Here is a 62,713-nt window from a genome sequence, read left to right as displayed (position 1 = left end):
CCTGTCTTCCTAAGCTATGTGGGAAGCTAAGATCAGAGGATCTCAGTCCCAAGCTTGCTCAAGAAAAAAAGCTCAGGGGAGGAAAGATGGCTCCGAAAGAATAGGGAGGCACCCCGACTCGCACCAACTGAATAGCGAGCTGGGAACTCCAACACCCAACACCCCACCAAGAACCCAGCAAAACCAGCATCCAGAAGCAGTGGAGAAACGCAGGAAAACAAAAAGGAGCAAAAAAGAAGAACCGAAAACCTACACGGAGCCGGAGATTCACCGGGGCACCCTCCCCCCACCAGCCGACCCTGGCCCAAACAGGGCCAGGCTGGGAAAGGGGAACCCGGCGATAGGCAGACAGGTTGCCAGGAGCGCAGAATCCATATAGCGGGAGACCCCACGGACACAAGGCAGGGTGCGGACCAAGACACACACGGGCAGCGACGAGAAGGTCGGGTCCACACCGGGTTCGGACAAGGGAACCCAGCGCGGCAGAAAGAGGGAACGAGGGAAGCCACCACAACACTTCGCCAACCCCTGAAGGGCCAACGGCTGCGCGGGACACACACACAAAGCAGCAAAAGTGAGTCCCCCATAATCCCTTCCCCCAACGGGAGACCCAAGCCCAACAAAGAAGCTATATCTCCCTCCCTCCCCCTCCCCACTCCCGTGGGAACAAAGAACCCCCAAATCAGGCGGGAAGCTCCCATCAGGAGCTGGGAAGCCAGTCTAGCAGGGGAAGGGCGGAACAGCCCCAAGCCCCCAAAGGTTCCTGAACTGGCAGAACCGGCCCCATCCCCTTCCCAACAGGGGCCGGGGGACGGCCGGCAGGGCAAGCCCCACCCGAGGCTCCTGGACCTTGCGGACTCTTACAACTAAAATCACAGGCGCTGCTGGGCAATACCAGCCCAGCAGGGTCACCTGAGCCTGATCTCGTTCCCCCTCCTCGCAGCGGAGGCGAGGTCTGAGGGTGCCAAGCCACACCCGGACAGTCGATCCCACTGGGCCCCACACATACTGCCTCCCCCCCCAACGGACTCGCGGGAGGGCGCAAGCACAACCCAACAACCCAGGGCTCGCTCTGGGAGGCAGACCCCGCTAAAGTGCCTGTAGTAGGGGACTCACAGTGCACAGGAGGGCGGGGCCCCGGCGAAAGCGCCCGCTCTGGTAGGCGTGCCCTGCACTGGTGGGCGGGGCCACAGCGACAGCACCTGCTGCCGTAGACACGCCTACACAGAAGGGAGGGAAGAGCTACACAGAAGGGAGGGAAGATCTACACAGACCTCCAGATGCGCAAATCACAAAGAAACATAACTCAGTTCATCAAAGGACAAGCCAACTCGCCAGCTCCAAAAAGCAGCACGACTGAAGAGGAGATGGAGAATAAAAAAGCAAATGAGGCCATGTTAACAGGAATGATCGAAAGCGTCAGAAATGAAATCAGAAAACAATTCCAGGAGTTTAGAGCGGAAATCTGGAAGGACACCCAGGAAGCCAAGAAAGAAATGGAAGCAAAACTGGATACAATGCAAGCATCGTTTAAAGAAATGGAAGCAAAAATGGATACAATGCAAGCCGCCTTTAAAGAAAATCTCCACACCCTGAGAATTGAAATGCATGAAAAAATAGATTTAAAATACAACTCTTTAAAGGAAGAAATTTCCACGATCAGAGCTGATATGACAACCATGAATAGCTCTCTGACATCCATAAACTCCGCAATTGAAACCATAACACAAAGAGTTGACCATATGGAATCCAGAATCTCTCGCCTGGACGATGAAGCAGCTGACAACAACCAGAAAATGACCACTCCAAGAAAAGGTGAAGCTTCAGGGAAGATTAATCCAGGAACTAATGGACAAGGACAAGAGATATAATCTGCGCATAATTGGAATAGAAGAAGGAGCCGAATATCAGAGCAGAGGGCTTAATCATGTTCTCAATAAAGTTATTGCAGAAAACTTCCCCAATCTCACAGGGGACCCCATCCAGGTAACCAAAGCCTATAGGACACCTGGCAGGCCAGACCCCAGGAAAACCACCCCAAGGCACATAATATTCAAGACTACAGACCTCAAGATTAAAGAGCAAATTCTGAATTCAGCCAAAGCGAAGAAGGAAACTTTTTTCAATGGGAAGAGGATTCGAATAACATCCGACTTATCCACACAAACTTACCAAGCTCGAAGTGAGTGGAAGAACACCATCCAAGTACTTCAGAATAACAATTTACAACCTCGGATCAAATATCCAGCGAAACTGGAGTTCACATTCGAAGGGAGAACCAGATCTTTCCACACCAAAGAGGAGCTAAAGGAGTATGTGAATAAAAAACCAGCCCTACAGCGAATATTAAGAGGGGAAGCCCACCCAACAGAGATCGTAAAAGACACACAGACAGAATCAGAAAGAAACTTCAATAGCCAAAGTCCAGCAGAAAGACCAGCTCACTAAAGACAAGAAGAAAAAAAAAAAAAAAAAAAAACAGCCCAACAAGAAAATGGAAGGAGAAAAAACACCCTTATCCTTGATCTCTTTAAATATAAATGGCTTAAACTCCCCGATTAAGAGGAGCAGACTGGCAGAATGGATCCGCAAACAAAAAGTTGACATCTGCTGTCTACAAGAGACCCACCTTACAGCAAGGGACAAAAACAGGCTTCGAATGAAAGGATGGAGCAAGATCTACCAAGCAAATGCACCCACCAAAACAGCAGGTGTAGCCATTCTGATCTCAGACAAGCTGGACTTCTCTTAAAGTCCACTCAAAAAGACAAAGAAGGACACTACATATTAATACAAGGAAAAATCCAGAATCAAGACATCACGGTGATAAATGTATACTCACCGAACAAAAGAGGCCCGACATATGTCAAGCAAATTCTCACAGAATTACAGAGCAAGATAGATGCAAACACAATCATAGTGGGTGACTTTAATACTCCTCTCTCTCCAAGAGACAGATCCAACACCCAGAGGATTAGTAAGGGAGCTGAGGACCTAAATAACACCATTTCCCAAATGGATCTAACAGACCTATATAGAACCTTCCACCCTACAGAGACCCAATACACCTTCTTTTCAGCAGCCCATGGATCATATTCCAAAATAGACCACGTCATAGCCCACACAAAGAACCTCAGCAAATACAAAAGTATTGACATCATCCCATGATTATATCTGATCACAGTGGATTAAAGGTAACCCTCAACAACAAAGGATACCACAGAGCCTATACACACTCTTGGAGGCTAAACCCCACGCTGCTATCCAACACTTGGGCCACAGATCAAATTAAAGATGAAATCAACGAATTCATAAGCCACAATGACAAAGAAAACACATCACAAAGAAACCTATGGGACACAGCTAAGGCAGTACTGAGGGGCAAGATCATTGCACTCAGTACCCACATTAAAAGAATGGAAGCAGAGCAGGTGAATACCCTCACGATGAAACTAAAACAACTGGAGAAACAAGAAATGACAGAATCTAAAACGACTAGGAGGGGAGAGATTACAAAGATTAAAGAAGAGATAAATCTGATTGAAAATAGAAAGACCATTCAACAAATAAATAAGACTAAAAGCTGATTCTTTGAGAAAATAAACAAAATTGACAGACCCCTTGCAAGACTCACAAAAAAAAGAAGAGAAGAGACTCATATTCGTAAAATCAGGGACTCCACAGGAAAAATTACAACAAGTACACACGATATCCAAACAATCATAAGGAGCTATTTCCAAAACCTCTACTCAGCAAAAAACAATAATTTTACAGAAATGGATCAATTCTTAGAGAAGTACAAACTGCCCAAACTGAACCAAGAAGAAATAAATCAACTAAATAAACCAATAACTTACGGTGAGATACAAGAGGTAATCAAGAACCTCCCTACTAAGAAAAGCCCAGGCCCAGATGGATTCACCAACGAATCCTACAAAACCTTTAGTGAGGAGCTAATACCAATACTCCTCAAACTCTTCCGCGAAATAGAAACGGAGGGAGAAATCCCAAACTCATTCTACGAAGCTAATATCATACTCATCCCCAAACCAGGCAAAGATCCAACAAAAAAAGAGAACTACAGACCAATATCACTAATGAACACAGATGCAAAGCTCCTCAATAAAATATTAGCTAACAGGATCCAGAAAATGATCAAGAATATCATACATCATGACCAAGTAGGCTTCATCCCTCAGTCACAAGGATGGTTCAACATCCGTAAATCAATCAATGTAATTCACCACATAAACAGAACTAAAATCAAGAATCACATTGTTATCTCAGTCGATGCCCAAAAAGCCTTCGACAAAATACAACACCCATACCTATTAAAAGCTTTGGAGAGAACAGGAATAGATGGAACATTCCTCAAAACAATAAAAGCCATATACAACAGACCAACTGCTAATATCATATTAAATGGAGAGAAACTTAAATCATTCCCCCTAAACACAGGAACAAGACAAGGATGCCCACTCTCCCCACTTCTGTTCAACATAGTGCTGGAATCCCTAGCCATAGCAATAAGGCAAGAGGAGGACATCAAAGGGATCCACGTCGGCAAGGAAGAAATCAAGTTATCCCTATTCGCAGACGACATGATCTTATATCTCAAGGACCCAAAAAACTCAGTACCCAAACTCCTACATCTAATAAACCAATTTGGCAAAGTAGCAGGATACAAAATCAATCCGCAAAAGTCAGCAGCTTTTCTGTACACCAGCAATAGACAAACAGAAAAGGAAATTATGGAAACAATTCCATTTACAGTAGCCAAAAAAAGAATAAAGTACCTAGGGATCAACTTAACCAAGGACGTGACGGACCTATTCAATGCAAACTACAAAAATCTAATAAGGGAAAATCAAAGAAGACACAAGGAGATGGAAAGACCTCCCATGCTCATGGGTAGGCAGAATCAATATAGTGAAAATGGCCATATTGCCCAAATTGTTATACAAATTCAATGCAATACCTATCAAAATCCCAGCCACATTCTTCACTGAAATAGAGAAACCAATCCATAAATTCATATGGAACAGCAAAAAACCTAGAATAGCCAAAGCAATTCTAGGCAAAAAACATAGTGCAGGAGGTATCACCATACCAGACTTCAAGCTCTACTACAAGGCCATCATAACAAAAACAGCATGGTATTGGTATAAAAACAGATCGGAAGACCAGTGGATTAGAATTGAAGACCCAGAAATAAAACCGCACTCTTACAGCCAACTGATATTCGACAAAGGAGCTAAAGACATACAATGGAATAAACATAGCCTCTTCAACTACTGGTGCTGGGAGAACTGGGCAGCCATATGCAGAAAACTCAAAGTAGACCCTAGCCTATCACCATGCACCAAGATCAACTCAAAATGGATCAAGGACCTCAACATCAGACCTGAATCCTTGAAACTACTGAAGGACAGAGTAGGAAAGACACTAGAACTTATAGGCACAGGAAGGAACTTCCTGAATAGAGTCCCAGGGGCACAACAAATAGGGGAAAGACTCGACAAATGGGACTACTACAAATTAAAAAGTTTCTGCACAGCTAAGGACATAGCCACCAAAATAGAAAGACAGCCAACGATATGGGAAAGGATATTTACCAGCACAGCAACAGACAAAGGCCTGATATCTGTCATCTACAGAGAACTCAAAAAACTAAGCCCCTCCAAGCCCAACAAACCTATTAGGAAATGGGCAAAAGAGCTAGGGAAGAGAGACTTCACAAGAGAAGATATAAAAATGGCAAAGAAACACATGAGGAAATGCTCAACATCCCTGCTAGTAAAGGAAATGCAAATAAAAACAACCCTGAGATACCACCTCACCCCAGTTAGAATGGCCTATACTCTGAACTCAGGAAACAACAAATGCTGGAGGGGCTGTGGGGAAAGAGGAACCCTTCTCCATTGTTGGTGGGAGTGCAAATTAGTACAACCACTTTGGAGAACAGTATGGAGGTTTCTCAAAAAGCTCAATATAGTCCTACCCTATGACCCAGCCATACCACTCCTAGGCATCTATCCTAAACAGCAAAACCCAAGATATCAAAAGGACATTTGTACTTCCATGTTTATCGCGGCACAATTCACAATAGCCAAAATTTGGAAACAACCCAGATGCCCCTCCACAGATGAATGGATCCAAAAAATATGGTACTTATACACAATGGAATACTACATAGCGATTAGGAATGGCGAAATATTGTTATTCGCAGGGAAATGGTCAGAACTCGAACAAATAATGTTGAGTGAGACAAGCCTAGAACACAGAAAACAAAGGAGCATGATCTCCCTGATATATGACTGTTAACAAAGGGAGATGGAGAGACAGTAGAGACCAAGTCTGTGAACACTGTATATGTGCTTGATACATTGTATATTGCATATGGGTCTACCTGACCTAGACAAGGGATGGAAAAACAGGTTGTAAGATATCACAAGAAATGTACACACTGCCCTACTATGTAACTGCACCCTCTTTGCACAACACCTTGTAAAAAAAAATTTTATGTTCAATTAATAATAAAAAAAATTAAAAAAAAAAAAGAAAAAAAGCTCACACAAGACTCCATGTTCACAGAATGAATAACATGTGCCAAGGATCCCAGCAATATGGGAAGCCTCAAGCACCCAGATCAAAGACCAGGCACAATGCCTGGGTGGAAATGGGAGATTCTGTCCTTAAAATAGCCATTGAAGGGCTGGGGATATGGCCTAGTGGCAAGAGCGCTTGCCTCGTATACTTGAAGCCCTGGGTTCGATTCCCCAGCACCACATATACAGAAAATGGCCAGAAATGGCGCTGTGACTCAAGTGGCAGAGTGCTAGCCTTGAGCAAAAAGAAGCCAGGGACAGTGCTCAGGCCCTGAGTCCAAGGCCCAGGACTGCCAAAAAAGCACAAAAAAAAACCCCAAAAATAGCCATTGAAAATCAGGAAGAGGCATAGCCATCAATATTGTGCTGGCCTAGCAAGTTCAAACCCCTTCAGTACCAGCAATGAACAACTATTCTACATGGGCATGGTGGTACATGCTTGTAGTCCCAGCATTCAGGAACCTGAGGGAGGAAGATTTTGATTTTGAAGCCAGTCTGGGCTACATAAGTGAGACCATCTTAAAAAAAAAAATCCTTATTAATGGAAGTGAAAAAAGAAATTCAGATTAAGCAACTACAAAATATAACTTGGTTCCATTCTCTCTAACTTCTTATTCATTAACTGCAACTTCAGAGCCTAAAAGTAATGGTCTTTGCATTTTATATTTAAAATATTAACAGGTGCCAGTGGCTCACGCCTATAAATCCTAGCTACTCAGGAGGCTGAGATCTAAGGGTCATAGGTGGTTAAGGACTCCTCCTGCTCAGGGAACCAGAAATGATACAGGGTTCGAGGGAGGGGATTCCACGTCCCTCTAAGAGTCCACCACTCAGAGACAGTCTCAAGCAAAAAGATGGACTTATTAGGGAAGCAAAAAGTGAACTGACCGGCCAGGGATGCAGCACAGACTCGGGAGCTGAAACTGCAACCCCTAACAGTCCTCAAGCTGGGGTTTATAGAGGTAAAAGTGTAGCACCGATGTAGGGGGTTGATGCAGGGGGTAGAGCAAGCAACAAATGAGTTAAGCAAGAGAGAAGCAGAATTTTGCGGTCAGATTGACCTGATATTTAACTTTATTTTAACAATTGCTACCATGTTTCCCTAATCAAGATGGAGTCAACTCTACTCCCTACAACACCCTGAGTTCAAGCCCCAGGACGGACATAAGAAAAACAAAAAAAGTAGGAACCATTGTGATAATTATCTTATTCTGGTAATAAATTAGTACTTTTTTCTTATAATACACTTTACAGCTGAAGAAATAAGGACAGTGCCACAATACACCTGAATTAAGAAACACTACATTCTAACTTTTGTACATATAAAGTTCCTCATGATTTTTCAATCGAGTTCATTAGCACAACTGTAAGTAGGCCAGCTTAACAGCAAGCAACACCCTACAAATGGCTTTTATTTACTACGTAGTTCTTAGGATAAATATGTTTATACTTTGGCTGGACAGTCACATGGAGGTTATAAAGATATGTATTGTGCATTACTAGTCGGTGAAATTTCCTGCTTTCTTTCATGATTTCTTCAGTCGTTTTTTCAGTATACATAGGATTTTCTACAAAGTGTGAATCTTCTACATACAGTTCATCTCCTGAAAAATGAAAAAAAAATTAATACCATTAGAATTAAAATTCTACTTTCCCCTTAGTGAAGTTTGAATTCAGGCTTTGGGCCTCAAACTAGGTGAGAAGAACTGTACAACTTGAGCTACATCTCCAGCCTTTAGAAAATATTGTTTTGTATATCACCACCCTAATGTATTTAGTTTTTTTATTTTTTTTTTTGCCAGTCCTGGGGCTTGAACTCAGGACCTGAGCACTGTCCCTGGCTTCTTTTTGTTCAAGGCTAGCACTCTACCACTTGAGCCACAGTGACACTTCCACCTTTTGCTATATATGTGGTGCTGAGGAATCAAACCCAGGACTTCATGTATACAAGGTGAGCACTTTACCACTAGGCCATATTCCAGCCCCCATCATTATGTATTTAATGACATATAAATCAATTATAAAGATTGTAGTCCAAAGCCAGCGAGAGCAGAAAAGTCCTGAGACTGCTAGAACTGGAGGTATAGCTCAAGTGGAAGAGCGCCAGCCTTGAGCAAAAAAGCTAAATGACATTGCCCAGACCCTGGGTTCAAGCCCTAGTATTGGCATCAAAGCAACAACAAAAATTACTAGTACTCTGCTTACCTGGGAAAAGCCTGATTGTGGAGTCAGCAGTTACCAGTGCGATAGGCATCCATGTTTCAGGCCCTTCTAATGCAAGATCCAAGCAGAACTTGTGCAAGGCAGAGAGGGAAACAAAGTTTCCAAGTCTTCTTATTTCATAGAACTGTGGACATGCCAACCAAATATTTTTGGATAGGAAATTTTCAGTTGCCTCTGATGGAGATAACCACTGTGGGAGACAAAGGGTCAGCTTTGTCAGATTTATTCCTGACATTGTTAGGTTTGGGACATTAGATTTACTAGAAGATATAACATTAATTCCTTGAAGTGCCTTACAAATCTTCCTAAAACAAAATGAAAGATTCAGAGGCCTGGCCTAGTGGCACATACCTGTAGTAACATTGAATCAGGATCTAGGCCGAAGAATCGCTTTAGTACAGAAGACTAGCTTACACAACACAGTGAGACTGGGTCTTTCCTGGGGGAAGGGGGAGAAAGGGGTGTGTGCAGGTACTGGGATATGAACTCAGGGCCTAAATGCTATCTTTAGCCTTTTTTTTTGGGGGGGGGGGCAGTCCTGGGGCTTGAACTAAGGGCCTGGGCACTGTCCCTGAGCTTCTTTTGCTCAAGGCTAGCATGCTACCACTTGGGTCACAGCACCACTTCCAGCCCTGAAAGAGAAGTTCCCCAACATTCTTCCCACCTATCCTTCCAGAATGATCCATAGCCAGTCCCAAATTACCACATCCAAGTTGACACAAACTTGATCAACTTTAAAGTCAATCTGAAATTAGTGCAGTCAATGATGGCTGGTTGGTTTGCCAAGTGTATCCCTTTGATCCTTGGAATTCCTGTCATGTACTTTTTGTGTGTGTGTGCCAGTTCTGAGGCTTGAACTCAGGGTCTGGGCACTGTTGCTGAGCTTCTTTTGCTCAAGGCTAGCACTCTATTACTTGAGCCACAGCGCCACTTCCAGCTTTTTCTGTTTACGTGATACTGAGGAATTGAACCCAGGGCTTCATACATGCTAGACAAGCACTCTACCACTGAGCCACATTCCCAGCCCTGTCATGTACATTTTAACAACAGATACAATATTTATAGAGTCATCATCACCGTGGTCATCCTTGTCCCCGTCTTGTAAGACAAAGTCCTTCAGCCTTCTTTGCACCAACTTTCTCTGTTGTCAGTTCATTACACTGTGGCATGAAATTACTCTATCAATTTGCTAAGTGTGGTTAAATAATTTACTGTCTAATGTTGTGTGACTTTGAGAAAGGAAAAAAAAAAAAAGGAATAGGACAAAACCTAGGCTTCAATAACAATCACACCATAGCACCAGATCAAAAATTCCAAAACATGCTGGGCAGCAGCTCCAGCCTATAATGCCAAGATCTAAGGAATGTAGTTCAAGCCATGCAGAAAAGTTCCTGATACTGTTATCACTACTTGAGCATCAAAAAGTCCCTGAGACTGTAATCGCTAATTAAACATCAAAAAGCTAGAAGTGGAGGTATGGCTTGTGGAACCCAGTCACAAGTAGAACACCCATTCTAAAGGAAGGGCTAACCGCCATTTTAGCTTCTGTACCCAGATTGCTTGCTTTAGTTTATTATAAAATTGATTAATGAAAAATCACAAATAGGACATCAGAAACAGGGCCAAATATTAAAGATTTCCCATCCTTGCTAAAAGCAAAGCAGCATCTCTCCCTAACTGAAGTTCACTGAGCTGACAGCTTCACAGAGAGAGGGTCACTGACAACCTTGAAGTTTATCACCAACTGCACTGAGTTGCTATATTAGCCAGAAAGCCTGCTAACAAAGTTATGTTTTAAGAAAAAGTTTACGAGGGTCATCGCTAAGAAAAAACTGCCCCTATTCAAGGCTATATTTTGCTTTTAAGGCTATGTTTTGGTTTTTATAAAGTGAGTAATGGTCATGCTGACCTGGCCTATGTTTTGTGCTTCTAACTCAAGGCTAAGTTCTGCTTCTGTAAATCTGCTTGCTTACCCCAACAACAAGTATCAGTGACACCATCGTCCACGGAAAAGGATTAGTCCTGGTATGGTGCCACTATGGGCAGCCAATTGTGAGAGCCACAACGCCTGATGTTTACGTAAAAGAATAAATGGGCTCAAAGTTCACTGCGTCAGCACCAATGAAATTATGGTACATCTGTCTTGCATGGCCAGCCTATGTACTCCCCACTCATAAAAACCTATCCCACCCTAAATAAGGGGCCATTTTTCACTATCTTGATGATGAGAAGCAGACCAGCAGAATAGAGTTCCTAGCTCCTATTAACTGAGGGTCTTGGAGTCTCATTTGAATTTGGGATATAGTATGGCTCAGTGGTAGAGAGCTACTCTAGCAAAAACAAAACAAAACAAAAGACCAAGAACAACGCCCAGGCTCTGATTTCAAGCCCTGAGACCGACCAACACACACAGTGCAGAACATGTTGGGTGTGATGGTTTGTGCCTATACTCCTAGCTACTTGGGGGTCTGAAGATCAGGAGGTTCACAGTTTAGAGCTCCATGGGGGTGGGGGGAGTTCTTACGACAGAAAAGGAGTGTCTGCCATCCGAGCTATGTGGCAAGAAGCATAAATAGGTTGAATTGCACAAGCCAAAGTGAGACCATCTCTGGAAAATAACCAGAGTAAAGAAACAGAGCATGGCTCAAGCAGAAGAGAACTGCCTAACAAGCATAATAGCCTGCTGGAGTTCAAATCTCAATACTAGAGGAAAAAGGGTGGTGGTGGTGGGGCAATAGGAGCTGTTGGCTCACTCCTTTAATCCTAGCTACTCAGAAAGCTGAGATCTGAGGAACCAGGTTCAAAGACATGAAGAAAGTCCATGAGATGTATCTCCAATGAACCAGATGGCTAATGGAGTGTGAACTGGAACTGTGGGTCAATTGAGCCTTGAACTAAAAGGCTGAGGGACAGCGCCTGGTCCTTAAGTTCAAGCCCCACCCCGGGGGGGTAAGAAAAGAGAGGGAGGGGAAAGGGAGGAGGGGGAGGAGGAGGGGGAGGAGGGGGAGGAGGAGGAGGAGATGATGATGATGCTGATACTGGAGGCTCGCTGGGCTCCCCACCCCAGCAACCCCGTGGCTCCCTCTCACCGCCGCGTCGTCGCCCGTACCTGGCACTCGGTCACCTCGCTCTGGTCGGGATCGACGGGCGGCGGCTCGCGCAGGCAGCAGACGAAGAAGGCGGTGTCGAAGCGGCGGCTGGCGTCGGGCAAGGGCGGCGTGAGCCAGCCGCTCCAGTCCTGCAGGGCCCAGATGTCGGGGGTGCAGTCCAGGTGTGCGCACAGGCTCAGGAACTGGCGCGGGTCGCTGCGGACGCGCGCACGCCAGGCAGCCAGGCCCTCGGGCGGGGCGAGGGCGCAGCCGGGCTCGTGCGCCGGAGCCCCGGGACCGCGGGCCGGCGGAGCACCCCGTGGCCGCAGCAGCAGCACGCCGGCCTCCTCGAAGGTCTCGCGGATGGCGCATACGCGCTTGGCCACGTCATCAGAAAGCGCCGCGGGGTCGTCGGCGTCGGTCTGGAAGTCAGGCAGCCTCGGGAACCCGGCGGCTGGCGGGCGCGGCGAGGGGCCCAGGCCGAAGCGTGGAGGCCCGTGATGCGGCGCGAAGAGACGTAGCCAATCTGGCGAGCGATCCGCCGCGTCCAGCACACCGCCCGGGAAGACATGAGCGTTCGGCAGGAAGCCCTGATTCGCGCCACGCTTCAGCAGCAATAGCCGGAAGTCCTCGACGGGCGGCGGGGGCAACGACGAGGCCGCGGCGCCCGGGCGGGCCCAGCCGGCCGCCAGGATCACCGAGGCCGCCCGCCGCCAGAGGCCGGGGCCGGGCTGCAGAGGGCTGCCCATGGAGAGAAGCAGAACTCGGCCCGGATCAGCTGGAGGGCTGGGCACCAGTCCCGGCGACCCTCCCGAGCGGGAGGACCAGCGCCCGGTGCTCGGTGAGCTGACCTACTCAGCGTTCACCCCCAACTGACGCCGGCCCGTGGGAGGAGCACTGCCCTCGCCCTCTCGCCTCGCCTCCCCTCCCCTTCCTTCCTCTTCTTTCTCCCCCTCTTCCTTCCCTTCTTCCTCGCCCTCCTGTCCTGCCCCTCCTTCTCCCTTTATCTTCCTCCTCCCTCCTCTGTCCCTGTCCCTTTCTCTGCCTCCTACCTCTCTTCTCCCCCCTCTACCTCTCTTCTCCCCCCTCCTACCAACAACCAGCAGGGCCTGTTTTTGCCCAGGTCACTCTCCTGGGACACTTGGGCTGTCATTCGCAGCCAGGGATCCAGTGATTGGCCTGGACAGCTACCTAAAGGAGACCTACCTATCTCTCAGAACATTTGAACTCCAGAATGGTCGCTGGGTGCCTTCAAGCCCATCATCTTAACTATGCAGGTTGAGAACTGAGAATCATGCTTGGAAAGCCAACCAGGACAGACAACTCTGAGAGATTCTTATCCCTCATGAACCAACAACAAAAACCGGAAGTGGAGGTGTGGCTCAAGTGGTAGTCAGCCTTGAGCCAAAAGGCTAAGCAAGAATGCAAAGCCCTGGGTTCAAAACCCAGTACGAGGCATGAAAAATAAAGAGCATTTAGGAGGCAGATTCTATGCAGTGTGACAATTCAGAAGAACATATTTGCCTTGCTTGGATTCCTTATAAGGCACTAGAAACTTTAAATTTGTTATGTAATACAGAACCTTATAAATAGCCCGGAGCTCATGCCTGTAATTCTAGCTACTCTGGAAGTTGAGATCTGAGGATCACAGTTTGAAGCCAGCTAGGGCAGGAAAGTCTGTGAAACCTATCTCCAATTAACCACCAAAAAAAGCTATAAGCAGAGCTGTGGTGAAAGTGGTAGAGCGCTAGCCTTGAACAGGGGGGAAAACAATCCCAAGGGACATGGTCTAGGGCCCTGAGTTCAAGCCCCAGGACTGGCACAAAGCAAAAAAATAAAACTTTATGATAGAAAGTTATCACCATTTCACACACGACTGGCCATTTACAGATGGATTAAACAGCAATAGACACTGTTCATTGCAGAACAATATAATGGCTTTGTGAGTTAAATGTTTTAGTTTGAACAGGTTTTACCTGAGTAAATGCTGGTCACTCCTGAGTGAGATGGCCAGATCCGAAAGTGCAGGGCAAAGTGAAATCTGAATCTTGACCAATGAACAACCATCTTCAAGACCAGCACACTGTTGTGTCTGTTCTACTCATGGAGTTCTTTAATGATACAGTGCTGATTTATGTGTGGAACCAGAAATTACATAACCTCAATTACCTGAACAGTAGTGAAGAATCAGAACACATAGGGCAGTCCCTGAGTATCAAAAGAAGTACAACTAGGCACCAGTGGCTAACACTGGTATACCTTAGCTACTCGGGATGCTGAGGTCTAAGATTCAGGTTTGAAGACAGTCTAGACAAGAAAATCCATAACTCTCATCAGTTAACCAGTAAAAAGCTAGAAGTGGCCTTGTGGCTCAAGAAAGCCCAACCTTGAGCAGGAAAAGGTAAACAAACATAGCCTGAGGCCAAGCTCCAGTACACTCTCCCTTTTTCTCAGAGAAAACATAAAACATGATTGCAAAGAAAACTCACAAATAGAAGGCTATTGATAGTAGTTTATTTTATTCCTTATGACCAGCAAGTATTAGAATCTGTCTCTGAACCTTACCAGCATTTTCCTAATATGCCCTGCCCTGTTCTGCCACAGGAGTGGTGCAATGCTAGCTGTTCAGGGTCTCACCAAGTGCACACAGCCAAACCCCAATGAGCATCACCAATTACCCTGTGCCACTAGGTCTCCAGAGAATTGGTAGCTTTGATTATGACAACAGTTGCTCACTTCATAACTAAAAGAGGCTCAATTCAGCCAGGCATTAGTGGCTCATGCCTGTAATCCTAGCCGCTCAGGAGGCTGAGATCTCCGGATTGCAATTCAAACTTGGGCAAGAAAATCCATGAGGCTCTCTTACCTTTAATTAACCCACCAAAAGACAGCACACACAAAAATCACCACTTCATTCTGCATTATTTCACTACACAAAGGTTTATTCTGTGTAATATTGGTCTCTATATTTTTCTTTATTCTAGTACTACCCCGATTGACTACTATAACTTTGGAGTAAGGCTTTTTGTTGTTGTTTTTATAGATCCTGAGGCTTGAACTCAGGGTCTGGACGCTGTCCCTGAGCTTCTACTCAGAGCTAGCACTCTACCACTTGAACCACTTTGGGCCTTTGCTAAGTGATTTATTGGAGATGAGACTCTCATGGACTTTTCTGCTCTGGCTAACTTCAAACCACAGTTCTCAGATCTCAGCCTCCGGAGTAGCTAGGATTACAGGTGTAAGCCACTGGCATCAGGCTATAAGTAAGTTTTGAAGCCCAGAAGTATGAATCTTACTTTTTTGTTTGTTAGTAAGATTTGTTTTGGGTATTAGGTTCCCTTGAGAGTCTAAAGGAATTTTAGGATGATCTTTGCTATTTCTGAAAAAAAACAACAAAACTGTCATTGGGATTATGATAGAGATTGACTTTGTAGATAGCCTTGGTGTGTGGGAGTGTATGTGTCCAGGTAGTGAGATTTAAATTTAGGTCCTGAGTACTGTCCCTTGGCTTCTTTTGCTCAACCACAAGCCATAGCTCCACTTATGACGTTTTTGTTCTTTAAGTGGAGATAAGGGTCTCATGGACTTTCCTGCCCAGATTGCCTGGCACGTGCCATCCTCAGATATCAGCCTCATGAGTAGCTAGGATATACTGGTGCTCAGCTCAGTTAAGCATGATCGTTAAAAATGATTAATCAACAAATGGCACATGTTTTCTTTCATGTGTGGAAACTAGATCTAAAATATACTGGGACATACATGATAAATCATACAAGACTCTAAGCATCCACACAGTGAGATCAAAGGAAGAGACTCATGGGAGAGGAAACAAAGGTGCGATGCCTATGTGCCTCTAATCATATAAAATAATATTTATTGAAATCAACTCCAGGAAATGGAAATTAAGTTTTTTCTTTATTATGTTTTCTTTTTGCCTTGTTGGTTTATCTGTCTTTGGAAGGGCAAATGGGGGCACAGAAATACTGGACACTGTTGAAAATGAACTATACAGCTGGGTGCCAGTGGCTCGGGCCTGTCATCCTAGCTACTCAGGAGGCTGAGATCTGAGGATTAAGATTCAAAGCCAGACAAGGCAGAAAAGTCCCAGTGAGATTCATCTCCACTTAACCACTCAAAGTCCAGAAGGAGTGCTATGGCTTAAGTGGTAGAGCGCTAGCCTTAAGCACAAAGAGGGTCAGGGACAACTCCCAGGTCCTGAGTTCAAGTCCCATGACTGACAAAAAAAAACAAATGAACTATTCAACTTGTGGGTAGGGATGGGAGATAAAAACTGGGAGGGGTGACATCCAAACAGAAATGTACCTTTTGCCTGATTTACATATCTGTAACCCCTCTGTATATCACCTTTATAATAACAATAAAAAGTAGTTACCAAAGAATGAGTAATCATTTTTAAATGAAGATTGAGTTCAAAATAATTTTTATTAACTTATTTTTTCATGAATTCTAGACAATAACCACTAAATTATCAGGTTGCATTCCAAGACACATCCAAACCAACTAACAAGAAACTCAAAACTAAAACCAACAAAAATCACCCTTTTTTTGCTTAACTGCATTCTGTTACAAAAAAAAAAAAATTTAACTCTAGAAGGGATCTCAGTCATGACCTCCATTTCACAAATAGGCACCAGGAGATCAGTGACTTGAGGTACTTGAAGAGAGAGAGAGTTCCCAGCTATCACAGCTGGCCGGGCTTTGAAGAAGGAGGCACACCCCAAAGCGATACTCAAGTGTGTTGTACAACACTATTTCCTTGTCACACAGGCTCACACTTCAGAGTTCACACTGTTATGATACACTCATTACACAACAGAGAAGGACATTGGAAGGGGAGTGAGACTGAATAGCTAAAAACAGATCAATGTGAACACTAGGAAAAAAATGCAGCATTAGTAGGGTCCCCACACAGACCAGGACTCTTCAGCTGAACTAGTTTTTAGTGTCATACACCGGTCAATCATTCATCATCACACATCTTCTTACATGTTACTGTAAACCTTAGGTAAATCATGAAGGTTATGATTTATTCTTTTGTTTTGGTGCCAGTCCTGGGGCTCGAACTCAGGGCTTGGGCACTATTCCTTGAGCTGCTGCCACTCAAGGTTAGAACTCAACCACTTGAGCCAGAGCTCCACTTCCAGCTTTTTTTAAACATTTGGTGGTTTGGAAATAAGAGTCTCATGGGCTCTTAAATGTTTATAGAGATTAAGAGTCTCATGGACTTTCCTGCCTGGGCTGGCTTTGAACCAAGATCCTCAGATCTCAGCCTTCTGAGGAGTGAGGACTACAGGTGTGAGGCACCCACACCTGGCTAAGTTTATGATTTTTTTCAAATAGAAAATTTCCCTCATGCAACTTAAAGACATAACTTTTCAGAACATACAAAGAATTTGCCAGACATTTTTTCTGCTACAAATATTTTGACTTACTTTTTCTAATAGCAATAGATCAGCAAACAACACAGATAGGTACCTTAACATTCCAAGTTACTTTTTAAAATTTTTATTTATTTTTGTGCTGATACTGGGTCTTATACTTGGGGCCTCAGGCTCTTGCTTGGCTTTTCTCGCTCAAGGCTGGTGCTCTACCACTTGAGCCTATACCTCCACTTCCAGCTTTTCTGCTGGCGATTTGAAGTTAAGAATCTCTTGGATTTGTCTGCCTATGCTGACTTTGAACCCCAATCTCAGCTAAGATTAAAGGCATGAGCTATATGCACTGGGCCAGATAGTGCATCTTGAGTTGTTGTTTTAATATACTTGTATCACAGTATAAGATCATGCCAGATGTTTATGAAAAAATAATGACTTCAATTAGCAAAACATCTAAATTGAATTTGTCTTCTATCAGAAAAGGTATCTTTGAATTCTATATTTTAAAAAGGAGAGCAGAGAAACTAATTAGAAAGCACAGGCAGAAAGTGATTTTGCTTGTGTTATGTAGCAGAAGTTGTATTAGACAATATTATAACTACAATGAATATTTCTAGTGTTTAAAAATTTCAAACATTTTTAGGCTAACACAGTCAACAGAATAAATATGTTTACTTTAATTCAATATTCCCTCTTCTGTGTAACTTATGTGTGTACACATGTATGTGCCAGTCCTGGATCTTGAACTCAGGGCCTGTGTATTGTCTCTGAGCATTCTTTTTCTTTGCTCCAGGCTAGCACTCTTACTACTTGAGCCACAGCCTCAATTCCCACCTTTTGGTAGTTCATTGGAGATAAAAGTCTCAAACTTTCCTTCCCAGGTTGGCTTTGAACTACCATCCTCAGATCTCTGCCTTTCAGTGAGTGGAGGACTCGCAAGACCAGATACATATAATTGATTACACAAATAATTAAATACCCTCTACTCTCAATGGATTACCCAATAATGAATGGGTTCCCTTTTTGTTTGTTTGTGTGCTAGTCTGGGTCTGGAACCCATGGCTTCATGCTCTCACTTGGCTTTTCTGCTCAAGCGTGGCCCTCTACCACTTGAGTCACACCTCCACTTTCAGCTTTTGGCTGGTTAAGTCGAGTTAAAAGTCTCATGGACTTTCCTGCACAGGCTAACATTGAACTGAGGTCTTCCGGATTCAGCTTCCTGAGTAGCTATGGTTACAGTGTGTGCCACTAGCACCTAGGCAGGTTGTTCCTTTAATAGGTTCTGCTGGGCATTTTTTCTCTCTATGAGCCAAAAAAAGCCTTGATAAGAACAGATCATCTCAGTTTTGGAAACAGCAGAAGAGAGATTGCATTTTTTAGGGAGATTTCCCAACACTGGATCACACAATGCCCCAGATTTCTCTTTCCTTCCCTGGCCTGGTTTCCAACCTCCATCCTTAGATCTCAGCTTCCTGAATCGCTAGAATCACAGGCGAGTCACCTAATGCCAGATTTTTATTTGGCCCATTGGCATGTATAATCATGTGACCCAGTGTCCTTAAAAAAATAGCTTTGGGGCTGGGAACATGGCCTACTGGTAGAGTGCTTGCCTCGTATACATGAAGCCCTGGGTTTGATTCCACAGCACCACATATATAGAAAAAGACAGAAGTGGTGCTGTGGCTCAAGTGGTAGAGTGCTAGCCTTGAGCAAAAAGAAGCCAGGGACAGTGCTCAGGCCCTGAGTTCAAGCCCCCGGACTGGCAATAAATAAATAAATTTTAAAAATAGCTTTGAGTAGTACATGATGTGATATCATCCTTTCAGATGATTTTTTTTTTTTTTTTTTTTTTTGGTCAGTCCTGGGCCTTGGACTCAGGGCCCGAGCACCGTCCCTGGCTTCTTCCCGCTCAAGGCTAGCACTCTGCCACTTGAGCCACAGCGCCGCTTCTGGCTGTTTTCTGTATATGTGGTGCTGGGGAATCGAACCTAGGGCCTCGTGTATCCGAGGCAGGCACTCTTGCCACTAGGCTATATCCCCAGCCCCTCAGATGATTTTTTTAAACTCCTAAAGTGTTTTTGTTTTTGTTTTGTGTTGGTCATAGGGCTTGAACTCTGGGCCTGGACCATGTCCCTGAGCTCTTTTTTTTTTTTTTTTTTGCTCCAGGCTAGCACCCTATCTACCACTTTGAGTCACTGCCAGGCTCCACTTTGGGCTCCACTTCGGGTTTTTGAGTGGTTGGTTGGAGATGAGTCTTCCAGGGAATGTTCTGCTGGGGCTGGCTTTACACCTGGATCTTTGGATCTCAGCCCCCTGAGTAGCTGGGGTTACAGGCTTCCCCATTAAGGTAGTTACATTTTAACCTAGTTTCACAGCTGATTGCCTCAAGGCTTCTAGTTGGGCCAATAAAGCCACAATGCCCTTTCTGACTGTGGGGGTCAGACAGCTACCAGTTCCCTACAAAGCCAGCTCTCCTATTGGCCAGCCAGCAAATGCCAGGGGATAGACTGGATTAAGTGTGCCAAAGAGGATTCCCCAGCCCTCCCTCAAAGGAGGATCAAACACTCTGGTCTCTTAAGGAAACAAAAATAAAGCCCCCACAATGGAAGAAAGTACCTTGTTTGTTTACCTGGTGGATGGCCCTTCTGTAAGCCTCTTGGCCTCACCTCCTCCTCATCTGAGCGGCTGGATAGGACAGTCCTCACAAGACAGGCCATGTGTACCCAGGACCTATGTCTTTCTGAAATAGGCTCCCATCCTAAACCTCTCAAAACTGCCTTCGGTGACTAACGACTGCAACTCTGCCCAAAAGTAGCAATAATAATGTCCACTTTTGACAAAAAGACTGGGTTGAAATCTCTTCACAGCACATACCTAAATTTAGGCCCCAAAGGATTAAGGTAATAACAACTGCTTACATCCGATTGCAATTGGTTTCCAGTCCCCAGCAAAGCAAACCCATCATCCACAAAGAGCGACCTTATCCGACCTTCTCTAACTTCATTCCACCTCCCCTTCCCTCTCAGATGCACAGGGAGCGGGAGACCCAAACAGGGGTGGGGGCAGGAGGTACCACATTCGGACTCCACCATTTAAAGATGCCCCAGTAGCACACATGTGAATTCCATAACTCAGAGGGAGCTGGAAGGGTCCCTGGGGACCATTTTCTATTAATAGGAGGCAAAGCTCCGGTAGATCTTAGCCATCATGCCCTGACAGCCCAGAAATTAACGCTTACCCGGCCAGCTCAGAATAAGAAAACCCTCACTCAGTCTAGGCAGAAGATGTGCTTTGAAATGCACGTGCACACAAGGTTTGTTCCCCGCCCCCTCCCCACATAGCTCAGCCCCCTCCCGGAACAAGCCAAGGCCTCTCCCGCCTCCCCAGTGAATGAATCCCTTGGGAAGAAGGAAAGACGCGCGGTTGGAGACCACCGGGTGCCGGTCAGCTCAACTTTGCCACACACAAGGCGAGGGCCACAGCCACCAGCAAGACGGCGCTGAAGACGGTGGCAGCCAGGGCTTTGTTGGGGTCGCACGGTCCAGATCGTTCTTCTATAGACATGCCACCGGCCGAGGAAGCGCCAGCGCTGGCACTGGAGAGGAGTTCGGCGCCTGCCGTTTGGCGAGCTTGCACAGTCCACCGGGGGACGTTGACTCGCATTTCCATGTCGTTGATCATCTCGCCCACTTGTAGGATCTCTCGCTCCAACTGGGGCAGGTCCACGACGTCGAAGTCGCCCTCGGCCTCGTGGCGCAGGCTGCGTGCGCTCAGGGCGCGCGCGGCCACCGCGGAGGAGCCGCCCGCCACCCCGGTGCGCACCAGCGGCCGCCGGGGCGCGTGCAGCGGGAAGGCGGCGCCCAGGGCCAGGGCGCGTTGCATGTCGGCTTCCAATAGATCCAAACAGCCGGAAAAAGCTACCCACTGTCGTTCGAACTCGGCACGTTCCTCGGCGGCCAGGCTCCGGTCACGTAGAACCACCGTCAGTCGGGCTCCGGTGGCCACCGCCAGTTCCCGGGCCTTTTGGCGCGTCTTCTGTAACTCCTCCCGGAGGTTCTGAGAATCTGCCGAACCGCCCACCGTCAGCACCAAGTGGTGGTAACAGGCGGTGGTTTTGTTGAGCGCATCCAGGAGCGCCTTGCATTCTTCCCTGGCCATCGCGGCGCGCTCCGGGCCACACGCAAACCCTTCAGCGACTCAGGATGTAGGTTCGATGCCAGCCTCAGGCTGGGCGATCCGACCGTTTCCCCATGCCTGTCCACTCGCTCGGGCGCGTTTGCAGACGCCGTCCACGAAAAGCCAGTTAGGGAGGCCCACGATGTCTGGTGCCCCCGGAAACCCGGGGTGGTGGAGAGATTTGGGGGGACTCCCCCCGAGTCCCCTTAGCTGCCTCTCAACGGCTCTCCCATCCTCCCCCAGACGCGATCCCAGTCACCTAGCCTTCACCGCGTCTCCCAGAGGAGCCTGGGGTGCGGGATCCATCCTTCCTCCGGGGCCCCAGCCCAGGGAGGGTTGGTTAGCTGGCCGCCCCGCGAAGCGCAGCGCCTTAGCCTCAGCCAAGGACGGTCGGGTCGAGTTACCTAGGATCCACCCACTCACATCTGTCCTGACCGAGTGCTCCCCGCCTTCCTGGGGGCAATGGGGGGGGAGGGGAGGAGCATATGGAGAAGTCACGTGTGGGTTCCCTAATCTCCCTCCGTTATAATATTCTGGAATGTTAGAGATCAGCGGCAGATACAACCTTTCCCTATTTTTGCAAGTCAGAAAACAAATGAACCGGTCAAAAAAAAGTTGAGCTCATGGTGGAGTCTTTGAATGAGGAGGGGGGCGGTTTCGAACCTGGGGACCCTGATGCCAACACACTGTCGTCCACACTACGTGATGCATCTCGTAGGACTAGACATCTTTGTCCCTGCAAAACGAGCACTGAAAAGGGCGACCCGCGGAGCCCGCCAGTTCTCGAGTGGGTGGGTCTCTCCTTCCCAACGTGGCCCAGTTTCTCCAACTCCAGCCTCGGCGCTTGGACCCCACCCCTAGGAGGGGCAGCCTGGCCAGGCCACGCCCCCGATCGGATCGGAGCAAGCGCAGTCGGCGTGGGTAGGCGGGGCTAAGATGAGTAGGAAGCGTCTGGGAGCCCTCTGAGCCCACCCCCTGCGGGGAGCCGGATGCGAGGATTGCTCTGCGTCCCTGTCACTCCGGAAGAGACTGGTTGCTCATTGGGCGATCTGGAAGCCTTAGGGGACGCGGCTCCACCCAACGGCGGAGTAAAAGGGGTGGGTGGTGCTGGGAGTCGCCGCGCCAGGGTGGTGGGCACCGCGGTCCCGCCCCAGGCCTCACGCCCTCGGAAGGTGCTGCGGCTACCCGGAGTAAAACTATGTAGCCTCTGGAGTAAGTGTCTTCCCGCCCCGGTCCTGCCGGGTCCCCCTACTCTCAGGACACGGCGGCGGCGTCTCGGGGCGGCCCGAGGCCGGGCGGGGCCTGGGAGCGGAGGGGGGAGGGGCTCCCTCCTGAGAGCTCTGTGTGTGGGGTGGGGTGGGGGGGGGTGCACGCGCGCGCGCATGGTCCTAGATCCCTAACCCGCTTACTCTCCCCACCCCATCCGGCCCAAAGTGGGGTGCACTCTTTCCACCGTGCCCATAGTGTCCACAAGGAAGGGGAGGGGTCTCCAAGAACGTGTGCTCTGATCCCCCGGATTTCAGAACCCAGGTCCGGCTGCGTGTGGGTGGGGGGTGGGGTGGGGAGTGTAGTTTGCACTGAGGGGCGGTGGGCAGGGCCTTGAAGTCGCCTGTGGGGGGCAGGCCGCGTGGGTGCGGGTTGGTGGTGGTGTGTGTGTGGGCGGGGGGGGGGGGGGTCCCTGCCAGCCTGCCTGCCTGCCTTTTGTGGGATGGGGGAAACGGGGTGTCCCATGGTCTTCTATGTAAAGATTGCTCCTGAAAAACTTTTAAGCCCCGCACCGCCGAAATGTTCAGACTCTGTACCCATTTAGCTTATAATTCGCAAACGAACGCTGCCCCCCAGCCCCCACCCTCTGGTGCCAAAAGGCAGAAACTTGCCAGGTGGTGGTGGGAGCAGGGGAAGATTAAGAATTGGGGGAACTGAGGCAAGATTGAAGGGATTGTGGGAATGTGCCGCAGCTGGGATGTGCTAATCATGTAGGGGCCTTTATTTTGACTAAACAGCAAACCCTACACTTGGCCTTAATTAAGCACACTAGCTGACATTAGTTGGTGTGTGTCTGTTAGACTTAAGGTTCGAACTGAGGGCCTCAGCACTGTCCCTGAGGTTTTTGCTTAAGGCTAGCACTCTGTGGAGCTCGAGCCACAACTCCACTCTGGCTTTTTTTTTTTTTTTTTAAAGTAGTGTATTTGAAATAAGAGTTCCTGGCTTTGAACCTCAATCCTCAGATCTCAGTGTTCTGAGTAGCTAGGATTACAGGGGTGAGCCACCAGTGCCTGGCTAAGGTCAAAGTTTTGTTTGTGCACTCTACCTCCATGTGCTGCTTGGACAGGCAAGCTGCCGGATCTTTATTTATTGATGTGTTTTTATGCTGGTTAGTAATTTTTTTTTTGGCATCTCTCCTGTTGGGACTCTTCCTGCTCATTAGTCATTGGCATTAGGCTGGTGTCCAATACCTTTGTCTTGTCATAGACATTCCAGGGAAATGTGATCACATGACCGTAGGACCAGACCTAGAAAGAGTTTAGTATAGTTGGATGCTGGCGGCTCATACCTGTCATCCTAGCTACTCAAGAGGCTGAGATCTGAAGATCACGGGTTCAAAGCCAGTCAGAGCAGGAAAGTCCATGACACTCTTATCTCCAATGAACCACCAGAAAACCAGAAGTGGTGCTGTGGTTTAAAGTGGTACAGCTCTAGCCTTGAGTGAAAAAGTTCAAGGACAGTGCCTAGGTCCCAAGTTCAAGCCCCACAACCACCACCACCAACACAAAGAGTTTAGTCTAGAGGAATAGGATCTGATTTCTCCTGATGTTGGTTGTACTCTGTGTGTGTGCATGTGTGCAGAACTGGGCCCTTGAACTCAGGGCCTGGGTGCTGCCCCTTAGCATTTTCACTTAAGGCTGGTGTTCTACTGCTTGTGCTTCAACTCCACTTCTGACTTTTTGGTGGATCATTGGCGATATGAGTCTCATATACTTTTCTGGCCCATGATCCTCAGATCTCAGCCCCCTGAGTAGCTAGGATTACAGGTATAAGCCATGGCGTCTGACTGGCTCTGTTTCTGAGAGATGATGAGAAATGGCCCTGGGAGCTCCTGTGCTTCTGTCAAAGATCCTGACAGAAAAAATGGGTGTCTATTGGGTCCAGCTGCAAGTGGGCAGGTGTCTTGCTCCTTCCATTCTTGCAGGCCCAGGATCTTTTTCTTCCTTTTTTTTTGGGGGGGGGGGAGGGTAGGCAGTCATGGGGCTTGAACTCAGAGCCTGGGTGCTGTGCCTGAGCTTTTTCACTCTAGCACTCTACCACTCTGAGCCACAGAGCCACTTCCAGTTTTCTGGTGGTCTCAAGGACTTCCTGCCTGGGCTGTCTTTGAACCTTGATCCTCCGCTCTCAGTGCCCTGAGTAGCTAGGATGATAGGCGTGAGCCACCAGCTCCCAGCTTTCTTCCCTCTTTTGACTCTGCATATTCGAGGGGCCACTGCATTTGGGCAGCTCTGAGTATCCTTTTTGTTTGGGGGCTTTGTGCCTCTGTACCTCTGAGGCTCCTGCTTGGTTAGGTCTAGCCCTTTACCAATTGTGATATGAACAAGGGACTTAGAGCCCCTGCTGGGAGCCTAGGCTTCCTCTCTTTACCGCCCCAGTGATCATTTTATCTAGTGCTCACAGTGAACCGGATGCAGGGCTGAGGGCTTCCGTGAGGAGCTTTGAGACAAAAAGGATCAGATCTATAAATGTTACAGGCCAGAGGACACAGTAAGGATAAGGAGTACATCACATCACTGAGTTGCTTCTGTTGGTATTAAAAATAGATGAATAGCCAGGCACTAGTGGCTCCCGCCTGTAATCCTATCTACTCAGGAGGCTGAGATCTGAGGATGGCAGCTCAAAGCCAGTCTAGGCAGGAAAGTCTGTGAGCCTCTTTATATCTAGGTAACCACAAAATGCTGGAAGTGGATCTGTGGCTCAATTGGTAGAGCACTTGCCTTGAGCATAAAAGCTCAGGGACAGTACCCAGGCCCTGAGTTCAGCCCCCAGAACAACAACAACAACAACAACAACAACAAAAATTCTTAGATTTTATCTGCCCTATGCTAGCTTTGAACTTGTCCCTCATCGAGATTATTCAAAGCCAGCCTGGGGAAAATATAACACGAGACCTCTTTGGAGAGGGGGAGAGGTGTGTATGTGGGTGGTGGGGGCTGAACTCAGGACCTGGGCACTGTTCCTGAGCTTTTCTGCTCAAGGTTAGCACTCTACCACTTGAGCCATAGTTCTACTTCCAGCTTTTTATGGAAGTTCATTGGGGCTAAAAAATCTCATGGGTTTTTCTGCCTGGGCTGTCTTAAAACCGTAATCCTCAGCTCTCAGCCTGAGGTTTTAAGAACTAATGTTACAGCACTGGTGGCTCACACCTGTAATTCCAGCTACTCCAGAGGCTGAGATCTGAGGATCTTGGTTCAAAGCCAGCAGCCAGGCAGGAAAGTCTTTATCTCCAGTGAACCACCAAAAAACCAGAAGTGGAGTTGTGGCTCAAGTAGTAGAGTGCTATCGTTGAGCACAAAAGCACAAGGACAGGGCCCAGGTCCTGAGTTCAAACCCCAGGATGGTCACTAAAAAAATAAGAAACCAAAACCCGAAGGTGGTCATTCACTGCTTTCTTCTCCCTTGTCCCAGGAGACTTTCTGACCCCTGGGAAGTCCATATGGCTCTGTATGATGAAGACATCTTGAAGAATCCTTTCTATGTGGCTCTTCAGAAGGCGCGACCTGACTTGTGCAGTAGGGTGGCGCAGATCCATGGTGTGGTATGTGCACGGACTCTCAGGACTGTCCCCCAGGGGCAGGTGATACCCAGATCGGGGCAGACCAGCTGCCAGAGGCAGCCTGGGGCCCCTTCCTCCAGGAAGCCTCCCGAGACTGCAGCCTGCATGTAATCTGCTCTCTCACTTCTCTTCCCATCTTGGCCTGTGTGTGTGCATGTGTGTGCAGACACTCTGCCCTGCCTTTCTTGCTCAAGGCTGATGCTTTACCACTTGAGCCACGGCTCAGCTTCCAACTTGTGGGTAGTCTATTGGAGAATAAGAGTCTCATGGATTTTCCTGCCCAGACTGGCTTTGAACTGTGCTCCTTAGATCTCAGCTTCTTGGGTAGCCGGGATTACAGGCATGAGCCACTGGTATTTAGCCCCATGTGACTTTTCCCTTTCCATGTCCCCCATTACTGTCATTGTTCCCCCCCCTCCCCCTGTGCCTCCTGACTCACTTAGATCTTGGGGTGGCAAAGTAGAGGGGTGCCTAGAGCCAGCTGTGGGGAACATGGAGCAAATAATCCACTAAGCCCACCAGCCTCCAAGTCCAGATGAACAAGGAGCTGTGTTTTCTTCCTCCTTGGTCTGCCTGCTTCTGTCATGTCACCTCCATAACAAATCCTCCCAGCTGGCAGCCATTGTGCCTCTTGGAGAACTGCCAGCCACGTCTGTGCTGGCAGGCTCCAGCCAGGAGTGACTCAGCCCAGCCATCTTTGGAGACTCCCCTGTGCTGTCCCAATCGCCCAGGACTCTCCTCTCCAGGGCTCTCACCCTCTCGTATCTTCTCTAGGTATTAGTGCCCTGCGAAAGGAGCCTGTCTAGCAACCTTCCGTCCACGTATCAGTTCGAGTCCTATCTTTTGATACCAGAGGAAGGACATTTTCAGACCTTCGATGGAAAGGTACTTGTTTCTTGGGTGGCTTCCTTGGTATTTCGGGGGGCTGAGAATCGTGTTTGCCAACCCTTCCACAAACTCTGTGCTTAAATGTCAGCTGTGACAGGCACACAGCACCTGTGGGGTGGACCGTGTAGTGGGGCCTTAGAGGAAGGAAAGCTGTGGTACCTATGAGTTTTGGAGGCTAGGGGTGGGGTGGGGTGGAGTGCCTCTCCCTCAGTTGAGTGGGGGGGTCTTCCATGAGGGTTGAGGAATCATGGCAGTCCTCTCTAGTGAGGTTCCTGTCGAGCTGAGATGCTGAGGCAGTTTCTTGGACTTTTTTTTTTTTTTAAGCGTATATTCTGGCTGGGCATGCTAGTGCACACCTATAATCCCAGCATTCAGGAAGCTGAAGCATGTGGATCTACAATTCTAATCCAGCCCGGGTTACATAGTGAGACCCTGTCTCCACAAAACAAACCCTGTCCTCAAATCACACAGGCCACATGCATGCACAAAACAAACCCTGTCCTGAAATCACACAGGCCACGCACACGCATGCACACACGCAGGTTGAATTCACTTCATTCCCTCACAGAAAGCTGAGTAAAGGTCAAAGAACACTGAAACACTCTTGTACTCTTTCCCAGATTAGCCAACTATTAACTTTTTTGCCATTTTTTTTTATTTTAATCTCTGTCTCTATTCCAGGATGTCTTTATACAGGGAAACAGGATTAAATTAGGAGCTGGGTTTACTTGTCTCCTCTCTGTGCCCATCCTCTTTGAAGAGACTTTCTACAATGAAAAAGAAGAAAGTTTCAGCATCCTGTGTATAGCCCATCCATTGGAGAAGAGGAGGAACCCAGGTACTCGGGGAAAGAGAAGCATGTTTGTTGCACTTCATGTTGAAAGATTAGACACACACACACACACACACACACACACACACACATTATAAGATAATGCAAAGGCCAGACACTGGTAACTCAGGCCTGTAATCTTATTCAGGAGGCTGAGATCTGAGGATCAAGGTTCAAAGCCATCCTGGGCAGGAAATGAACCACCAGAAAACCAGCACTGAGGCTCAATGCTAGCCTTGAGCTGAAGAGCTCAGGGACAGCACCCAGGCCCCACAATTGACCAAAAAAAAAAAAAGTTCAAGGACAGTACTCAAACCCCAACTTCAAACTCTGGGACACACATGTGCGCGCACGCGCGCACGCACACACACACACACACACACAAAGCATTGTAAAATCCTTTAGAAACTGCACATGATAATCCTGTCTAGGCGAAATGGATTGGTGGTGTGGCGTGTGCAGTTGCCCCAGTTGGATATTGGACAATTTCATGTTAACGTCACTGCATGTGGGATAAGTGTGGTGTGAATGTCCATCCCCAAGTTGTATAGAGCCTTAGCCCTGACTTTCTCTTTGGGATTCTTTTATGTGTGTGTGTGTGCACGCGCGTGTGCGCGTGCACCGTTTAAGCCCAGGACTGATTTAAAAAAAAAAAATGTGTATATGTGTGTGTATATCACTTTCCCACTGGGACAGTGTGAGATACCTAAGCTAGCCTGACCCTTTGTTTCTTCTTCTTCTTTTTTTTTTTTTTTGTTGGTCATGGGACTTGAACTCAGAGTCTGGGCGCTCTACCACTCTGAGCCACAGCTCCACTTCCAGTTTTCTGGTGCTTCATTGGAGATAAGTGTCTCATGGGCTTTCCTGTCTGAGCTGGCTTTGTACTGCAATCCTCAGATCTCAGCCTTCTGAGTAGCTAGGATGACAGGCATAAGCAGTGGTGCCCAGCTGTTTTTCCTTTTTGTTTAGATGAGCCTTCAGTGGCCCCAGATCCGTTTTTCCTGAAAACCATTGAAGATGTGAGAGAATTTTTGGGAAGACATTCCGAGAGGTTTGACAAGAACATCGCTTCCTTCCACCGGACATCCCGGGAATGTGACAGGAAGAGCCTGCGTCACCTCATAGTCAGTGGCCCCATCTTTCTCTCTGCCTGGTGGCTCTGTCTTAGCCAGCTCAGAGCCCCATGCCCTTCTTTCCCTTCCCCAACTCTACCCGCTCCTTACCCAGTGTGGTGGTTAAATGATACTAGCTATGAAAGTGGCCTTAGCCACTACCAAGACTTGAAAATCTCAGGGAATTGGAAACAGGAGTGTTGTTACAACTGATTTTCTTTTCCTTGTTTTTGTTTTTGTCCCAATTCTACGGCTTGAACTCAGGGCTTATGAGCTGACTCTGAGCTTTCTTGCTCAAGGCTAGCACTCTCCAGCTTGAACCACAGCTCCACTTCTGGCTTTTTGGTCAATCATTAGAGATAAAAAGTCTCACAGACTTTCCTACTTGGGCTGGCTTTGAACTGTGATCCTCAGATCTCAGTCTCCTGAGTAGGATTACAGGCATGAGCCACCAGCGTCCAGAGTGTTATTATCATCTATGTTAACATGGGGGATTTTTTTTTTCCCTACTTCTAAGGCATGCACACTTAAAGATGTTGACAGCTGATTTAAAAAAAAATATGTTTGAACCCGGCACAGGTGGCTCACATCTGTCCTAGCTACTCAGGAGGCTGGGATCTGAGAATGACAGTTCAAAACCAGTCTCAGGCAGAAACGTCTATGAGACTCTCCATTTAACCAGCAAAAAGCCAGAAATGAAGGTGTGATTGAAATGGTAGAATGTCCTCCTTGAATGAAAAAAGCCAAGCAGGCTAGGTGCCAGTGGCTCAAACCTGTCATCCTAGCTACTCAGGAATCTGAGATCTGAGGATCACAGTTTAAAACCAGGCTGGACATGAAAATCCATAAGACTCTTTTTTTTTTTGGCCTGGGGCGTGGACTCAGGACCTGAGCATTGTCCCTGGCTTCTTTTTGTTTTTTTTGTTTTGTTTTTTTTTGGCCAGTCCTGGGGCTTGGACTCAGGGCCTGAGCACTGTCCCTGGCTTCTTTTTGCTCAAGGCTATCACTCTGCCACTTGAGCCACAGCGCCACTTCTGGCCATTTCTGTATATGTGGTGCTGGGGAATTGAACCCAGGGCCTCATGTATACAAGACAAGCACTCTTGCCACTAGGCCATACCCCCAGCCCCACTGGCTTCTTTTTGCTCAAGGCTAGCACTCTACCACTTGAGCCACAGCGCCACTTCTGGCCTTTTCTATATGTGTGGTGCTGAGGAATGGAACCCAGGGCTTCATGTATACAAGGCGAGCACTCTACCTCTAGGCCACATTCCCAGCCCCGTAAGACTCTTATCTCCAATAAGTTACCAAAAAAGCCAGAAGTAGAGTTGTTGCTCAAGTGGTAGAGTGCTAGCCTTGAGCATAATAGCTTAGGGACAGCACCCAGGCCCTGAGTTCAAGCCCTCGTGTCACACACACACACAAATTGGCTTGAAAAAGCTTGCATTGTCCTTTCAGGCATGTCACCCAAGACACAGAGCTGTTGAGGGTTTTCTTGTCTCAGGATGTGCTATCCAGTCAGGCTTCTATGTCATGGTTTCCAGTTCTGAAAGGGTCTTTTTCTCCCTCTCTCTGTCTGTTTTTCTCTCTGTCTTTCACATATGTGCACATGTATGCACACAGGACTCGGTGAATGCTCTCTACACCAAGTGCCTCCAGCAGCTTCTGAGAGATTCTCATTTGGTAAGTGGCAGGACTTTCAAATGCTAGACCTCTAATTGGCCCACATGCAGATTGTGGCTCTCTAGCTGCATTCCTTTGCCTTCTAGAAGGTTCTTGCAAAGCAGGAGGCTCAGATGAACCTGATGAAGCAGGCAGTGGAGGTGAGGGAAAGGGGCAGAGTGGTGGGGGGAGGGAGGCATTCTCTGTGGCTGCCACTCACCCTGAGCGGGGAGCCCCTTGCTTTTCCAGATGTACGTGCATCATGCTACCTATGACCACATCTTTAAATTCGTGGGGACCATGGAAGCAAGCGAGGTAGGTCGCACATCCTCCCCTTGCGGGGTGGGAACTCTTCCCTCTGCTCTTGAAGAAATCTAACTATATGCCAGTGACTCACATCTGTCATCCTAGCTCCTCAGGAGGCTGAGGTCTGAGGATCAAAGCCAGCCCAGGCAGGAAAGTTGATGAGACCCTTATCTCTAATGAACCACCTAAAAACCAGAAGTAGCACTAGGGCTCAAAGTGGCTCTACCACTTTTGCTAACCTTGAACAAATGAGCTCAGGGACAATGCCCAGACCCTGAGTTCAAGTCCTATGCCTGGAAAAAAAATCTAGTCAGGCACCTGTGGCTCACACCTGTAATCATAACTATTCAGGAGGCTGAGCTCTGAGGATCACACCTCAAAGTCAGCCGGGCAGGATAGTCCATGAGACTTTTTTTTTTTTTTTTTTGCCAGTCCTGGGGCTTGGACTCAAGGCCTGAGCACTGTCCCTGGCTTCTTTTTGCTCAAGGTTAGCACTCTGCCACTTGAGCCACATTGCCACTTCTGGCCGTTTTCTGTATATGTGGTGCTGTGGAATTGAGCCCAGGGCTTCATGTATATGAGGCAAGCCCTCTTGCCACTAGGCCATATTCCCAGCCCCGAGACTTTTTTTTTTTTTTTTTTTTTTTTTTTTTGCCAATCATGGGGTTGAACTCGGCCTAGGTGCTGTCCCTGAGATTTTTCTTTTTTCTTTTTCTCAAAGCTAGGGCGTAGTCTACCACTTGAGCCACAGCACTATTCCTGGATTTTTCTGTGATTAATGGGAGATAAGAGTCTCACAGACTTTCCTGCCTGGGCTGGCTTCAAACTGTGATCCTCAGATCTCAGCCTCTTGAAGAGCTAAAGATTACAGGCATCAACCACTGGCATCGGGCTTCCTGAGACTCTTATCTCCAATGAACCACCAAAAAGTCAGAAGTAGAGCCATGGCTCAAGTGGTAGCCTTGAGCAAAAGGACAGAGCCCAGGTCCTGAGTTCAAGCGCCAGGATCAGTACCGACATTTAAGAGAAATCTGAAGGTTCCTTTTACTATCTGTCATTAGGACGCCGCCTTTAACAAAATCACAAGAAGCCTTCAAGATCTTCAGCAGAAAGATCTAGGTGTAAAACCTGAATTCAGGTAAGTGCCTCCACTAGGTATGGAGTGCAGTCTTCCCCCATAGGGGGCCTCTCGGAGGCAGAGGTCTCCTTGAGTTGATGTGGTCACCACTAACAACCAGGGCAGCTACAGGGCAGCCTGACACTGACCTGTGAGTCTTTGCTAGCCTTCCACACCTGCCTTCCTTCTGGATTAGAACTCACAGGGACAAGGGTTTGTACACCTGGCCCCAGGTGTGTGCAGGACTCTCCCTCCACACTGGAAGCGAAACTGCCATGGAGGAACCTGTTTCTCAGTTAATTGTTTTCAGTCGTGGGGCTTGAACTTGTGGCCTGCACGCTGTCCCTGAGCTTTTTTGCCACTTGAGCCACAGCACCACTTCTGCCTTTTTGGTGGTTCATTGGAAATAAGATTCTCCTGGACGTTCTTGCCCAGTTTGGTTTGGAATCCTGATCCTCAGATCTCAGGTTCCTGGGTAGCTGGGATCATAGGCATGAACCACCACACATGTCCTGAATAGGATTCAAATCTGTTTGCTATTTGGCCACTGACCCAAAGTCACGTCTCAGCCATTACTGAAGGCTGGAAGTGATGGATTAGGTGAGGTATGTTCCTGGGACTGGCCGTGGCCCTCCCACAGTGCTCTGCAGTTGTCCCTTGCACTGATTTCACAGCTTCAACATCCCTCGTGCCAAGAGAGAGCTGGCCCAGCTGAACAAATGCACCTCCCCGCAGCAGAAGCTGCTCTGCCTGAGGAAGGTGATACAGCTCATCACGCAGTCTCCCAGCCACAGAGGTGCATGCTGGGGGAAGGGGGCCAGCGGGGGCGGGGCATGCAGGGGCGGGGCATGCCAGGGGAAGGGGGCTGTCAGGGGTGGGGCAGTTCCACACCTCTACCAGAGGGCCTGCGGCCCCTAGCTTAGCCTCCTCCATCTGCGGAAATACTGACGGAGAAGCAGTAGTGCTCACCTGTTTGCTGGAAAAAAAAATGTGTGTGTGCCGAACTAGAACTTGAACTCAGGGCCTCACAGTCTTGGCTTAGCTATTTTGCTCCTTGCTGTTGGTCTGCCCCTTGAGCCAAACCTCCAATTCCAGCTTTTTGGCTGTTGGAATGGAGATGTGCGTCTCCTGGATACTCCTGCTGAGGCTGGTTTTGAACCATGATCCTCACATCTCAGCCTCTTGAGTAGCTATGAATGTAGGTGTGAGCCACCAGTGAGCACCTGGTAGTGCTGTGTGTTTTGTGTGTGTGTGTGTGTGTGTGTGTGTGTGCGTGCTCGCGTGTGCGTGTGTGCCAGTTTTGGGGCTTGAGCTCGGGGCCTGAGCGCTGTCCCTGGCTTCTTTTTGCTCAAGGCTAGCGCTCTACCACTTGGGCCACAGCGCCACTTCCGGCTTTTTCTGTTTACATGGTACTGAGGACTCGAACCCAGGGCTTTGTGCATGCTAGTGCTAGGCAAGCACTCTACCGCTAAGCCACATTCCTAGCCTTTTTAAATTTTTCTTTTTTTTTTTTGCTTAAGGCTAGTGCTTTATTACTTGAGCCACGCCTCCACTTCTGGCTTTTGGGCTGTTTTAATGGAGACAAGAGTCTTACAGACTTTCCTGCCTAAGCTGGCTGCAAAGTGGGATCCTCAGATCTCATCCTCTTGCCTAGTTAGGATTAAAGGCGAGAGCCACCAGGCCCAGCTAGTGCTGTGTATTTTATAGAACGTGACATGTGATCAAAGGAAACTGTGTGGTTAATTCCCTCCCTGGTGTCCCAGCTTGATGGAGCACGGCTGTGTGGCTGCTCATACAGATCCTTCTGTTTCAGTCACGTGCTTGCTTTTAACTGTGTTCTCCCCCCTTGCAGTTAACTTGGAGACCATGTGTGCAGATGATCTTCTATCAGTCCTGTTGTATCTGCTTGTGAAAACAGAAATCCCTAACTGGTAACTTTGTTGCGATATGTTTTGTGAGTGAGTGTGTGTGTGTGTGTGTGTGTATGTGTGTGTATATATATATATATACATATATATGTATGTATGTGTGTGTGTATGTGTATGCCAGTCCTGGGGCTTGAACTCAGGGCCTGGGCTCTGTCCCTGACCTTCTATTTGCTCCAGGCTAGCGCTCTATCACTGAACCACAGTGCCACTTCTGGCTTTTGGGTGGTTCATGGAAATAAGAGTCTTATGGACTTCCCTGCCCAGGATGGATTTGAACCATGATCCTCTAGATCTTAGCCTGGCTGCATCATGTTTTGAGACAGTAAAATTATTTCCTTTTTTTTTTTTGTCAGGATGGCAAATTTGAGTTATATGAAAAGCTTCCGATTCTGCAGCTCAGCGAAAGATGAATTGGGATACTGCCTGACCTCCATCGAGGCTGCGATCCAATACATCCGCCAAGGCAGTCTGTCTGCAAAGCCGCCTGTAAGCTCTCCCTCCCATGCCACCTGTGCTTTGGGGGTGTCTCTCCATCATTAGTGGGACCTGGGGTTGGCTATAGGTAAGAGACCACTTACATTCATACATCGTTCTCCACCCTGCCCCCAAAAAAGACATCTCAGGGCCTGGACACTGGCTCTGAGCTTTTTCACCCAAGGCTGATGTTCAACCACTTGGGCCAAAGCTCCACTCTGGTGCCTGATCTTTTCACACGTTTGTTCCTTGTCTTCCCCCTGGGCACCAGGGTGCAGAGTCTTGGCTGTAGCAGAACCCCCAGTTAGCACAACAGAGGGAGGGCCACATGGGCACGTAGGCATGGCACGGAGGGCCAGCAGAGTCCAGATGCCCACCTGGAGGCTGATGGCAGGGAGGTGGGACATTCCACACTCGGAGGTGACACATTCCACGTACAGGAAGCCACTGCTCCAAGTCTGATGGGTCCCTGGAGGCAGCAGCTTCCTGTGGCCCCGCCCCCCCACCCAGAGACCTTCTGCGTGGCGAGAGCACTTCGCCAGTCCTGCCCTGCCCTGCCCTGAGCTACACTATTGGGGTTGCCTCTGGGCCTGGACAGCTGCACTGATAGCTCACGGTCGGCCTGTGATCCCGGGCGGTTTGTGTTTCCTGTAGGAATCTGAAGGACTGGGGGACAGACTGTTCCTTAAGCAGAGAATGAACTTCCTGTCACAGATGGCTTCTACGCCTACTGACTGCCTGTTTGAGGTAAGGCCCCAGGACATTTTCATGGGCAAATGGCCCATCTTTCAGTGTCTCAAAAAGAGAAAAAAAAAAAAAAAAAGCCAGGCCCCATGGCTCATGCCTGTCATCCTAGCTGCTAACGATCTCTGTTCAAAGCCAGCTCAGGCAGTACAAACCACGCAATGCTTATCTCCAGTGAGCCAGCAAAAAAAGCTAGAAGTGGAACTGTAGCCTTGAGCAAAAAAAGCTCAGGGATAGCTGCCAGGCCCTGAGTTCAAGCTCCAGAACTGGCCCACAAGAAGTCCAGAAAGAGGAGCTCAAAATCTAGGAAGTGGAGCTGTGGCTCACATGGTAGAGCCCCAGCCTTAAGTGAAAAAGCCCAGGGACAGCACCCAGGCCCTGAGTTCAAGCCTCTCTGCCAGCATGTACACGCACATGCATACACACAAAGTCTGCAAAGAGCGGTGGCTTCAGAGATGAATGACAGCTAGCCTTTGGGCTGTGGCTTTCAGCACATCGCATCTGGGAACCAGAAGGAAGTGGAAAAGCTTCTGAGCCAACAGGACTGCGACAGGGACATCGTCCAGAAAATGTGCCACCCACTATGCTTCTGTGATGACTGTGAGAAACTCATGTCTGGGTAAGGGGGCTGGGAGCTGGGCACTGCGCCTCATTCCTGTAATCCCAGCTACTCAAGGAGGCTGAGATCTGAGGATCCAAGCTTTGACAGGAATGCCCAGGAGATGTTTAACCAGTCAAAAAGCCAGAAGTGGGGCTGGGAATATAGCCTAGTGGTAGTGTTTCCCTCGTCTACATGAAGCTCTGGGTTCAATTCCCCAGCACCACATATATAGAAAATGGCCAGAAGTGGCGCTGTGGCTCAAGTGGTAGAGTGCCAGCTTTGAGCAAAAAGAAGCCAGGGACAGCACCCAGGCACTGCATACAAGCCCAAGGACTAGCACCAAAAAGAACAAAGAAGGAAAGTGCACACAAGGGTCCAGTGGAACTTTCTATTGGTGTTCCATGCCCTGGGGACGGAGGCTTTATTCTTTCTTCTTACCGCCTCTCACCCACCTCCACCATCACGGGCATTTGATGGTATTTGTCTGTTCAGGGAATCAGGTTGAAAGAGGTGAAAATATCTACACTCCCTGGGCTGCTCTAGGGCTTCCCAGCCTGGGGCTGGCTTCAAGAAGTGAGGTGTCAAGTTTCTCCCAGTCACACTTGGGATGGTGCAGAAGGACCATGTGTGTGGCACTGTGTGTGTGGTTCGTGTTGTGGTCCCAGACCCCAGCTTGTCTGTCCTGGCCGAGGGACAGCCTCTGCCATGTCTCCTCTAGGATTCAATGCTGTGTCTTCTGTCTCTGAAGCAGGATGAACGATCCCTCGGTTGTCACCCCGTTCTCCAGAGACGACAGAGGCTACACACCTCTCCACATGGCTGCTCTGTGTGGTAAGTGGCCCTGGCTGGTTCCCGTGGGGTGTGGCTCAGCTGACGGTGATGTAGCAGGTGCTGTGTCCTGGGTCCTTCCCACAGGCCTGGACAGGGAAGAGTGGCAAATGATCCCGGGCCTAGCTGGCCGCTCCACCCCTTCCTGGCCTGGAGGCCCCTCGCCTGATGGCTGGAGTCCCAGTGTAGCAAGGGCTGTCTCAGAACAATGTGGTGATGGCTGCTATAGCTCGCCTGTAGAAAATCGTTTGGAGACAGGGGCTCTGTGGTGTTTACCTATAATCCCAGCCATTTGGGATCCCAAGGCAGGGAGAGGGCAAGTTCAAGGCCAGCCGGGGCAATGTAGCAAAACTGCATCAAAAAATGAAATTTTTAAATTGTGTGTGTGTGCGTGCGCGTGCGCGTACGTGCACGTGTGCATGCATGTACATGCCGATCCTGGGGCTTGAACTCATCCTTGAGTTATTTTTTGTTCAAGGCTGGCATTCTTACCACTTGTGTCTGACTTCTGGCTCTTTGTTGGTGAATTGGAGATAAGAATCTCAAGGACAGGGCTGAGAATATGGCCTAGTGGCAAGAGTGCTTGCCTCGTATACATGAGGCCCTAGGTTCGATTCCCCAGCACCACATATACAGAAAACAACCAGAAGTGGCGCTGCTGTGGCTCAAGTGTCAGAGTGCTAGCCTTGAGCAAAAAGAGGCCAGGGACAGTGCTCAGGCTCTGAGTCCAAGGCCCAGGACTGGCAAAAAAAAAAAAAAAAAAAGAATCTAAAGGACTTTCCTGACGCAGGCTGGCTTTGAACCGTGATCCTCCAGATCTCAGCCTCCTGGGTAGCTAGGATGACAGGCACCTGGCTTAAAGCAGACTTTTAAGAGAGAAAAAAATACAAGGCTGGGATGTAGCTCAGTGACAGGGCTGTTACCTAGCATGTGTGAAGAACAAAACACCCCAAATACCGCCTGAGTAGCTAGTGTTACAGGCATGAGCCTTGGCGCCTTTCCTCGCTCTGGCACTTCCCTGGCAGGTGCCCAGACCAGGAGGGCGAGCCATGTGTTGTTTGTGCCCTCCGGGAAGCCCCTCTTTCCTTCCTCAGCCTGACGCCTCTCTGTTCTCCAGGGCAGGCGTCGCTCATCGACCTGCTGGTGTCCAAGGGCGCGGTGGTGAACGCCACGGACTACCACGGCGCCACCCCGCTGCACCTGGCGTGTCAGAAGGGCTATCAGAGCGTGACGGTGAGCGGCGGGGCCAGCATGGTGCCCACAGGAGCTCAGATCTGCAAGGCGACATGGTGGCCTGGCGCTGTATGCTATGCTGCCCACTCCCAGAGCCAGGCTTTTCTGATCCACGCAGGCCCTGTCCTCGCAGGGCGGTGGGGGCCTGCCTGGCCCCGTGGGACCCCAGCCTTGGGTTGACAGGGGAAACTGCTCATGGTCTGGTAGAGGGAAGGCCGGGACTCCAGATGCTTCCCTTCAGTGTCTCGAAACTCCCATGGAAGGGCAAGGGGGTGGCAGGATTTTAATGATAGTACAAGCTGAGGAATGCCGTCTGCCAAACACTGGGGGCCAGGGACGGCTGGGGTTCGGGGATTTTGGAATTTATATAATGAGTTGTGTTGGGGATAGGACTCAGTTCCAACCTCTGAAGGTAGCTTCATATAATACTAGTAACAGCAATAATAAAATATATTACTACATAATATATACTGTGTATCATATTTGTATAATATAACTAGTATATAATAAACACTTTATATATTAATAGATAACATGTAAGTATACAATGTTATTTTAATTATATCTAGTATATATAATAAAATGTACTTAGATATTTACATATAACATGTATAATAATGCAACATGTGATATATTAATATATAAATACAAGTATGTGTTAATGTATTACATAAATTTATAATTATATTTTAATATACTATATAACTATGTCACTAGAATATAAATGTATGAATATATAACATAATATCATAATTATTCTTATGGCTTCCTGTGGTGGGGCTTGAGCTCAGGTGTCAGGGCATGCTCCCTTCGCTGGGGGGTCAGCTGATGTCTTTTGTCCCCCAAAGCTCCTGTTGCTTCACTACAAAGCCGGTGCCGACATCCAGGACAACAACGGCCACACGCCGCTCCACCTGGCCTGCACGTACGGCCATGAGGATGTACGTGACTTCCTATCCACCGCCACTCAGCATTGCTTTTTTAAAACATTTTATGTCTTTATTGTCAAACTGATGTACAGAGGGGTTACAGTTTCATAATAACGCAATGAGTACATTTCTTCAACTTGTTAACAACCTCGCTAGCATTCTTTTTACAAATGCCCATCCTGGGGCTTGAGCTCAGGGCCTGGACACTGTCCATTGGCTTTTTCACTCAAGCCTCATGCTGTCTCACTTGAGCCGTACCTCTACTGAAGGCTTAGTGCTAGTTCACTGGAATCTTCACGTACTTTCCTACCGGGGCTGGCTTCGAGCTGTGGTCCTCCGATTCCGGCCTCCTGATTATCTGGGGTTACAGGTGTGCACCACCATGCACCCGGCCATGTTGTCGCCTTGCTTTGCAGTGTGTGAAGGCGCTGGTGTACTACGACGCGCAGTCGTGCCGACTGGACATCAGCAATGAGAAGGGAGACACGCCTCTCCACATAGCCGCGCGCTGGGGTTACCAAGGTATCATCGAGACGCTCCTGCAGAATGGCGCGCCCACGGATGTCCAGAACAGAATGAAAGAAACACCACTGCAGTGTGCACTGAACGCAAAGGTAGCCAGCCATGCAGCAATTGAAACGGCAAACACACACAGGCGCTAGGGCCAACGGAAACATAGAACGTGGCCTGCTTTCTCTCAGCTCCATTTAGGACCTCTCCATTCCTGGGTTCTACTTAGTGATTTTCTGTGTGTCTAGCTTTATTTTAATATTAATCAAATTTTGTATTGTTATGGGGACTTGAACTCAGGCCATAGGCTCTGTCTCTTAACTTTTGCTAGTTCAGTACCACTTCAACTACATCTGACTTTGGCATTTTGGTTGTAGTTTGTGGGCTGGGAATGTGGCTTAGCAGTAGAGTGCTTGCCTAGCATGCATGAAGCCCTGGGTTTAATTCCTCAGTATCATATAAACAGAAAATGCCGGCAGTGGCACTGTGGCAAAAAGAAGCCAGAGACAGTACCCAGGCCCTGAGTTCAAGCCCCAGGACTGGCAAAAAAGAATCTCGATTTTGAGCTGGGCATCAGTGGCTCACACCTGTCATCCTAGCTATTCAGGAGGCTGAGATCTGAGGACCACAGTGTGAAGCTAGCCTGGGCAGGAAAGTCTGTGAGACTCCTTATTTCCACTGAGACAGCAAAAAAGCTGGAAGTGGAGCTGCGGCTCAAGTGGTAGAGCACTAGCCTTGAGCAAGAAAGCTCAGGGACAGCACCTAATGCCCTGAGTTCAAGCCCGAGGACCAGCACCAAAATAAATTTTTTTTAAAAAAAGAACCTCAGAACTTTGTACCTGGGCTGGCTTTGAACCATGATCCTCAGCACTCAGCCACCTGAGTGGCTAGGATGACTGGCGTGAGCCCCAGTGCCCGGCATGATGGAGCCTTTGAGGTCTTCTGAGGAAGATTGGACTCTACATTGGACAGAAAGCCATGGCAGAGAAGAGCCGGGTCTCATTTGCAGCGCACCTCAGTCACCCCCCACTCACTCTGCATCTTGGCTTTTGCATCTTTCTGAGGGGACGAGGGCCCCAGGACTCTTGCTATGCTATTTTGAGGAGGGCAGGGCAGGCAGTGGGCCCTCTGCTCAATGCTTTCCCCACCCCTTCATCCTCCAGATTCTGTCTGTAATGCAAGCCCACCAGCTGCCCTCAGAGAGGAGGTCTGCGCTCGGTGAGGTAAGTCCTTCCACTGTGTCAGCTGCCAGTGGTGTTCCCTGGCCGCTTCTCATGGCCTCACAGCTTGTATCCTATAGCCTTTTTGGGGGGTCGGTCTTGGGGCTTGAACTCTTGGCCTGGGTGCTGTCCCTGAGCTCTTCAACTCAAGGCTAGTGCTCTACCACTTTGAGCCACAGCTACCCTTCCATTTGTTTAACCAGTTATGGGGCTTAAACTCAGGGCCTGCTCATTGTCTCTGAGCTTTTTGCCAAAGCTAGCGCTCTGCCACTCTGAGCTATAGCGCCACTTCTGGTTTTCTGGTGGTTCATTGGGGATAAGAGTCCCACCAACTTTCCTACCCAGGCTGGCTTTGAACTACGGTCCTCAGATCTCAGCCTTCTGAGGAGCTAGGATGACGAGCATGAGCCACCAGCACCTGACTTTTTTTCCCCAAGACTGGGACGTGAACTTGGTACCTGATGCTTTTACTCATTGGCTAGTGCTCTACTAATTCTGGAGCTACGCCTCCAGCCCCAGCCCCATGCCTCTTGTTCCTCCTAGGCTCCTGCCCAGTCCCCTCAGCACTCCATGGACTCCATCAGCCAGGCCTCGTCCACCTCCAGCTTCTCCTCAGCACTGGCGAGCTCTCGGCAAGAGGAGGCCAAGAAGGACTTCAGGGAGGTGAGCCCCCAATGGGTAATGCCACAGAGGATTCTGGGGTCCTAGTGTCATGGTGGCTGGTTAAAGAACTGCAGCTCCGGCTGAGTGCTGGTAGCTCATGCCTGTAATCATAACTACTAGGGAGGCTGAGATTGAGGATCATGGTTCAAAACCAGCCTGGGCAAGAAAGTTGGTGAGACTCTTTAGCTCCAATGAACCAGCAAAAACCTGCATGTGGAGGTATGGCTCCAGTGGTTGAGTAGAGGCCTTGAGTGAAAAAGCCAAGGGAGACCACAAGCACCTGAGTTCAAGTCCCAGTACTGGTACCAAACAAAGATAAACAAAAAAAACACTCATCCAGGAATACAGAGAGAGGCTGCTAAGGTTTAGAAGATTTATGTTACTTCTGTTATTATTTTAGCATGTTAAAATCTTTCCCTGGGGCTGGGAATGTGGCTTAGTGGTAGAGTGCTTGCCCAGCATACATGAAACCCTGGGTTCGATTCCTCAGCACCACATAAACAGAAAAAGCCGGCAGTGGCGCTGTGGCTCAAGTGGTAGAGTGCTAGCCTTGACCAAAAGGAAGCCAGGGACTGTGCCCGGGCCTTGAGCTCAAGTCCCAGGACTAGCAAAAAGAAATCTTCCCCTGACATTCTTTTTTCCTTTTATTAAGGTAGAAAAACTATTAAGAGCTGTTGCAGATGGAGATCTAGAAATGGTGAGTTTGGGGACCTGAGATATGAAACAGTTATACCCCAGAGGTGTGTCCCCACTCAGGCTCAAGCCCTGTGGATTCTGTGCTCAATTCTACCTAGAGGGTACTGTTAATACATTGGGTAAGCCTGCCCTGTTATGAGTTCATCTGTGGTTTTCACCAAATGTGGTCAACAGTATAAGCCCATTTAAAAAAGTCAAAAGCAGCCAGGCACCAGTGGCTCACACCTGTAATCCCAGCTACATGGGAGGCTGAGATCTGGAGGACCAATGGTTTGAAGCCAGCCTGGGTAGGAAAGTTCATGAGACTCTATTTCCAGTTATCCAAAAAGCGGGAAATGGAGTTGTGTAGCTCAAGTGGCAGAGATTACAAGTGTGTGGCTTCTTTGTGTGTATGTGTTTGTTTGTGTGTGTGTGTGTGTGTGTGTGCTAAGGGTTTGAACTCAGGGCCTGAGCACTGTCCCTGGGCTTCCTGAGCACTTTGACTTCAGGCTAGCCTTCTTGAGCAACAGCTCTACTTCTGGCTTTTTTTGGGGGTAGTTTATTAGAAATAAAGAGTCTCATGAGCTTTCCTGCCCCGAATGGCTTTGAACCACGACCCTCAGGTCTCAGCCTCCTGAGTAGCTAGGATGAGTAGCTAGGCGTGAGCCCCCAGTGCCTGGCCACCTTTCCCTTTTGTGAGACAGAGGAAAGACTTGGTATGAGCTGTGACAGTGTTAGGTTGATCCCAGTGTGTCCACCGAAAGGACGTAGAAGAGCCCGAACACGAGGAACCCTCCAGTCTTCTCTGGGAAGCCATACCTAAATTTCTTGGGTAGCTCAGCAGGGATGTGTAGGTCAATTTACAGCAGTTTTGTGTGTGCACATGTGTATGTGTACATGCATGCATAGGCGTTCACACGCATGTGACTGCAGGCATTTGTGTGACTGCACACACATATGAATGTGCATGCATGTATGCATACACTGTCGCTCAGGATAGCCTCTAGTTCCCATCTCTCCTTACTGCCAACCACTAGGTTCGCTACCTTTTGGAGTGGACAGAGGAGGACCTGGATGAAGCTGATGATGCTGTCGGTGTGGCAGGTGTGGAATTCTGCCACCCCTTGTGCCAGTGCCCCAAGTGTGCTCCAGCCCAGAAGGTGTGCTCTTGCTCCATCCTTGGGGGAGGGGGAGGCGCTCCTCACGACCCCGTGTGTATGAATGCATGGCCCCAGGCGCTGGGGTCTCCACGGCAGTGGGTGGAAGGCCGCAGCAGACACCAGTGCAGGGTGGGGTTTGGGCTGCCTGCCTGCTGTGTGGCACCAGGTGGGCAGACTGGAGGGAAGGACCCATGTCAGCCGGGTCCAATGTCCACAGTGGCACACACCTGTAATCCCAGCTACTTCAGAGGCAGAATTAGGAGGATGTGGTTCAAGTCAAGCTGGACAAAAATGTAGTTATGAATATAGGCCCCAAAGGGCACGTCCCAGAGACCCATTCCCTTCAATTGGGTCTGTCCTAGGATTTTATCCTTTTTTTTTTTTTTTATGTGTAGGTACTGGGGCTTGAACTCAGGGCCTCACATTCTTGCTTAGCTTTTTCTGCTCAATGCTGGTGCTTTACCACTTGAGCCACCACTTCGGGCTTTTTGCTGGTTCGTTGGAGATAAGAGTGTCACAGACTTTTTTTTTTTTGGCCAGTCCTGGAGCTTGAACTCCCTGAAAACTGTCCCTGGCTTCTTTTTGCTCAAGGCTAGCACTCTGCCACTTGAGCCACAGCGCCACGTTTGGCTTTTTCTAAATATGTGATATATGTGGTGCTGGGGAATTGAACCCAGGGCTTCTTGCTAGTGGCACTCTTGCCACTAGGCCATATTCCCAGCCCAGTGCCACAGACTTTGCAGGCTAGCTTTGAATCATGATCCTCAGATCTTAGTCTTCCTGAATAGCTTGGATTACAGGTGTGAACAAGAGTGCCTACCACACCTTTTACTTTGTGAGATGAAGTGTTTCAGTTTTTCCCTGGGGCTAGCCACAGACTTTCCTTTCACCATTGAGTTTACCTGGCACAGGGGATGGGGGGTGGGGGTGGGGGAGGGGGAACATGACTCATTTTTTTGGAGCTTGCTTTATTAGAAATAGAATTTAAAGCCCTGTGCTGGTGGGTCACGCCCACAATCCTAGCTACTTAGGAGGCTGAGATCTGAGGATCATGATTCAAAGCCAGCCCCCACAGCTAAGTCTGGTGAGACTTATCTCCAGTAAACCACCAAAACAGCTAGAAGTGGAACTGTGGCTCAAGTGGTAGAGCACCAGCCTTGAGCAAAAGAGCTCATGGACAGGGCCCAGGCCCTGAGTTCAACCCCCAAGACTGGTACAAAAAGAACACAAAACATCAAAAAAGAGGACTGAATCTGTTGATCTGTTACACATGGCTGAAAGGGCCTACCACTGTGGTAGGATTCTGGACTCCAGGGCACCAGGCATCCATCCTTGAGATGGGTTTCTGGAACCCTCACGACCCTTCTCTCCATCTGACTTTGCTAGAAGCTGGCCAGGCTTCCTGCCAGTGGGCTGGGGGTGAACGTGAGCGATCAGGATGGCACCTCCCCCCTGCATGTGGCCGCCCTTCATGGCCGCACCGACCTCGTCCCTCTGCTGCTGAAGCATGGTGCCAGCCCCAGAGCGCGGGACGCTGCGCAGGCCACGCCGCTCCACCTGGCCTGCCGGAAGGGCCACTTTGAGGTATGGCTTCTGGCCCTGCATGGGCCGCAGGGGCTGGTGTGTTGCTAGACCCTTACCTGGTGACAGTGGACAGAGAGAAGCAGAGCCCCACGCACTTCCTTCTCCCACCCAAAGAGCCTGACACGCAGACCCCAGAACACACAGCTGTGGTCCCCAGGCGTGGAGAAACTCCTTTCTACCCACGCTCTGCTTGAGTGGCCCAAGGCCATGAGTTCTGATCCTGACCCAGGAAATGCTGGCTCTGTCGGCTCTGTTGTTTCCAGCTCTGGCCTGTGCCAGATTGTATAAGGCTTTTTCCTGGTTAATTGGACTTAAGAGTCCCACTTTCCTTCCGGGGCTGGCTTTGAACCCTGATCCTCCTATCCCAGCCTCCTGAGTAGCTGGGATGACAGGCATGGGCACCAGCATCCAGGTAGAGGATTTTCACGAAAGCCCAACTGCTTCTCTGGAGTAGGTGGTGAAATGTCTGCTGGCCTCAAATGTGAAACCTGATAAAAAGGACCTGAGTGGGAACACGCCCCTGATTTGCGCCTGCGCGGAGGGCCACCATGAAGTCGCAGCACTACTGCTACAGGTAAGGGCCTAAGCCACACCCCATGCCGCCATTTTCCTTGTGCCTGGAGCTGGCCCCCCCGTCACTCACCTGTCAGGAGTTTGCACCTGTGGGCATGCGTGGATCTGTGACAGCAAGGGCCACCGCCTCTGTGTCCATGCTGGTTCTGGACACAGCCTCAAGACTGGGCTGGGCTTTGAAGGCCCACGCTCTGCCTCACCCAGCAGGATGAGCGGAATGCTTACCTAACATGGCTGTCTGTCACTGCGCCTCTTCCCACGAGGTCACATTTGTCTGTGGCAGAATGGAGAATCAAAAGAATCAAGGAAAAAACCCACTCATCCATGTCCCACAGCTTTAGGGAACATGTGTGGGTGGACCTAAAAAAAGTGTATTCTTTGGAGTGCTGAGAACTGAGGATCGCGGTTCAAAGCCAGCTCAGGCAGGAAAAGTCAGTGGGGTTTTTAACACCAAGGAACCACCAAAAAGCGGGAAGTGAGCTGTAGCTCACATGGTAGAGTAGCTAACCTTAGCAAAAAAAAGGTAAGAGAACAGGGTGCTGGTGGCTTATACCCGTAATCCTAGCTGCTCAACATGCTGAGATCTGGAGCAGCACCGTTATTGAAAGCCAGCCTGAGCAGGAAAGTCCATGAGACTTTTTTTTTTTTTTTTGGCCAGTCCTGGGGCATGGACTCAGGGCCTGAGCACTGTCCCTGGCTTCTTTTTGCTCAAGGCTAGCACTCTGCCACTTGAGCCACAGCACCAGTTCTGGCCATTTTCTGTATATGTGGTGCTGGGGAATCGAACCCAGGGCCTCATGTATACGAGGCAAGCACTCTTGCCACTAGGCCATATCCCCAGCCGCCCATGAGACTCTTATCTCCAGTAAATTACTCAGAAAAAGCTGAGTAGCGCTGTGGTTCACTTGGCAGAGCACTAGCCTTGAACAAAAGGAGCTCAGGGACAGCTCCCAAACCCAGAGTTCAAGCCCCAAGACTGTCAAGAAAAATAACGCTAGAGCACTTAAGACCTGAGTTCAAATCCTAGTATTGGCAAGTATAAGAACAAAATGTAAGCCGGGTGCTGGTGGCTCACACCTGTAACCCTAGCTACTCAGGAGGCTGAGATCTGAGGATCACAGTTTGAAGCCAGGCTGTGCAGAAAAGCTCCCCCTGAAACTCTTATCTCCAATTAACTACACACAAAAACTAAAAGTGGTGCTGTGGCTTAAGTAGTAGAGAACTAGCCTTGAACACATAGAGGCTCAAGGACAGTACTCAGGCCCTGAGTTCAAGCCCCACACCAACAAAAGAAAAACAAAATGTGCATAGACTAGTGTAGTGGTACACAGCTGTAACCCCAGCACCTGGGGCTGAGGCAGGAGGATCAGGCCCCCAGAGAGAGACCTTGTCTCAAAAGGGAACAAGAGGGGCTGGGGATATGGCCTAGTGGCAAGAGTGCCTGCCTCATATACATGAGGCCCTGGGTTCGATTCCCCAGCACCACATATACAGAAAATGGCCAGAAGTGGCGCTGTGGCTCAAGTGGCAGAGTGCTAGCCTTGAGCAAAAAAGAAGCCAGGGACAGTGCTCAAGCCCCAGGACTGGCCAAAAAAACCAAAAACAAAATAAAAAGGGAACAAGACTGCCTTCAGATTCCTATGGTTTTCTGTTTTAACATTTCACAAAAATGGATGATGCTGAGCACTGGTAGCACATGGGTGTCATCGTAGCTACTCAGGAGGCTGAGATCTGGAGATAGAGGTTTAAAGCCAGCCGGAGCAGGAAAGTCCAGGAGACTCCAATCTCTAATGAACCACCTAAAAACTGGAACTAGAGCTTTGGATCAAAGTGGCAGAGCACTAGCCTGGAGCCAAAAAAGTTCAGGCAGTGCCCTGAATCCTATCAATAGTATCCTGAATAAAAAAGTGTGGAGGTAGCCATGTTTTGGCCCATGAGTAACTGTCCATGCGGCGGCTTCTGGCCTTCATTCTGCAGTGACAAATGCCACAGGGACATCTTCCTAACATGTTCAGACACAGGGAGCATGGGGAGAATCTTACAGTAAACACTCAAGCACCACCACCTTGCTTGTGCAGGCCTTTGTGGTGCTAATCCTGGGGCTTGAACTCGGGGCCTAGCTGCTGTGCTTTTGTGCTTAAGGCTAGCATTGACCACTTGAGCCACAGCTCCACTTTGAGGTTTTTTTTCTTTTCTTTTTTTTTTTTTTTTGGTGGTTTGTTGGAGATAAAAGAGTCTCATGGACTTTCCTACCTGGGCTGGTTTCGAACCATGACTCTCAGATCTCAGCCTCCTGAATATCTAGGGTGACAGGCGTGAGCCACAGTGCCTGGCCTTTGTGCAGGAACTCTTCACAATGCCTTTCTGCTGCTCTGTCTTCCAGCATGGGGCCTCCTTGAATGCTTCTAACAGCAAAGGCAACACAGCCCTGCACGAGGCCGTGATGGGGAGCCACGTGTTCGTGGTGGAGTTGCTTCTACTCCACGGAGCATCGGTTCATGTCTTGAACAAGAGGCAGCGCACGGCCATTGACTGCGCTGACCAGGTGAGTGCATCTCGAGGAGCTGCGCAACCCCGGCTCGGGGCGGCTCTGCCACCCCCGTCTCCCCCACCTCGTTCTCTGTGCTGGCCAGCCAGTGCTGGCAGTTTGCTGTCATTCACACAGAGCTTTCCTTCTGTTTTTTGTTGGTGCTGGTCTGGGGCTTGAACTGGGCACCATCCCTGAGCTTTTCTGCTCAAGGCTAGTGCTCAACCACTTGAGCCACAGCACCACTTCTGGCCTTTTCTGTTTATGTGGTGCTGAGGAATCGAACCCAGGGCTTCATGCATGCTAGGCAAGCACTCTACCACTAAGCCACATTCCTAGCCTTCCATCTTTTTCTTTGGTGGATACGAGTCTCATGGACTTTGCTGCCCAGGCTGGCTTTGAACTGTGTTCCTGAGTAGCAAGGATTACAGGTGTGAGTCACTGGTGAGGGGCCCGGCTGGAATGGAAACATTTTTGGCTTCTGATTTGATACTTTTCAAAGGGTGACGGCTGGGAATGTGACTTCGCAGAGTGCTTGCCTAGCATGCACAAAGCCCTGGGTCCCATTCTTTAGCACCACATAAACAGAAAAAGCTGGAAGTTGCGCTGTGGCTCAAGAGGTAGAGTGCTAGCCTTGAGCAAAAAGCAGCTCAGGGACAGTGCCCAGGCCCTGAGTCCAAGGCCCAGGACTGGTTTTAAAAAAAAAAAAATCAAAAGGCGATAGTAGTGATTTTGTGTGAGTCTCCAGCTCCCAGGCTGGGGCACAGTGCTTAAATACACAGCCAGGCCCGAGTCCCTGTGACACACAGCAGAGCTAGGCTGCACGCCACAGGCGTTACAGTCTCCAGTGTGGCTCAGTGAGGGTGCAGCCACCCGGTGACCAACATTTACACTTCTCCCTTCCCTTTCCCCCATGGAACTGCAGAAGTCAAAAATCATGGAGTTACTTCAAGTACTACCTAGCTGTGTGGCCTCCTTAGACGATGTTCCGGAATCAGACGCGGGCGAATATGTGACTGTGAAAATCCGGAAGAAGTGTAAGTGTGCCTGCTTTCTGGAAAGTTCCACTTGCCTCGACTGGGGCACTTGTGGGTGGCCCCAGGGTTCCATTTACTACTCCCGTGCAGCCCTGAGGGAGCCTCAGGAGCGAAGGGTAAGGCTCTTCAGGGGAAGGGGTTAGTAATACTGTTTGTTCTGCTGGTCCTGGGGATTGGCCTCAGAGCCTAGGTGAGGTCCCTGAGCTTTTTCTTTTCAAGGCTGGTGCTTTATTACTTGAGCCATAGCTCCACTTCTAGCTGGAGATAAGTCTCATGGACTTCCTGCCCAGGCTGGCTTTGAACTGTGACCCCCTAGCCTCCTTGATAGGTGGGATGAAGGGGTGAGGCTGAAATCTTGAGTTTCCTGCTTAGCTGTCATGTTGTTTCCTGACGAGATAGAAGACACTCTCAGCCATGGGCCTGAAGGTTCAGCCTCTAATTTGCAACCAGACAGGCCTCAGCCATCTTCTGTTCCGGCGCCAGGCATGCAGGTAAATGCTGCCTTTCCTGTAGGGCTGGCAGTGAAAGCCAGGGCCTGGTGAGTGCTAGGCAAGCTCTCTCCCACGGAGCTCCACCACTGGGAAAAAACCTGGTTTGCTGTTACTTTTTCACTTGAAGCTACGCTGTGGTTGATGTCCATTAGAACAGCAGTTGCCAGACAGCTCCAGGACTATGTATTCCTTCTTGTGCCAGTTGTGGGCTTAAGCTCAGGGTCTGGATGCTTTTTTTTTTTTTAATCTGCCACTTGTCACATTTTCACTAAAGGCTTTTTTGGTGGTTAATTGGACACAAGAGTCTCACATACTTTGCTTCCTGAGCTAGCTTTGAACTGTGCTGCTCAGATCTCAGCCTCCTAAGTAGCTAGGATTACAGGCATGGGCCCATGGTATATGACTATATTCTTTTTTCAAAAGATTAACAGTATATCCTTATTCTATGGCTTTTTAAAATATGTGAGTAAATCCTCCTAGGTGGCCCCAATAAGACTAAGCAAGTTTATCTGTCTCATGGTTCACATCATAATTAACAGGTATCTGCTACTAGATTTCCTTAAGCAAAGTTGGTACTTTCTCAGTTTTGTTAAGCTAAGAAATTGCAAAGTATGGGCTGGGAATGTGGACTAGTGGTAGAGTGCTTGCCTAGCATGCATGAAGCCCAGAGTTTGATTCCCCACCACATATATAGAAAAAAGCCTGAAGTGGCCCTGTGGCTCAAGAGGTAGAGTGCTAGCCTTGAGCAAAAAGAGGCCAGGACTGGCAAAAAAAAAAGGAATTGGAAAGCGTATGGTTGTAAGACCATCTACTTTGGAATTCTCAGGTGTTTCTCTTTTTATCTACAGGGAACTCAACGTTGTACGGTCTCCCTGATGAACCTTTTACAAGACAGTTTTACTGTGGGCCCTCCATTGGTGGATCTGAGTGAGTAGGGAATTCAGGCTGAAAGGTCTGGGCCTCACAGCCTTCCTGGGGGACTGTGGCTCGATGCTGCCACCTTGTGTCTAACTGCAGTACTGCACACTGATGTTGCAAATACTGGTTTGGGGTTTAATACTTCATTTCTTTTTGAGTTCCAGGGGAAAAACTTCAAAGGAGATTATGGCAAGAGGTAGAAGTGTCCCTAATTTTACTGAGGTGAGTTGTTACATAATGGTTCAATTCTTTTTTTCTTCCAAGCCTGGACTTGAACTCAGGGACAGGACACTGTCCCTAAGCTTTTTTTCCCCCTTTTTCTTAAAGCTAAGTGTAGCTCTACCACTTGAACCACAGTTCCACCTCTAGTGATTAATAGGATATTAGATTCTCACGAGTTTTCTTGCCCTAGGTGACTTCAAACTGTGATCCTCAGATCTTTGCTTCCTGAGTAACTGAGATTACAGGCATGAGCCACCTGCACTGCGCCACAATCCTAATTTTTTTTAAATTTATTTATTAATTGAACACAAATTTTTTGACAAGGTGTTGTGCAAAAAGGGTACAGTTACATAGTAGGGCAGTGTGTACATTTCTTGTGATATCTTACATCCTGTTACAATCCTAATTTTTAAAGCCTAAGTTTTTCAAATGAGTGGTTTTCCTTCTTCCTTTCTTCTTTCATTGAGAGACAGCAACAGTTACAATTGCAATCCTCCAGTGAGTCACAGAGAAAGTAAGCTTTCTTAGTCATTCAAGCTACACTTCTAGCTAGGTGGCTCACATTCGTCATCCTAGCTACTCAGGAGACTGAGATCTGAGGATTGTGGTTCGAAGCCAGCCCAGACAGTAAAGTCCCTGAGAAGAACTCTTATCTCCAATGAACCACCAAAACCAAAACAAATCTGAAGAGGAGCTGTGGCTCAAGTGATGAGTGCCAGCCTTAAGCCCCAAAAATCTCAAGGACAGTGCCCAAGCCTTGAGTTCAAGCCTCAGTACTGTTATGCACGTGCATACACACACATAAGCACACACACACACACATTTATAATGTGACTTGCTTCAAGTTAGATGTGGGATTCTGCCTCATAGAGCCGAGCCCACTGTCTGCCCAGGGCAGCTGCTATAAGAACCGTGCTTTAAACATTGTGCACCTGGAAACCAAACTGCACCTTTCCTTCAGCCAGAGAGGCAAGGAGTCCCTGCAAAGCAGCAGTGTCCCCCAGAGCCGCCCAGAGGTGCAGCCGCCGACAGAGGAGATGAGGGATCTGCGCAGGGTGCTGGGCTGAGGCTGGCTGCTCCGGCCCCCAGGTGCATTACCCACAGAGGCACCGTGGGTGACACACCAACCCCCCAGACCCCCGAGGCCCCCGGTCAGCTGGCTGCATCCTCAGAGCCCAGCCTCTCCCGGTCTGTGCCGTAAGAAGAGATGAATAAGTCGGCTGCGAGGCATGAGGTGAGATGGGAATGCAGCTTGGAAACAACGATGCTTACACAGAGACTTGAGATATCATGCCCACCCCGGCAGAAAACTGGGCTTCCCTGTGGCGGGGCGAGGGCGAGCAAGAAAAATGGCCACCACTGAGTGAAGCTGATGGATGAAAACTCACTCCAGACCCTTCATCCAAGATGTTGGTTTCTGCATAATGCAGTTTCCTGGTTAGGGAAGAAGTTCTGGCACCAGACTCTTGTCAGCCTTGGTACCAAAGGCATCCAGCTACCAGGAGGAGCGGAAATGGGCAAACCCTGAGCGGAGCAGAGAGAAGCCATTTACAGTCCCTGGGGCTGGGGCGCTGAGATGAAGGGTCCCTCAAAAGGACCGAACCTTTGCAAGCCACTTGAGCCCCTTGAGGCCACTCCTTTCAGTGCTGGGGGGCAGGCTGCTCTGAAAACACCGCCATGAGCACACACCCTGGCTGGTGCAGAGCCCCCTGCACACAGCCTGGCCCGCCAGCCTCGCATGGTCACGAGCACAGGTACTTTTGGCATGTGTTTCCTTCATCTCTTGGTTGAAATTCACATGCACAGCACAAACCAGGTCAAAGGTTCTTTTTGAGTTCAGATGTCTTGTCCCTTCCTCCTTTTTATAGATTTCTATAGATGCTTTATTTTTGTGCTTCTCCCTGTCCAGTGCTGGGCTCGTGGGCTTGCGAATCCACTTCCCCTTGGGGGGGGGACGGGGACTGGCGCTGCCGTCCATGGAAACACTCGTGTCTGTACAGAAGGAAAAGGCCGCAGTATTTTTCTATGAAGTAATTTATGATTTCTAATTTTCTAACGTGCCTTGGGTATGTGCCAAATGATGGAGAAGAAACAGTAAACACTGTGGTTGCTGAGCGTACCTGGGTGTTGGTTTTGCTGTTTCTGAGCCTTGTGTGTATGCAGTGTCTCCACTGGACAGGGGCCTTGATCATCATCCACCCAGCAGGGACGAACCAGTCGATGTGCGCAACACACACAGCTCCAGGGGGCACCACAGAACCATTTTAGCATCTTTTAGAATGAGCATACAAGTTTCTAGTGCAAACAGGACGAGCAACGTTGTTTTCCTTTCCCCACTTCTAACTAAACCCCTTCATGGGCTTGGCTGCTGTGACTAATACCCTAAGAAATGACGAAGCTGGGAACCTAGTGCCGTGAGACACACTTATAACCCCGGCACACAAGGACAGTTGGGGACATAGCAAGACTATTTGAGGGGAAAAAAACCCAAAACACTCAAACTCACATGTATAACCCTAGCTACGCAAGGAGCAGTAAGCAGGATAACAGTTTGAGGCGAGCCCAAGCAGGAAAGTCCCCAAGACTCCATCTCCAATAAAACAACAGGTAGACTAGATGCTTGGCTCAAGCAGTGGAGCACCAGCTGAGCAAGCAAGCACAAGGCCCTGAGTTCAAACACCAGTACTGGCACAATAGGTTTAGAATATCTGCTTTATACAATGTGACCTGTAACATCTCCACCTTCTGTTGCCTTGAACCTGGATCCTGGGGCTGGGAATGTTGGAGTGCCTGCCTAGCGTGCATGAAACCCTGGGTTCGATTCCTCAGCACCACATACACAGAAAAAGCTGGAATGGTGCTGTGGCTCAAGTGGTAGAGTGCTAGCCTTGAGCAAAAAGCCAGGGACAGTGCTCAGGTGAGTTCAAGCCCCAGGACTGAAAAAACAACCTTGATCCTAACTGGATACTGGCAGCTCACGCCTGGCTCAAGTTATTCAGGAGGCTGGGATCTGAGGATCGTGGTTCAAACCAGCCAGGTAGTAAAGTAGTAAAGTCTGTAAGACTCTTGTTTCCAATGAACCACCAAAAAAATCAAGTGGTAGAGTGCCAGCCTTGAGCATAAAAGAAAAGCCAGAGCTTAAGGATCTGAGTTCAGTATTGGTACTCCCTCTCCCACCCCAAGGAACCTCCAAAGTATTTTTGTGGTACCCAGAATATTCGCCTTGCTGGGCAAGTACTTGAGCCACAACTTCAGCTTTAGCTTTTTTGTTTCTGGGCTTGCCAGGACTGGCCTCAAACTTGGAATCCTCCTGCCCATGTCCTGCAGAGCTGGGATTATTAGGATGTACAGCCACGCCCAGCTGCTGCTTGTGCCAAGCCAGGCACTTCTACCACTTGAGCAAATTCCCCCGTGGTAGGAACTTCCTGTGAAATGGCAGAGCCACCTCCAAGAAGACATCTGCTTCCTGCTTGGAGGACCCCCGTCCTGGGACCGCCGGATGCGCTGGACAAAGCCATTCGCATGTCCGCAGTGTGCCTGGATGCTCCAAAAAGGCTCGTCCACACCACCACTCGCTTAGGAGCAAAGTGAGACAGATGCATGCTCTCTGATCACCAGGTGCGGTACTAACACACCTCTGGTAACTGGATCTGGTGTGAAAAGCATTTACCCCGTGCTTTTGTTTGCATAAACAAATTTAATTTCTTAAAGGCATATAGACAATAAACAAAGTAAACAATGAATAGCTTTAACCTCCATCCTAGAACTGTGCCACTAAGCCGAGAGTTCAGTAATCGTCGTCGTCATCCGAATCCATTACTTTCCTTCTGTTGAACTGAGGAGGATGAAAGGCAGCATAACAAGTCAGACCTGAGCAGAAACACCCATCGCTACTGACGTAAACAGCACACCTTGTGTGTGAAGAGGTGTGGGGCCTTAGGGACTTAGCAGCCCCTCAATATATCCAGGCCTCCCATCAAATCAGTCTAGAGGCTGCAAGATGCCCACTGGTAGATCTACATTCAACACTCAACATTTCTTGGGGTCGGGGGTGGGGGGGAGTGGGGTACTGGCCTGGGGCTTGAACTCAGGGCTTGGGCACTGCTGGTCCTGAGCTTGTGTTTTTCTTCTCTCAAGGCTAGCGCTCTAACCCACTTCAGCCACAGCTCCACTTCTGGCTCTTTGTGATTAATTGGGAATAGAGAGTCTCGTGGACTTTAACTGTTTGGGCTTGTTTTTGAAACAGGATGCTCAGATCTCAGCTTCCTGAGTAGCTAGGAGTCAGGCATGAGCCGCTGCACTCAGCTCAACACTCAACATTTAAAATATCAACATTTTCTTCTGTAGCACCCACTGGGAGGGGAGGGGGTCACTTACTTTTACTGTTGTTTTCTTTTCTGTTTGTTGGCTTACTTTTTCAAGAATTTCTATTAAGCCTTGTTCTGAAACCTAAGTTAACAAGAAAGAAAAAAAGTACCTTTTAAAGCTAAGAACAAATCTTAGCAGGATTACTCAGTGATCTTTCCTAGGGCATTGGGGGATGGTAGGAGAGGAGGAAGGGGTGGCAGGAAGCAGACCAACAATCGACTGGAGTTGCAAACAAGCTGCTCTACTATCTGACCTCACCTGGGGTGGCAGTGGGAAATGACGCCATCTTAGAGGAGGGCTACTGGCCAGTGCGCTTCCTCAGAAGCATATGAAAGGGCGCCTGTGTCACAGCCAGGACACAGGGCAAGCTCATGCCCCAGCTCATGCAGTGCTCACAACTGAAACATCGCCTCGAAAGATCCACCAGGGCTGGGCATGGTGATACACACAGGTAAAGCCAGCTACCCAGGAAAAACACACTAAAGCAAAACAGGGCTGGAGGGTGTAGCTCCAAATGGTAGAGGACTTAGGTCCTGAACTCAAACACTAGTACTGTCAAGTGACACTGTGTCTCAAGTGGTAGAGCAAAAGAGCTCATGGACAGTGCCCAGGTCCTGAGTTCAAGCTCCATGACTGACAAAAAACAAAAGCTAGCTAAAACAACAAAAAAATCAACTGTGTGTTCTGCACATACGGTGGAAGGATCCCCACGCAGTCAGGGCTGTGTGGGTGTAGCAGGCAGGCAGGGCTGGATGCACAGGGCCAAACTTGGGCCAGCTAGATTTGCTTCTGGGCAGGAATGGAAGCCAACTGGCCCAAACTGTCAGTGGGTCACCCGAGGCCCAGGAAAGAGAGCAATTTCTAGGAAAGTCGGAGGGTAGCTTAGAACCCCAGGAGTGGCTGTCCGGCATACCTTCCCACCCAGCTGTCCATAACGTGCCATCCGGATGAGGTAATTCTCCACAGCTTTTGTTTTTTCCGGCTTCACAAGTGCCAAGTTACTTACTGAAAAGAGACAGAGGGGGGACAAAAAAAAAAAAATATATATATATATATATATGGACAACTTAGCTGAGCACTCTTGGCTGTCATCCTAGCTATTCAGGAGGCTAAGATCTGAGGAGTACAGTTTGAAGCCAGCCCAGGCAGGGAAGTCTGTGTCTCTTATCTCCAATGAACCACCAGAAAACCGGAAGTGGAGCTGTGACTCAAAGTGGTAGAGCACTAGTCTCAAGCAAAACAGCTCAGGGATAGCACCCAGGCAGAGTTCAAGCCCCACAACTGACAAAAATTAAAATAGGCTGGTGGTGGTGGCTCACACCTATAATCCTAGTTACTCAGAGGGCTGAGATCCAAGGATCATGGTTCAAAGCCAGCCAGGGCACAAAAGTCCCCCTGAGATTCTTTTCTCCAATTAACCACTCAAAAACTAGAAGTGGTGCTGTGGTTCAAGTGTAGAGCCCAAGCACAAAGCCCAAGGCAAGTTCAAGCCCCAAAACTGACCTCCCCCCATAATAATAATAAAATATAGACAATTAAGCTCTGGGACTGAGAATATGGCTTAGTGGCAAGAGTGCTTGCCTCACATACATGAAGCCCTGGGTTCAATTCCCCAGCACCACATATATAGAAAACGGCCAGAAGTGGCGCTGTGGTTCAAGTGGCAGAGGGCTAGCCTTGAGCAAAAAGAAGCTAGGGACAGTGCTCAGGCCCTGAGTCTAAGGCCCAGGACTGGCAAAAAACAAAACAACGAAAAAGTCAGGAGTGGCGCTGTGGCTCAAGTGGTAGAGTGCTAGCCTTAAGCAAAAAGAAGCCAGGGATGGTGCCCAGGCCCTGAGTGCAAGACCCAGGACTGGCAAAAGAAAAACAGACAATTAAGTTCTGATATTCCCAAAATACCTCACAAGTTCACTAGTGAAGTAGGTCAGGTCAATGGCATTGTATATTAAAAATGGAAAAGCAAAACCCAAAGTTGTAGGTAGGAGGTGTGGCTCAAAGGGTAGGGCATTATCCTAGCCAACACAAGACCCTGAGTTCAAACCCGAGTATCACCATGTCAGTCTTACAGCACAAAGACATGAACGGCGGGAAAGGCCAAATGAATTGTGGGTGCTCAGGTTCTAAGCCTTGTGCCTATTTAAAATGCATGACCATTTTCAGAAAAGCAATTTATTATTTTGACATGACAGAATGGTGGGTCATGTCCAACTGTGTCTTCCACCCTCTAATGGGTTTCAAGGAGTAAAACAGAGAGACAACACTGGGCCATGTAGATTGGTTTCTTTTTAAACTTTTTTTTTTTTGGTACCATCCTAGGGCTTGATCTAGGTGCTGTCCCCGAGCTTTTCTGCTCAAGGCTTGTTCTACACTTAAGCCACAGCTCCAATTCCAGCTTTTTTGGTGGTTCACTTGTGTTAAGAGTCTCGTGGACTTTCCTGCCTAGGCTGGCTGTGAACCATGATCCTAAGGTCTCAGCTTCCTGAATAGTTGGGATTACAGGCATGAGCCACTGCACCCAGCCTTTTATGTAGTTTTCTTACAAAAAACTCTGGTGCATGTTGATGGAATGCATTGAGAGAGCACATCCCCAGTAAACACAGAACTTGCTGGCAGCTTCAACAACGACTTAAGTACTTTTCTCCAGTTTACTGACTTCACACTTCATATAAACAGCGCATATTGAGTATTTCATGTTCAGCAAATGGCAGTAACTCTGGGCCATCTCTGGAAGTAACGTAAAGGAATGGAAGGTGCTTACGCCTGGCCCGGGCAGACTGATCCAGAACTTGGGCTAAAATACTGTTCCTCATTTCTGCTTCCCTGCAACAGAACACAGGTCGGTGACATTAGAGCTTGGCCATCAGCAGTGGGCATGCTGTGGGTCCCGAGACACTGGGGCCGGCACAGGGCTGCAGCCCTGGGAGCGACTGCGCCAAGAGCCAGCTTTGCCACCAAGCAGACACCAAACCCTTCTAGCCGCCATCTCAAACATGTGGGGCCCATGCCAGTTATGTATTGTGGGGACTGCAGGTGATTACGGAGGACAGAGTGATTAACCTGTATAATGTACTTACATGGCAAGCTGAGGCCCAGAAGCCATGTTAAAGAGACAAACCCAACTGTGGCCTAGCTAGAACCAGACCCCATGTTTAAAGACTCAGTTCTCCTTCTGTAAATCATTATTATAATAACAACAGAAAAAACTGGCACCTGAGCGGAGCATCAGTGGCTCACACCAGTCATCCTAGCTACTCAGGAGGCTGAGATCTGAGGATCATGGCTCAAAGCTAGCCCAGGCAGGAAGGTCCGTGAGACTCTTATCTCAAATGAACCACTAGAAAACCTGAAGTGGCTCTGTGGCTCAAAGTGGTAGAGAGCTAGCCTTGAGTGCAAGAGCTCAGGGACAGTGCTCAGGCCCCGAGTTCAAACCCCATGACAACCACCACCACCACCACCACCACACCAAGAGTCTCAGTTCTGGTCCAGGCATGGCAGCACACACCTATAATTCCAGTTACTCAGGAGGTGCAGATGGGAGGCCAGCCCTGCCAAAGTGATACCCTACAAGTAAAACCAACTAAAAATCGAAATGACTCCAGTGTGGCTCAAGTGACAAGAGCATTTGCCAATCAAGCATGAGGCCTTGAATTCAATCTCCAGTTCCCCAAAAATACCTCTAGTTTTTTAATGGGAAGTGACATGAATTATGACTAACTCCCCTTCTCCCTACTAACCATGGGAAACAAGTTCATAGGACAGTGGTTGCATACTTTTGTTCTTTTTGTCTGAGTACTGAGCTTGAATTCAGGCTCTGGGCACTATCCCTGAGTTTTTTCACTCAAGGCTGGTGCTCTACCACTTGAGCCACAGCTCCACTTCCAGGTTTTTTTTTTTCCAGGGGTGGGGGGGATGCCTAATTGGAAATAACAGTCTCATGGGTTTTCCTGCCCCAGCTGGCAGGAGAGTAGACTGTCTTCTTTTGTTCTGTAATGAAGCCCCCTAGGGAAGCAGCTACCTAGCACAGACAACAGCAGAGGTGCTGGGGCAGGCCATGCCTGCATATGCAGCTCCCCACACAGCCATCTCCATGTAGTTCCTGGCAACTACTGAGCCACTAGAACCACTGTTGCTCTATGCACTGCACCTGACACACCAGGACCTATGACACTCCAGCGTCCAGTACCTTGAAAGATGGAGATGCCTTCTGTGAGGGCATAGGAAGAGACCCTCCCTCTAAAAGCAGGAAGATCCCCAGTAAACAAGAAATAGCTGGTTGCTAATGGCTCATACCTGTAATTCCAGCTACTCAGGAGGCTGAGATCCGAGGATCACAATTCAAAGCCAGCCCAAGCAGGAAATGTCTGGGAGACTTGTCTCCAATTAGTCACCAAAGACAGCTGGAAGTGGTGCTGTGGCTTAAGTGGTAGAACAAAAGAACTCATGGACAATGTCTAGGCCTTGAGTTCAAGCCAAATGACAAAACAAAACAAAAAGTAAAGGTACCCTGATGGGGATTTCTGGAAAGATCACTCTGCCACAAAATCCTTTATCATTCATTCACACACCTATTGAAACCACTAAAGGGGGACTCTAGCGGGTAAAGGAAGTTCAGATTTTGAGCATGTACCTTTGTTTTGCTTCCTGTTGTGCTGCATCACCAGGATCCTTAAGAAAAAAAAAAAGAAAAGTAATTTCACTTTTGCATTGAGGACCTATTCTCTTCCTTCTTATATAATGGAGTCCCCACAGGAGTAAATAATCCATTTAATTACTAAAAACTGGCCCTCTTGCCAGGTGTGGATGGCTCATGCCTGGCATCCTAGCTACTCAAGAGGCTGAGAACCAGAGGATTGTTGTTCCAAGCCAGCCTAGGCAGGAAAGTCTGTGAGACTCCATTTCCAAAATGACCTGAAAGCTGGGAGTCTGGCTCAAGCCTGTCATCTAACCTACTCAGAAAGCTGAAATCTGAGGACTGAGGCAGGAAAGTCTGTAAGACTTTTTTTTTTTTGGCCAGTCCTGGGCCTTGGACTCAGGGCCTGAGCACTGTCCCTGGCTTCTTTTTGCTCAAGGCTAGCACTCTGCCACTTGAGCTACAGCGCCACTTCTGGCCATTTTCTGTATATGTGGTGCTGGGGAATTGAACCCAGAGCCTCATGTATACAAGGCAGGCACTCTTGCCACTAGGCCATATCCCCAGCCCCTGTAAGACTCTTTATTTCCAATCAAATTTCAAAAACCCAGAAATTGGGGTGTGGCTCAAGTGGTTCAAGAGTCAGTCTTGAGGGGGAAAAAAAAAGACGGTAAAGGATGGTACCCAGGCCACTACCTGCACCAAAAGAAAAAAAAGACTAGCAGAAAGCCAGCCCCACTACCTGCACCAAAAGAAAAAAAGACTAAGCAGAAAGCCAGCCTGGGGGTGTGGCACATGTGATAAGAGTAGCAGAGCCAGGAGCAAGCCTGAGGCCGAGTTCAAGCCTAGATGTGGCAACCAAACAACCAATCCATCAATGAAGATCAATAAATAATAAATCAAGGAGTTTTTGCCTGTGATGTTCTGGCTTGTTTGGTGGAGAGCAGGGGGTTGGTTCCCAGGGCCGCGCACATGCAGCTCACCCCTCAACCACCTGCACATCATTATAATTCTCAAGGGGAACTTTGGTCCTTTGAGTAGGCTCCAGTCACAATGTAACAGAACCTTCCAGAACACCAACAGCCACCATCACCCCCCACCTTCAGCCTACCAATGGGAAAATGTCTCCCTTATACTACCAGAGCCGCCGTTTTACAAGTAAGAATAATGCCTAGAAAAGTGCTACGTTTAATACCAGGCACCTGTGGCTCACGCCTGGCATCCTAACTACTTGGGAGGCTCAAGGATCACAGGTTCCAAGCCAGCCCAGGCAGGAAAAAAAAAAATCCAACGAAACTTTTATGTTCAATGAACCCCACTGCTGGCTTTGAACCAAAGCACTCAAGGACAACACCCAAGCGCTGAGTTCAAGCCCCGCTACCAACACACATACACACAGACTGAAAAAAAAAAAGGATGACAGCTAGGATTTTGGAACGTGGCTTTTTTCTGCACACAGCGCTGGAAAAGCAGAAGGAAACAAAGTCTTCTGAATCAATCCTCCTCCTCCACAGCTCAGGAACAGCGTACAGGCCCTGAGTTCGAGCCCCGCCAGCTCCTCCTAGGCGCCGGCTCTAACTGTAGTGGTGATGACTAACCCCACCGGCGAGAGGCCCAGGGGGCCTCGGGCCCAGGGAAGAGTCCGCACCTCCACCGGCCGGACAGCGCCCACCGGCCGGGGCCTCCGCGGCCTCCCAGCCCCCGGGCGCCCCCGCGGCCTCGGAGGCCGCCGGTCAGAGCCACGCCTCCCGGTCCCCGGGCGCCCCGCGGCCTCGCCCCGCCTCCCGGCCCCCATCCGCCCCTCCTCCCGGCCCCCGGCCCCGGGTCGCCCCGCGGCCTCCGCGGCCTCCCGTCAGGGCCGCGCGCCCTCCAAACCCCAGCGCGGGCGGCGGCGGCTCACCCCGTGCTTCGCCTGCAGCTCGGCCAGCCTCTGCTTCCGCAGCGTCTCCAGCTCCTCGTCCGCCATGGTTAGGGCCGCGGGGAGTGGGGTTGAGGCGAGGGGGCTCCCGGCCGCCGAGATCCTCCCTCCGAAGCCCGTCCACTCCGTGGGCTCCCGCAGCTCCTTGCGCGAGCCTGCACGACGGCGGCCACGCACTGCGCATGCGCGCAGGGCGCCCAGGCATCGCCAATCCATCCCCGAGTCCGCGCCTCCGGACCCGCCATCCACCCCTCCCTACCCCCCTCCGCGGTTCCCTGGGCCGCCGCCAGGGCGACGAGGAGAGCCCCGATCCCGCGATCGGAGGCGGCCGGACCAACCCCACTTCCAGCCACCGTTGGTGATGGATAGGATGCCGGTGCGTAGTGTTCATGAACCGTTTTGTCCAAAGGCAACTCCTTGGTACAACTACTTAAAGATAATAATAATTTAAAAGTATGCGTGGCCATGTGCCGGTGGCTCCTGCCTGTCATCTTAGCTCCTCAGGAGGCTGAGATCCGAGGATTGAGGTTCAAAGACAGCCCGGGCAGGAAAGTCCATGAGACTCTGATCTCCAATGAACCACCAGGAAACCGGAAGTGGCGCTGTGGCTCACGTGGTGGAGCGCCAGCCTTGAACTGGAGAGCTCAGACAGCGTGCAGGCCCAGAGTTCAAGCCCCACCTCTGACAAGCAAATAGAGTGAAAACTAAACAAATAATAAAATAAATAAAGCGTGTTTAGGGGCCGTAGGAGGCGCAGGTCACCTGTGCACATTGTCAGCTGGAGCCCCTGAGCTCAGAGCCACCAGTAAAATCTAAAATAAAATAACACAAAAATTAAAAAATATAATGAGTAAAATAAAAAGGGAAGGTGACATCCTGGAAGAATTGTACTTATAAAACTGTAACACCTCTGTACAACTCCTTAATAATAATATATTTTTAAAGCGAAAAAAGATAAAATTCTTAAAAAACATAAGGGGGGGCTGGGACTGTGGCTTAGCGGTAGAGTGCTCGCCTAGCATGCATGAAGCCCTGGGTTGGATTCCTCACCACCACATAAACAGAAAAGGCCAGAAGTGGCGCTGTGGCTCAAGTGGTAGAGTGCTAGCCTTGAGCAAAAAGAAGCCAGGGACAGTGCTAAGGCCCTGAGTTCAAGGCCCAGGACTGACAAAAATAAAGAAAAAAATAAAAATAAGAGGCTAGGAGTCAAGTGGTAGAGTGCCTACCTTGTCGGTATAAGACCTTGACT

General features: G+C 48.9%; 4 protein-coding genes across 7 annotated transcripts; 1 reads left to right on the top strand and 3 right to left on the bottom strand.

The window, feature by feature from the left end:
- Window positions 1-7,798: 7,798 nt before the first annotated feature.
- Window positions 7,799-12,796, bottom strand: Nudt19 (nudix hydrolase 19). Its single transcript, XM_048329720.1, has 3 exons — window positions 11,941-12,796; window positions 8,814-9,021; window positions 7,799-8,212 (listed from the first exon to the last, which is right to left on the bottom strand). Exons 1-3 carry the CDS (start codon window positions 12,667-12,669, stop codon window positions 8,007-8,009), a joined length of 1,143 nt encoding a protein of 380 aa, XP_048185677.1. The 5' UTR covers window positions 12,670-12,796; the 3' UTR covers window positions 7,799-8,006.
- Window positions 12,797-20,760: 7,964 nt separating this feature from the next.
- On the bottom strand, window positions 20,761-21,474 carry LOC125339034 (regulator of G protein signaling 9 binding protein). The gene has a single exon (XM_048330110.1). It carries the CDS (start codon window positions 21,472-21,474, stop codon window positions 20,761-20,763), a length of 714 nt encoding a protein of 237 aa, XP_048186067.1.
- A 1,099-nt stretch (window positions 21,475-22,573) lies between these two features.
- On the top strand, window positions 22,574-52,667 carry Ankrd27 (ankyrin repeat domain 27). Of its 4 annotated transcripts, none has more exons than XM_048369379.1 (30): window positions 22,574-22,704; window positions 26,167-26,296; window positions 27,089-27,199; window positions 27,884-28,040; window positions 29,004-29,158; window positions 30,770-30,829; window positions 30,916-30,969; window positions 31,058-31,123; window positions 32,176-32,252; window positions 32,906-33,027; window positions 34,084-34,162; window positions 34,513-34,645; window positions 35,288-35,380; window positions 35,869-35,996; window positions 36,727-36,809; window positions 37,924-38,039; window positions 38,888-38,980; window positions 39,385-39,582; window positions 40,642-40,701; window positions 41,242-41,361; window positions 42,014-42,058; window positions 43,074-43,196; window positions 44,583-44,780; window positions 45,235-45,354; window positions 47,737-47,898; window positions 48,806-48,917; window positions 50,257-50,335; window positions 50,485-50,548; window positions 51,510-51,637; window positions 51,684-52,667. In XM_048369379.1, exons 2-30 carry the CDS (start codon window positions 26,195-26,197, stop codon window positions 51,757-51,759), a joined length of 3,114 nt encoding a protein of 1,037 aa, XP_048225336.1. In that variant the 5' UTR covers window positions 22,574-22,704; window positions 26,167-26,194; the 3' UTR covers window positions 51,760-52,667. The 4 variants fall into 4 exon arrangements, with proteins under 4 accessions (XP_048225336.1, XP_048225338.1, XP_048225337.1 ...); XM_048369381.1 differs by having other exon boundaries at window positions 50,491-50,548; window positions 51,514-51,637; window positions 51,684-51,742; XM_048369380.1 differs by having other exon boundaries at window positions 51,514-51,637; window positions 51,684-51,742.
- A 1,558-nt stretch (window positions 52,668-54,225) lies between these two features.
- On the bottom strand, window positions 54,226-61,615 carry Pdcd5 (programmed cell death 5). The gene is made up of 6 exons (XM_048369312.1): window positions 61,447-61,615; window positions 59,544-59,581; window positions 57,675-57,736; window positions 55,830-55,921; window positions 54,926-54,997; window positions 54,226-54,383 (listed from the first exon to the last, which is right to left on the bottom strand). Exons 1-6 carry the CDS (start codon window positions 61,510-61,512, stop codon window positions 54,336-54,338), a joined length of 378 nt encoding a protein of 125 aa, XP_048225269.1. The 5' UTR covers window positions 61,513-61,615; the 3' UTR covers window positions 54,226-54,335.
- Window positions 61,616-62,713: the final 1,098 nt, after the last annotated feature.

The sequence above is a fragment of the Perognathus longimembris genome, chromosome 20, assembly GCF_023159225.1.
Source record: "Perognathus longimembris pacificus isolate PPM17 chromosome 20, ASM2315922v1, whole genome shotgun sequence".
Classification (NCBI taxonomy): Eukaryota; Metazoa; Chordata; class Mammalia; order Rodentia; family Heteromyidae; genus Perognathus; species Perognathus longimembris.
The sequence above is the reverse complement of the archived record's forward strand: the minus strand, read 5'-3'. Positions and strand labels throughout refer to the sequence as shown.

Bases quoted from the DNA above. Each gene is read 5' to 3' on its own strand.
- LOC125339034 (XM_048330110.1), bottom strand. From the start codon at position 21,474: ATGGCCAGGGAAGAATGCAAGGCGCTCCTGGATGCGCTCAACAAAACC.
- Ankrd27 (XM_048369379.1), top strand. From the start codon at position 26,195: ATGGCTCTGTATGATGAAGACATCTTGAAGAATCCTTTCTATGTGGCT. The intron at 34,646-35,287 runs GTAAGCTCTCCC...TGTTTCCTGTAG, and splicing joins GTCTGTCTGCAAAGCCGCCT to GAATCTGAAGGACTGGGGGA. The intron at 47,899-48,805 runs GTGAGTGCATCT...ATGGAACTGCAG, and splicing joins CCATTGACTGCGCTGACCAG to AAGTCAAAAATCATGGAGTT.
- Nudt19 (XM_048329720.1), bottom strand. From the start codon at position 12,669: ATGGGCAGCCCTCTGCAGCCCGGCCCCGGCCTCTGGCGGCGGGCGGCC. The intron at 9,022-11,940 runs GTACGGGCGACG...TGTCTCCCACAG, and splicing joins GCGAGGTGACCGAGTGCCAG to TGGTTATCTCCATCAGAGGC. The intron at 8,213-8,813 runs GTAAGCAGAGTA...TTCATTTTTCAG, and splicing joins CACAATCAGGCTTTTCCCAG to GAGATGAACTGTATGTAGAA.
- Pdcd5 (XM_048369312.1), bottom strand. From the start codon at position 61,512: ATGGCGGACGAGGAGCTGGAGACGCTGCGGAAGCAGAGGCTGGCCGAG. The intron at 55,922-57,674 runs GTAAGCACCTTC...GTCTCTTTTCAG, and splicing joins TCAGTCTGCCCGGGCCAGGC to TAAGTAACTTGGCACTTGTG. The intron at 54,384-54,925 runs GTAAGTGACCCC...CATCCTCCTCAG, and splicing joins AAAAGAAAACAACAGTAAAA to TTCAACAGAAGGAAAGTAAT.